The sequence below is a fragment of the Pinus tabuliformis genome, chromosome 5_2 (assembly GCF_031772625.1).
Source record: "Pinus tabuliformis cultivar Carrire ecotype Pingquan chromosome 5_2, CPIR1, whole genome shotgun sequence".
Classification (NCBI taxonomy): Eukaryota; Viridiplantae; Streptophyta; class Pinopsida; order Pinales; family Pinaceae; genus Pinus; species Pinus tabuliformis.
The window spans coordinates 776,063,246-776,135,334 of record NC_142306.1 but is presented as its reverse complement, the minus strand read 5'-3'; positions in this window follow the sequence as shown (position 1 = coordinate 776,135,334).

Here is a 72,089-nt window from a genome sequence, read left to right as displayed (position 1 = left end):
CTTGTGTTTGCTCTTAGAAGAGAGGAAAGGGCCAAGCCTAATTCAATTGACAGGGAAGCATCTCCACATCACCATGAGACATCATTCCATGAGAAAGTTCACGAAAAACAAGGAAAAACATTAAAGAAAACTTGTCATGGACAAAGCAAAAAGATTAGAGATTTGAAAGATTATTTGGCTAAAGCCAATTACATGATTGCATTTCTGCAGCAAGAAAATAGGTAACTCAAAGTGAATCAAATGCTAATGAAAAAACCTAGAATGGGTGTAGAAGATGAGGCAAGCAAAGGTAAGAAAGTCATTGGTTTATAGAAAATGGAGGACACTGAGGTTCAAGTCAAGCCAAAGATGCTTAGAACCAAGTGCTTGGAGAAATTCCTTAAAAGGGCCTAGAGGGCCACCAACTTGCAAAGGCACATGGCTAGGCATTACTACACCTAGAACGAGATTTGTCAAATTTGGTTTAAGAGCATGAAGGAAAAACTCAACAAAACCCTAGAGAAGCTCAAGAATAAGGATAATTTGGAATTTCTTGTTGATGCATCCTTGAGAGTTTAACTTATCTTTCAGAGGGTCAATGAAGCAAATTTTGAGAAATTTAGGCAATTTTTTGAGTTTTTGGGCATTTTCCCAATGTTTAGCAGGTTTTGGCCAGAAAAGGTAGCATGGCCCACGCTACGTTTTTGCTGGGAGCCTCTATTTGAAAAATGGCTTAGTGTTCTAGATGCCTTTCGACTTCTACATCAATCCTAGCAAACCAGAATTCCATTACAACATGATTTGACAGGTCAAAAAGTCCAGAAAGTGCCTAAAAACACCTTTCTTCTCTCTTTTTGAACAACACTCTACGTTTTTGGAGTAGCTGTGGGAGAATTGCATTTTGGAGAGCTAGAATCAGTATTTTTTAGTGCTTGAGGACTCTATGGTGTACTAGAGAAACAGAGCTTTCTAATGAGCTATCATGAGCTAAATTTGGAGAACAGGAACCTCTCCAAAAATCTTTTTTAAGTGGAACGCTGTGTTTTGTCCAGGCAAACTAAGTTTTCAGAGAAATTCACTACGTTTTTGCCTAGAACTCCTGTTTCTCAGTTCTATCAGCTAGTTTCGAGTTTTCATGGTGTAATTACTTGATTTTATTGTAATTATTATGTAACAGGAGGTAAATAATCTTGTTAGAGTTATTTTCATGTAATCGTAGGCCTCATTTATGAGGAGCAGTTCAGTGAAAGTTTAAAAGGAGGATTTGTTTTAACCTCCCTAGACATTAGGGTTTTGTTGAGCACTTCATGTAATCAGTTCCTAAACTGAAGGATTCAACCCTGAGAGAGGGGAAATGGTTATTTGGTCTATATATATATATAGTTTTTAGTCAGGAAAAGGGTTGGACATCACTGAGTAGAACTCTTGGAGCTTGTATTCAATTATCTTTTTTACAGGAAATCAAAGGACAATTGCAGCTATTATTCAAGAATTCTTGTGTTGTGAGTTTGTGATAATTTTTTCTCTCTGTTATAGTTTTATATGAATGATAATTTCATCTTCTTTCCATATCTATTCTTTTCAGTGATTTTCTTAAGAGGTTTTAAACATAATTCTTAAGTTTAAGCTATGTTTTGTTAGGAATTTCATGTTTATGTTACCTATCTTCTAATAAATGAATTCATGCTTTCCATGCTCATTTTGAATCTTTTCTTTTCCACCCTACACTACATCGACAAAACCCTAAAGTATCACAAAGGCATACCTACCCTACTCCTTTATATATCTTGCAACTGAAACCTTTGATCTTTTGACCTAGTTCCCTAATTTTCACTCCTAATCCAACAAAACCATAAATTTCAAAACCCTAGAGCTGAAAATATCTAGCCTAATATATTTTTCCCACTCTAGTCATATTTGGCTGTGAGCTTTATAGAGAGAGCCCTCTCTGGTTTAGCAGGCTACCTGCTGAACCCTAAGTGGTTTGAGGTTACCTCCTTCGATCTCCTTTCTCAGCCTTGGGATATTGTGGAGGATAAAACCTTAGATGGCAGAGAAACTATACGGTATCACAACCTTCCTCCAAACTTGATCTAGAATTGGAGGGGTTTTAAGAAACAGTTCATTGAGAAATTTGCTGATGATAGAACCCCCACAATTCTTTTAAGAGAGTTGGGCAGTCTTAAGATGGAAAAGAAAGAGAAAGTGACATATTTCAATCAGGGGTTTAACCATATCTTGAATAGATTTCTAGCAGACACAAAACCTCATGACTCCATCACCATCAATTATTTCACATCTGCCTTACCAACAACCATTGCGTAGTTCATGAAAATAATTGCAAAGCTAACTTTGGCTAAAATTTTTGAAGAGGAAATTGTAGTTGGAAAGGACTTGCATGCAATTGAAGTCACCACATATGACGAACCAACAGAGGAATCCAAAGACACGGGTAAAAGACCTCAAGCCTATGTAAGCAAGGCCAAGGAGAAGGAAGTAACCGATCTAGAGAGCTTGACCTGAACCATCAAGTATCTGTTAAATGAGCTAAAAAAATTAAAGCAAAGGACAAATGAGACCATCATGACTAGCAAGCCTCCTAGATTCAACATTATGAGAAGGCATGATAACTCTGGAAACAAGAATATCCAGCCAAGTCTATGTAGAGCTCGATTGTTGTGTTGAATTTTGAGAGTATGGGCATGGATCAATACGATTCATTTGATTTAGAGTATCATTCAGAAAAGACATGCCCATAATGGAAATGCAACATTAACACTCTTTCTATGCATATTATCGATACAGTCCTTTCATATGAGCAAACTGAGCTGACAGAAGAGAAGGAAGAAAACACTGCAGCTGAAGAAACTGCAAATGTTGGACACACAGTAAACACACTCAGTTGTGTTTTTGTAGCTGAGAAGAAGAGTACTGAAGAACATCAATTGAGTGAGGCCCCAACTCAACAACGAAACAATCGATACAACTTGATAAGCCAAGGGGCAACCTTCGCACAAGAGTTGACGAAGTAGAAATTGAAAGAGAATTTGCTGAGGAAGATCAAACCACCCATTAACTCATCTCGGAACACTCGGAACACTTTTGGAAATGCGGCTACAATGAAAAATAGTTTGGTGAACAACAAAAATAAGCCCATCATTATGGAAGTAACAGATAAAGAAAATCTACCAGACACTTCATTAATATCTCCCGCACTAGATTATAACATAGTTTATGAGATGAAGAAATATCACGTGAATACTTCACTATTCGAATTGAAAAAAATCGCGAGCCAGAGGGAACTACTTGTTAGCGCACTTAAACAGTCTGCCTCAGGTAATAATGCTTCTTCACAAAGGGATCTAGTACATCCTCAGGTTCCCTCGAATCTGTACTTAACGCTTTAACGTTAGATGCAAACACACTCTTCCCTCCATTTCTATTAATGTTATAAATTTTTAACTATAATGTTCACAATTCCTTAGTTGATTCCAGTGCATCTGTAAATGTAATGCCTTTATCTATAGCAAAGAAAATCAATGAAAAATGGGATAAAACAAATGCACAGAGCATTCAGCTAGACAGGACACTTGTCCATGCGATTGGTGAACTCAAAAATGTGCTTATTCACTTATCATTTGACCAACAATTTCACCAATGTATAAATATAGTAATTGTGGACATTCCGTAAGCATGCGACATATTGTTTAACAGATACTAGTCCAAAAAGTTACATGGGTATTTTGCTAGGGACTTGTCACATTTATGGTTTCAATACAAGGGCTAGAACAATCAGATCTGGGTGAACTCACAACGATACATGAAACACACGATTACTCCCTTTGAAGGAAAAAATGAGCCAATGGATTTCGTAGATCTTATATTTGGAAATTGCTTTCTTGAAATTGATATGGGGTGTTGTCTTTCTCAACCATCCCCAGTCCCACCTAACACACAGTTGGAACTCCTTTGTAGTCCAATTGGTGAAAATTGCATCTTAAATAGTTAGTAGTAGTACTAAGAGTATTAATCGTGTAGTACATAATCCTTTTACATACAATTTTTGGACACTATATTTTGATGGTTCTAAGACACAGGAGGGCTCTGGAGCTAGTTGTGTTTTAATAGACCCACGATAGAGGAAACATCTTATCTCCAACCGCTTGGAATTTGAGTGCACCAATAACACCGTGGAATATGAAGCACTCATCTTGGGTTTGCAAAGAGCCATTGACCTCAATGTTGCAGTCCTCAAAGTAGTAGGTGACTCAGAAATTGTCATTTGCAAGGTACATGATACTATATACTGTGTGTCACCTCATCTAAAAGGTTATCAACAAGAGGTATGACATTTGATTTCCCATTTCCAATCTTTCAATATTATTTATGTTCCTAGAATGTGTAACATAACTACAAATGCATTAGCAAGTGTTGTTGCTAGGTTGTCACTGCTTAGGGCGGTTTTTTTGTAGAGATTATTTATAAACTATCCTTACCTTAGAATATAAATAACTTATGCGTATGACTAGCATATTGTTGGGACAGGGTCCCCTAGGGTCAATTTTGTAACAATTTTTGATATTATTGTAAAGTATCCACATTTTGAGGAGAGGAGCGTGAAGGTCGATAGGATTCAAAGGGGCTTTAGGAAGGTCAAAGCCCCTTAGTTTATTTAGGAGTAAAGTTGTTTTGTGACCCGACCATGGTTCACAGACCATGGTATTGTAATAGAAGATGATATAAAAAGGAGTCATAAAGAGTCATGAAGGAGATGAATCAATGTAGGAGTGAATGTTATAAGTAAGAGAAGTTTGTTTTTTGTACTTAGGCATAGGGGAAGGCTCCTATAGCCGTGTCTGCAAAGACCTTGGTAAATATGTAGTTGATTGCGGGGGCCCCTACAGTTGTGTGCACAGGGTAGAAAGAGTCTGTAATAGACAATCTGAGAATAATAAAGGCTATTTTGGAGCATTATCTGTGTATCTATGTGTTATTCTTTACTTCCGTATTTACTATCTATTCGCTTTGTTTACTGAATTTATCCTTAAAAATACTTAATAGATGCACAAAAGTGGTAGATATGGTTAATTAAATGATGTTATGAATGTTTAGAACACTTAACGAAGAGTTTAGATATGTTATCTGTAAGTTCTTGTAATTTCCGTGTTTAAACTGTTAGGGTTCGCGAAGGCCGGAATAAAGCTCTAGAAGTAACCCAAACACATCACATAGTCCTTTGGATGGAAAAACCTAGTTCTGGCATCCCCCAATATTACCTCGGGTGAGACTGCAGCCTATGTTATGCAGGTTGTTGCTGAAAGGGAGGGTATTTTTGGGTTTTGTTAACTCTGAACCTAGGTCCAAGCCCCCTCAAGCCAACAAATATATTGTCCTTTATGGCGAACGTTGATGTATTTAAGGACAAAACTATTGACAAAGATGAGCATGCGAAAGCATTATAGGATGTAGCTCGCGTAAAAAAGGAAAACCCCATGCGAAAAGGCGTGGTTTCATTAGAGAAGCTATATGATATGCAAAATCACTTATGAGAGCCAGTTAACGCAAAAACCCATATCTCAACATTATCGCATTAGAAAATAAATCTTGGAACATAGAAAGATTCGAAAGTTGTCAATCTTGATACTTTCTATACAACACAATAGCAACAAGATTTCATCTACTTATTGAAGCAGTATCAAGATGTTTTCGCATGGATGTATGACGAGCTCAAAACTTATGACACATGAACAATAAAAAATGTTATTTCAATCAAAGAAGGGGCTAAGAAGTTCCAATAGAAGCTACGAAATGTACACCCAATGCTTGAGACTCAAATTCAAAAGGAGTTAAGGAAGTTGTTGGATGCTCGGATCATATATAAAGTGTGACATTCTATCTGGGTATCAAATCTACTCCCAGTAAGGAATAAGTCCGGGGAAATATGCTTGCGTGTAGATTTATGTAACTTGAATCATGCTTCGGATAAGGATAACTACCCTGTGTTGTCTATGGAGAAGATATTGAATACAATATGGGGGTGAGATATGTTTTCCTTGTTAGACATATTTTTAGGTTACAACTAGGTTTTGGCATCAGAGCCTGACAGACTCAAAACTATATTCCACACCAAGTGGGCACGTTTTCATTTAGAAAAATTCCATTTGGTTTGGTCAATACTAGTGAGACATTTCAATGCTCCATGGAAATCACATTCCATGGACTCATAAGGAAGAGTGTAGTGGTGTATCTTGATGACATCACCGTGTTTTCCAAGAAGAGATCTGTCCACTTCTGCCATTTGAAGATAATTTTCGAGCGATGTCGCAAATAAAGGATATCCCTTAATCCCAAAAAGAGCATTTTTGTAGTGTCTGAGGGAAATCTCTTGGGCCATATTATTGAAAAGAGTGGAAGTAAATTAGACCTAGAAAGGGTCAAAGCCATTACGTAGATTCGCTTCTCAGTAAACAAGAAAGCTATGCAGTCCTCCTGGGAAAGATCAATTTCCTATGCAAATTTATCTCTGATTATGCACAAATTGTTAAACCCATGCAGGAGATGGTGAAGAAGGACACAATAAACAAATGAGATAAAAAGGAAAAGGACGTGTTCTCCCATATTAAGCAAGCCATTGCAGAAGCACCCACTATGTATAGTCTAGATTTCAAAAAATATATTTTTCTCTACACCTTCGCTTCTGATATTTATCTTGCCACATTGCTTACTAAGAAGGATGATCAGAATAATGAGCATCCAATATCTTTCATGAGTGTCGGCCTCCAGGGACTAAAAATCAACTACCTAGCCATTGATAAGAAAGAATATGTAGTTTATAAGGTGGTGAATCACTTCTAACCCCATGTCTTAAAGAACCATTGCATTATCTTTGTTTCACACCCAACAGTTAAATCATTGTTTCTTTAGCAAGATATGGGTGAGAGAAGAGAAAACTTGATGACTTGTTTACAAGAGTTTGACTTAGGATTCAAGCCAATTCATATAATCAAGGACCACGCATTTTTCGGCTAGTAGCAAAAGAAGTAGATGTGAAAGAAGAAGATCTGTCTAGTTGGGAGCATGAAATCGAAATGTACAATGATGAGCGAGCTTCCCCCACTACCATTGTGAACTCTTGGTACATGGATGTGGACTAGTATCTCGAGAACGACACCTTTCCCTCTCACTTTTCCAAATGACAAAAGAGGGCGCAGTTAGATGTAAAGACAACCTTTCTCCATGGGGATTTGCAGGAAGATATATATATATATATATATATATATATATATATATATATATATATATATATATATATAGATATGCAGCAGCCACAAGGATATGAGGTCAAAGGGGAGGAGAAACTAGTGTGCAGGTTGAAGAAGAGCTTGTATGGCTTAAAACAGGATCCAAGGCAGTTGTATCTAAAATTTGACAGGTTTATGTTTGAACAAGGTTATACTATATGTCACTCTAATCATTATGTTTATCTCAAAAGGAAAAATGATGACAACGATATTATATTGTTATTGTATGTAGATGACATGCTTGTTGCAGGTTCTAACATGCAAGAAATAAATGTGCTCAAAAGAAAATTGTCAAACTCATTTGCAATGAAAGATTTGGGTGTTGCAAAACAAATCCTTGGTATGAGAATAACTAAAGATAGGAAGAATAAAAAATTAACATTATCTCAGAGTGAGTACATAGAAAAGGCGTTGAAAAGATTTAATATGCAGAATGCAAAACTAGATAGTATACCTTTGGATATCCATTTCAAACTAAGTAAGGAGGTGTGTCCCAAGACTTAGGAATAAATGGCTTATATGTCTAAAGTTCCATATGCATCAGCAGTTGGAAGCTTAATGTATGCAATGGTATGCACAAGGCTTGATATTGCACATGCAGTGGGAGTTGTAAGAAGGTACATGAAAAATCCAGGAAAAAGACATTGGATGGCAATGAAGTGGATTCTTAGGTATTTGAGAGGTACTACAAATCAAGCATTATTCTTTGGTGGTTCAAACATTGCTCTACATGGATATGTTGATGCATATATGGTGGGTAATAGATATAACAGGAGGAGCAACACAGGGTATGTGTTTACTCTAGGTGGAACAAATGTCAGTTGGGTTTAAGAACTACAAAGTGTTGTTGCACTCTCAACGACTTAAGTAGAGTATGTTGCTGCTACAGAGGCTAGTAAAGAAATGATTTGGTTACAAAGGTTTCTGGATGAATTGGGTAAGAAGCAGGAGTTGGGCAGGTTATACAGTGACAGCCAAAGTGCCATACATCTTGCAAAGAACTTTACATTTCATTCCAAGACTAAAAATATACATCTGAAGTACCATTTCATACAATCAGTGTTGGAAGATGGACAGTTGAAGCTGGAAAAGATACACACTAGCCAGAATCTTGCAAATATGTTAACAAAATTTGTAACCGGGGAGAAACTGAGATTCTGCTCGATTTCAATTGGTCTTCAAGTATGATGATGAAGATGAGAAACATCCAAGTCCAAAGTGTTGAAATATGGAAACAAGAATATTCCAATGTAATTTTTCCTTGAATTAAATTGTGAATTAAAATCGAATTTAGTCTTAACAGCTACTTGGAAATAATTAATTAATTAATTTTAAATTAATTAGTAACTTGGAGAAATTCAAGTTAGAAGTCTTTCTGAAGTCATGCAAGAGTTATCCCTTAAATTAAGGAGATAAGATTGAGTTATATTTGAGTTGTAATTAGTTAACTCAATTTACTGAGTTAAGTCCAGTTAAATTAGTTCCAAATTTTTTGAGAAACTTATAGTGAGTTAACAGTCAGTTGATGCATTAATACAATCAACTAGTGCTACTACAGTTAACTGAAGATTCCCTCATCAGAAACTCATGCACGTCTATTCTGAGAAAGACCTAGTTGAGATTAATGTTCAAAGACAGTGTACTATCAGTTGCATGTGTTTTTTCATGGAGAAAACTCATGCATGCAGTCAAGGATTCATCCTTGAGGATTGCATAGTTTTGAAGGTTTGTTTTCCACTTGGTAATAGGCTAATCATCCACAAGGAACAACACAAGGAAATAGGACCTTGGAGGGCAGAGAGGAAGGCTGGAGAGAAGCCAAGATTGCTTGTGAGCATCTGTGAGGATTGTACTGAGAGCTGGGTAGCTGTGAGAGCCAAGTCTTTGTATAATTCCTATGTATTTCCACTATATTTTCTACATGTTATCGGAGTTGTGAACAGTATACTGAGAAGAGAATTCGAAGTTTGAAGTTAGGGGTGGCAGGTGCAAATTGAATTCATATCATACTTCAAGGTTGGCCAATGGCATTCTACAGCTTGAGACTCGAGTATGCCTTGGAAGGTAGCTCAAATTACATAACATGGAAAGATAGAATGGAGGTTGTGTTAGAAGACAATGTCTTGAAGGAATTCATTGATCAAGAAATCCCAAAGCCAGCTTCAACTAATGCACAAGAGTTGGCTGAGTGGAAGAAGTGTGTGGCGAAGGCGAGATGGATCATCCTTGAGGGAGTTCGAGACCATATCGTCTCGAGTCTCCATGGGAAGGATGCTCCATTTTCAATGTGGAAGACATTGAAGGACCTCTACCAGAACAGTAGCGACCAGAGGAAATTGGTGCTCAAGGATAAGCTTCGAGGAATCAAGATGGAGAAGGGCGATACTATTTCCACATATCTGAACAAGCTCACCACCTGCAGATATGAGCTTGGCAGTGTGGGAATAACTACTGTCGATGATGATATGGTGAGCCTTGCTCTCCTTGGTCTTCCAAAGAGTTGGAATAGCTACCAGGACTCTAGGAATGGAAGGGAGAAACTGTCGAATTGGGAACAACTGTGGTCGGATCTTATGCAAGAGGAGATTAGGAGGAGCACACGAGATGGTTCTTCATCCAAGAATGATGAAGAAGAAAATTTGGCCTTAGCAAGTAAGGTAAGGAAAGGGAACGGGAAGGCTTCCCATTTCAAATCAAATTCTTCTCATGGAGGGAAGAATGGTGACATGTCTAAAGTAAGATGCTTTAATTGTCATAATATGGGACGTTATGCGACTAATTGCCCATCGAAGAAGTCCAAGAAGGGATCCTTGGAAGGATCAGAAGGTGAGGCATTAGCCTCTCAGTTCGAAATGGACTTTACCCTCATCGCATACATGGTGCCATCGATGATGAGTTGTGTCTGGTATCTTGACAGTGGAGCCTCATTCCACATGACTAGTGATAAAAAATTATTCAGTGCCTTGGAGGAGAAAGACCTCAAGATGCGCATAGAGATGGGTGACAACAGAAGGTATAGTGTTTCAGGAGTGGGCACGGTTGCTTTTCAGAGGGAGCATGGAGCTCCTCTCACCTTGACAGATGTGATGTATGTGCCTGGACTGAAGAAGAACTTGGTATCGGTCGCGATGTTGGAGGACAAAGGCTATGATGTTGTCTTCAGTAAAGGAAAGGCGTTCCTAAGACACATAGCCATGGGTCAGACCAAGAGGATAGGGATTCGGGTGAAGAATCTCTATAAAATAGAGGTAGATGATTATGTAGCATTGAGTATGAAAGCAGAATTGGTGTAAAGTCAAGAAATTTAGGAGTTGTGGCACAAGCAATTGGGCCATTTTCATCATGGGGCTTTGAAGATAATACAACAAATATCTACAGGACTTCTCAAAGGTAAACTTGATCAAGTTGACACATGCAAAGGTTGTACCTTGGGAAAGTACACCAAGTCTTCCTTTCATGATCGAGACAGTCGAGTAGAGGCTATCTTAGAGTGAGTTCATACTGATTTGTGTGGACCATTCTCGATGGCATCCACAACGAAGAAAAGGTATTATGTGATTTTCATTGATGACTATTCTCGTAAATGCTGGATTTATTTCAAGCAGAAGAAGGGCCAAACTTTCACAAAGTTTTGTGAGTTCAAAGCTTTGATCAAGAAAGAGTCAGGGAAAGATCAAGGCCTTGAGAAGCGACAACGGTGGAGAATATGTCTCTCAAGAGTTTAAGGACTTCTATGCAGCAGAAGTAATTAAACGAGAGTTGATGGCACCTCATAACCCACAACATAATGGGGTGGTTGAGAGGAAGAACAAAACTATTGTAGGAGTAGCGCAGGCGACCAAGGCCTACCACTTCACTTGTGGGCTGAGGCATGCAACACAACAGTCTATTTGCAGAATAGAAGCCCACATCACATACTTGGGATGAAGACACTAGAGGAAGCTTTCTCCCGTAAGAGATCAAATGTGGGTCACTTCAGGATCTTTGGCTCATCGGTATATTGCCATGTGAAAAAGGATGCATAGAAGAAGCTTGAGCCAACAACAGAGTTGGGGATATTTGTGGGGTACATTGATATGCCTCACAAATATCGGGTGTACTTGCTCACCAGTTGGAGCACAGTGGTTTGCAAAGATCTCAAGTTTGATGAGAAGAAGGCCATGCGACTTTCCCTTGAGAGGGAACTCCAACTATAGGCTGTGGAGGAACTGTTGGTTCCTAAGGAGGAGGAACCTTAGACTGATGCAGAGCAGCCGCATGTAGAGGTTCTAGGAGTGGAGACATCCACTCAAGCAGAGTATTCCAGAGATGGACGGAAGTGCACAAGAGAAGCTGACAAATTGTTGGAGGATGCGAGAGAGAATGAGGGAGTAGATCTTCTTAGCGTAGACAGAGGAGGTCACCTAAGAGGTACACTGGATACATGGTCCTTGCTGGGGAATGTGTTGAGACTGAGCCATCTTCCTTTGAGGAAGTAGTGCAGCAACTGATTTGGGTTGATGCTATGGTGGAGGAGTATGGCTCCATACTTCATAACAGTGTTTGGGACGTGGTTCTTAGACTAGAGAACAAGTCAGTTGTGAGTTCCTGTTGTCTTTACAAGGTAAAGCAAGCTGCGGATGGTAGTGTGGAGAAGTATAAGGCAAGATTTGTTGCCTGTGGCTTTTCACAGCTCGAGGAGGATCATGTTGCTGCAATATATTTCGACAAAGGAGCAAGATGCTGACATTTTGACAAAGGCATTGTCAAAGTGTAAATTCGAGTTCCATAGAGATAGGATCGGGGTGGCAAATAATCCATTTCTTGTTGAGAGGTATTGTTGAAATATGGAAACAAGAATATTCCAATTTAATTTGTCCTTGAATTAAATTGTGAATTAAAATTGAATTCAGTCTTAACAGCTACTTGGAAATAAGTAATTAATTTATTTTAAATTAATTAGTTGGAGAAATTCAAGTTAGAAGTCTTTCTGAAGTCATGCAAGAGTTATCCCTTAAATTAAGGAGATAAGATTGAGCTATATTTGAGTTGTAATTAGTTAACTCAGTTTACTGAGTTAAGTCCAGTTAAATTAGTTACAAACTGTGGGAGGAACTAATAGTGAGTTAACAATCAGTTGATGCATTAATGCAATCAACTAGTGCTACTCCAGTTAACTGAAGATTCCCTCATCAGAAACTCATGCATGTCTATTCTGAAAAAGACCCAGTTGATATTAATGTTCAAGGACAATGTACTATCAGTTGCATGTGTTTTCTTAAGGAGAAAACTCATGCATGCAGCCAAGGATTCATCCTTGAGGATTGCGTAGTTTTGAAGGTTTGTTTTTCCACTTGGTAATAGGATAATCATCCACAAGGAACATCGCAAGGAAATAGGAGCTTTGAGGGCAGAGAGGAAGGCTGGAGAGAAGCCAAGATTGCCTGTGAGCATCTGTGAGGATTTTATTGAGAGCTGGCTAGCTTTGAGAGCCAAGGCTTTGTATAATTCCTATGTATTTCCACCATGTATGATAATACAATAGTGTGGGGTTTTTATCTAAGACTTTTCCCAAAGTATTTTCATGTGTATTGTGCCATTGATTCTTATTGTTCTGGTTATATTATTCAGCTCGATCTTTAAGCTTTCGCAAATTGATAGTTGAAGTAGGTTATAGTATTCTGCTTTGATTTATATTGCATTATTGAGTTAACCTATCACAAATTTTCTACACAAAGTCGAGTCACTGTCCAGCAAATTAAGCAGTGGTGGAGTTGTTATAATTATTCTACAAGTGGGAGATTGTTGGGTGTGGGGCCTGATTATCTTCTTTATTCAGAGGTATCATCGCATTGGACCCCAGTTCGTAATGTGGCGGCAACACCGCCCGTAAATATGCGCCACCAGGGGGGATCGGGGGCAGCGCTCCCAAAGCTAAAAATGGATGTAAAATTGCCTTGTAAAATGTTGTAATTTCGTAGTCAATCTGGGCTGTTCATTAGGCAGAAATCTGGCGGTAGAAGTTATGTTTAATTTAGGGTTTTTTTTCCCTAGAAGGAAACCCCTCGCTATATATGAGGGAATTGTATTGCATCTATGTAGATCTGTATTCTGAGTGAGAAAGAGAGAGGAGATTGTGTGAGAGAGAAGAGGGAATTACAACGGATCTACTGTAGGTTGCATCTCTTCATTTTGCTGGATAATATAAAAGGAAGGATTGGTTGTTTCTCTGTGGACGTAGCCCAAATTGGGTTACACACATATATCTGTGTCGTTCTTGTTTTATGCATTTTCTGTGTTTATATTTCTCTAATATATTTTATGTGTTCCATTTCTCTGTAATATATAATTTTCTAACAAGTAGTTTACATTAACTAATACAAGTGAAAAAAAATAAGCATGCAAATGAATAATAAATATTTATCAGTCACCACAGGAATACTTCAATGAATTAAGATTGATTTCGATCTCATTCTACCCTGCAAATATAGCTCTAACAAAGCTTCAACAACAAAATGTAAATGACAGAACAATAGTGCATAATATCAAAGAAACACAATATTGTTTAGAATAAATATCAGAACCAAAAATGAAACTATAACAGTGAGACAATAATCCTGAGTTCCAATGATAGTACACAAGAACAAGAATTAATTAAACAATGCCAAAATTACATTACAAATGTGTAGTCCTGGAGTAGCTCAAACCCATAATCACATTGCCTGTAATAGTGCTAAGCAATGAGAACAAAGCCACAAACCCTATGTTTTCTCTATAATCGGTCTTTTTTGTATGTAACAATAGTATTATTGCACAAATCTAACAACTACAGAGAACCCCCCTTGAGTGGATCAAAACCTCCCCCATTACATTAAATTCAACGATATTTATACAAGATTTACCAAGTTCTAGTCCCCTCGTGTCTCTCAAGAAATATAAAGTTAATGAATTTGGAGGTTTTTCTTTTGTTGGATTACAAGCCGAATTTGGAAATTTTTGCAATGAAGTGTTGTTATTTAGTTGAACCAATGGAATCCATTGTTGGGCAAAGGATCCATTAGCTGTTATTGGTCATGGCATGTTATGGAGTTCATTACAACAATCGAGTTAATTTCAAACAATATTTGCCACATGGCAGGGGCCTTTAGAATCATGGACCGAACACGACATTATGTCCTATTACACAAATCACATAGGAAATCAGAGATTTAGTATTAAACTTAACTAAAATAACGTTGAAAGAAAAATACGTAACATAAAACCCGAAAATGATTTAAATAATGGTTTTAATAGAAATAACAACGATCCTTTATGCAAATGACAAGTGGCAGATGTTAACAGGCATTGGAGAAATGGATATCATAACTTTTAAAATGAAACAAAATAAATAGCTGTGATATTGGGCGGCTCCAACATGGAGTGGATGCGATATTATATTAAATCGTTGTGATAAAGCTTGTCGGATCTGCAACCATATTAGTGATCAAAAGGTTAAGTCATATCGATGATTTTAGATATGTGCTATTTCAAAAGTTCCAATATGAGAGTGGATGCATTTTTATAATTAATCCAAAACATAAATCAAATCAGGTCCGACATATCAGAGATTAAAACATATCGGAGGTCAAAATTTATATTTCATATCAGAGATCAAAGGTTATATGATATGGGAGATCAGAGAATGAAGGGATTGGCATATTGGAGATCAGAGATCGGAGGATATGGTAGATATCGTGTTAGAGTCGGTCTGGTCATCCCTCCATCAAAGATCAACACTCTTTTTGTATTTCATTTTTAGATGTCCCATCTTGCTCGATCAGTTACATTCCGTTAGGAGCATGCCATAAAATCTGTCGGAAGGGCTTTGTCATTCATTCCCCTCATGTCTTATACCTGCTGGCTTAAGTTTTTTTTCATCGATGTCTATTAAAGTCCATGACAGTCAATGTCTGATCTTTTAATGGGCAAAGAGTCATGTCAAATCATAGGTCTAGGGTTTCACAAATTGAGTCGTTAAAGTGTCTAATAATGCCAGCAGGCCAGAGGGAGGTTCTACACATGTTTTTATTTCACGAATTTCATCATCATATGGATGGTTTGTGACTGTTCTTCAAAACTCTGTTTTGAAGAAAAGTCAACATTTTGTCCTTTGTAATAATTTTCAAAGTTTTCAGTTTTTGAAATCTTCAGGCACAGCCCTGGTCTCCTTTGCCAAATTCCATGTTAGCTATCCCTGCAAAAATTTGCCAAGAATTTCATTGTTTCAGTCAAAAAAATCAAAAAGGAAATTCAAAAACAGAGTTGTATTAAAATAGAAAAAGTGCCAATGCCAAAACATTACAAAGATGGGTCTTGGAGAGTTAAAAATTAAATCCATGCCTTTATAAAGACATTTTCATGAAGATCAATGTTATTTGCATGCCAAGACCAAGGAGAAAGCCATTCAAAGCAAATTTGTAGAGTTAGTGTGCGATTTGGGGAAAGTTAGAGGTAATTTGGCCGGCGCAGCGCACAAAGCAAGTGGTGCGGCGCAGTGCACTGGGAGAAAATTTCTAGTGCAAATCTGAACGGGCGCGGTGCACTGGCAGAGCGCGGCGCGTTGGGTATGCAGCGCGGCGCACACACCTGAAAGCCCGAATTTGTTTCAAATCTCTCCAATTTGCCCTTTATATGCGTGGATTTGCCAGGTAGGGTCAACATATTGATGTTTCATCCATTTTTGTGCTGAGTGATGGTGGTTTATGGATGCTAATGATTGAAACAAAAATTCAAACCCTTTCATTTTGAATTCCTCACATGCAAGCTGCTGCCTAGGGTTTCAAAACTTCATTGCCACCAAAGTTACTCTTTTCCATTATTTCCTTTGTCCTTAATTCCCTTTGTTCCCATTGTTCCCATCCCCAAAGGTTACTAAACCCCTATCCTAAAATTCCCTTTCCCAAAATTTTCAAATGTGAAAACCCTAAACCCTATTCCCATACCTAAATTACTAAACCCCCTCCCATATTTCCCAAACAAATCTCTCCCAATAATTCCTAATCCCTTGATATTATTTCCCCTTCCTAACAGTCCCTGTTTTATTTGTTTTCCCCTTTGGTGGCAGAGTTTGTACACATCACTAAAGAGTAGTCTAAACAGTTTTCATACAGCAGTATCTTTTTCTCCAAGGCAGTTTGAAAAACAGCAGTCATGGCATCTGAGCATTCATCGGACTATGAAGTGGAAACCCAAAGTGACTCACCCTTGGAAGAATAGGCACCCCGAAGGCCTCATAAAGGTGGCAGACATGTTAGAGAAGAACCAACCACCCTTACAGAATTGCAGGCCTGCCCTCTTGCCATGTTTTGTTTTCAGCATCAGTCATGCTATGAGTTTTGTCAAAAGGTGGCTAGTGTTCAATTTCATCATGAGATGGCTTGTCTTTTTGTGTTGCACTTACATGGAGATCAAGCTACCTTAGCCGGTGTCACCTTCACGCTTACACCAGAATCTGTCTCATTAGCAACTGGCATACCAAACATTGGAGAACCATGGCACAAGAAGCAGAAGATTGACTAGCAGCATTATGAGCCATACATTAAAACCGGTTTCTTGAGGCAGCTCAAGAGAGTGTTCCCATTCCGATATCTGAAAGATGAATATGCTCCACTAATGAAATTGATCATGAAATATTTCAGCTGTGAGGGACGGTTCTCTCGTCTCTATGCTTATCAAATCAGGTTGCTCATGCATTTCACCAGGGTATGGATGATGAACATTCTGTATTTCATTTGCCGGAACATAGAGAGGATGACCACCCTTGTGCAGCATAAAACCCCTCAGCAGCAACTTAACAATGTCTATCATTTTGCTCTTATTAAGATTTTGGTGGTTCATCAGCTTGAATTACAGGGCATCACCTGGGATGATTCCATCTCTCGTGATTTCTTCAGAGCTTCACAGGGATTATCAGAGGTTAAGCATGAAGGTGGACCTTCTCATTAGTATGAGCGCCATGAGACCGCTAGTGCGTCGGTATTCATCACATATCAGAGAGGCACCAGACATTTGTTTGCAGCGGCAAAGCGAGTGTTATCTCCACCCGGGGTGGAAGGGGCCTCGTTTCCTCCATCAGCATCACAGGTACAGGACAAAGGCAAGAGGCCAATGTAGGATTAGGGGCCTTCAGGTGAAATAGAGATCGACTTCATTCTCATTCATGATGATGATACAGATACGGGCCCACAAAGTGCCAAACTTAGGGGGATCATCCAGGAGCAGCAAACAAAGATCCAAGCCTTATCCCTTGACTTGGAGAGAGCTAAGTGGACCATTAAGTACTTGGAGCAGAGGAAAAAATAGCTTGAGGATCATCAAGCAATCATGGAGCTACAGAACATCCGTGAGAATCGCCAAGTTGCACAAAGGAGAAGAATTGAGATCACGTCATTGGAGCAAGAGATTAATGAGGATCGGGAGGCTAATCTCGAGAGAGTTAACATGCACTTAGAGAGGTTGTTGGACAAGGCCGACAAAAACCATGCATTGCTAAGACACATGGCTTTCCACTACATGGCATGGAACAAGGTCTGCAAGGCACGAATCAGGCATTTATAGGCAAAATTGAGGAAGGAAATGAGGAAGCAAAAGAGGCAAAGGGAGCTTGATCGTCTTCAGATACTGGCCGAAGCCTCTTTAGCCCAGCATAACACTTAATGAAGAAGCTCCAGCCCAAATTTCAAGAAATTTGGGGCATTTTTGACATTTTGGAAATTTTTTGCACAAAAAACAGGGTTTTTCTCCCTGTGCATCGCGCCACCTGGCGCGCGCTTTTGCTAGGGAGCTCCAAACTACAAAAGTTTATATTTTTGGATTTGGCATGAAAAATCATGACTGCTGGTGCATGGCCAAGAAGTTTGGGCAAGTTTTGAGTCCCCAGGAGGTCAAAAACACTCAAAAAATGACCTCTCTGCCCCTATTTTGACACACAGGAAGTAGTCTTGGGAGATTGAGGTTTTGGAGGGGCAAATGGGCACCAAATTCAGAAATTCCACTTGGGTTGGAAAGTAGACAGGTAGGGATTTCCAACAAGCACACTTGAGCTCAATTTGGACTTTAGGAAGTGCATCAAACTCAGCCTGAAAGTGGCGCGATGCACACAGATTTTGGCGCAGCGCACAGAGGATTTTTGCTCAAATTTTCACCTTCCAGCTCAGAAATTCGGCCAGTTTGACTAGTTTTGCTTTGTGATGTAATTTTTGATCTATCTTGATGTAATTGGATAAACATGATGTAATTTTGGCACTTATTTACTTGTTCTAGAGGATTCATTCACTAAAAAGTGAAAATTTAATGAATGAATCAGTTTCCTACCTTATATAGGCAAGTTGTTTTGATTGCCTAGATTTTAGTGCTTTGTTTAGAATTGGTTGAAACAGCTCCTAGAATGATGAGCTCGACCCTTAGAGGCAAGGGAATGGGTTGGGCTAGTCTATATCATGTAATTCCTAAGTGATTTTTAGGGTTGGACACTTGGGATTGCTTTGGCATATCATTGTACATTCTATCTCTGCATTTTTGGCTAAGGAAAGACCAGGGTTTTGCAACACTATTTGGGATCCATGTGGCTTTATGTTTTGATGTTGTGCTTCTCTGAGTAATTGTAAGTTCATTAGTGTTATGTGTATCATTTTCCTCTCTTTTCTTCTGAATTTGAACAAATGAGTGATTAAGGTGGAATCCATTAACTGTTATGCTCTGCCTTTGAATTTGTTTAAATTTTTGTGTTTTCATCTGTTTAAGGAGAATTCTTGAGACTCTCTTGCTCTCCTTAGCTCCTCACTAGTCCGATCTATTCATTCACTAAATTTAAAAGCATCAAAACGATTTCCTTCCTTTCCCCAATCAGAACTCTGCAGAAAACTGTGCCTCATCCTCGAGCCCAATTTGCCTTTCCTTGTTTCCAACACAAAATCCCCAAAAACTCACAACAAACCCTTGTAATTAATACCTAGCCTAATATTAGCTTTTATTACAGTCATCTCGAGCCCCATCGATTATCTTTTGCCGAGATCGACCTGGAGAGAGCCCTCTCCTATCCTCGTAGGGCTAGCTACGAGGCTAAGCGTGGTTTGATGTGGACCTAGAACCTTGTCTTTTCAGCCTGAGGCAAATCTAGGCTCTAACATATCGGAACATACGACATATATTTCATATTGAAACTTTTAGAGGTGACACATAACAAAAACTCCAGTATGGGTATTTATCCAATAGTGTTTTATTATGCGTGTTGTGTGTTATTTGCGTTTATATTCATCGAACTTTGGTTATAAATATTTTCAAAAGAGTACTCTGATAACCTAAAGTTCTGTTATTTGTTTATTAAAGATTCATTGCCACATGTTGTAACATGAACTTGGTCTCGAGGGCTATTTATTATTTAATTCTAATCATTTAAGATTTAAAACAAAGTGTTATTAACAACAAAATTAGTAAGATTTAAGGCAGACTAAAAATAAAACAAGTGTAAATAAAAATAAAATTAGAATTGAAATGAGTCCTTAATGCTCAAAGCCCACATGCAATGCAAAAAAATGGTCCCCATGTCTATTATCATAGAATAAAATAGGGGTGTTTTGTTTTCACTACAACAGAACCCAAAGGAAATTAAGCTTGAGGCTTATCTTTCATGTGCATGTATAGTTTTATCTAGTTACATGAAGGGTAATCACTCTCAGATTCAGATTGTAAATTCATATGCTCCATACAAAGGTTGAAAATTATTTTGGGACCACATTGAGAAATTTGGAATTTTGGACCTTAAATCGATGATTGTGGTTGGGAATCTAAACTTCACTCTCAGTTTTGATGAAGTATGGGGAAAAAAGCCATGACAGATCCACTTGATTCATATTTCAAGGGACTCATTGATTCTAGAAATTTGTGTGATATATCCCTAAGCCACATGGCACCAACCTAGAGTAATGGTCGATCACGGTCAGCGGGTATTTCCAAGCGCCTTGACCATTTTCTGGTGAATGCACAATTGGTAGGGTGCATGTTTGGGATTCACTCACTGGTACTACCCATTTACATATCCGATCACCAACCTATCTTACTCTCATGGGAAGGGATGGCAGATCATAGAGCTTATTCATTTAAATTCAATCGTCCATGGTTGAAGGAAAAATCCTTTGGAGAACTTGTTCAAAGATGTTGGACTAATTATAGAAACATTTCAGATCAAGGGGAATTGGTTGGTTTGGGTCATAAATTGAGGTCACTAAGCTAGTTGTGAGTTCATGGGTAGGTGGTAAAAATAGGGCACACAGGAGGGAACTAAAGGATATTAAAGAAATACAGTTCAAGCTTTTGGACCCAAATGAACCTAAATATTTCTTTGAGTCATATAAGAGGAAATTTTTGGAATTTGAGACCTGAAAAAGGTAGATTCTTCATATGGGATAAGAGGAATGACGATTAAAGAGAACGATCATGTGGGTGACAACTGGTGATAAAAACATCAAGTTCTTTCATAGGCACGCCACAAGCAGAAGAAAAAAAATTGCATTTGGTGTTTGAGGATCAAGGATGATAAATACATCTTTGCCCAACTAGAATTGTGACAAGCTACCATCAACTATTTCAGGAATCAATTTTGAGAGAGGAATCATACATTCTTGACTCAGAGGGTCTTCTTAAATCAAATGCCAAATATGTTCTCATATGCATATAACTAATCATTGGGGAGACCGATTATGATGGAGGAAGTTGAAGGAGTTGTGAATTCCAGTGCCAAGGACAAGAGCCCTAGACCTAATGACTGGGGCGTAGAACTCTTTATTCTGGTGGTTGCAGAGGAATCCAAGACTAAGGGATTCATTCCGGGGGAAATCAACACCACATTTATCACTATGATACGAAAAAAGGAGCAACCTGCATCTTTTCTAGATTTTAGGCCCATTTCCCTTTGTAATGCTACTTATAAAATGATATATAAAATCATTGCAAACAGAATGAAATATTCCTTAACTAAACACATCTATTTGGAACAGCTTGGTTTTCTGGACCGCTAACTAATCTAGGACGCGGTTGCAATCACTTGAGAATGCCTTCACTCCATCAAGACCGAAAAAGTAAAAGCTAGTCTTCTGAAGATCGATCTTAATAAGGCATATTATTTCATTGGGAGTTCTTGTGATTGGCGCTATATAAGATTGGAATTAGCCACCAGAATATCTAATGGATAATGGCATGTGTTGTGACTGCAAAATTTGATATGATCATCAATGGGATACCTACCTCTTTCTTCAACTCTTTAAGGGGGTTGCGACAAGGATATTCCTTGTCACCATTACTGTTCATAATTGTTATGGACAGATTGATTTGGAAATTATTGAAAGTAAAGAATAGGGGTTTGATTAAAGGGGTTAATGTATCAGAGGACATATATATTACACATTCGATGTTCGTGGACAATTTTATGTTGGGTGGAGAGAATAACATTGAAGAATGGAGTCAAAATTATGAGATACTAACTACATTTGGTGTGGCCACAGGTTTATTCATGAATAAAGGCAAATTAACCCTTATTATAGTTTCTCAAGATGCAATAGTAACTATGTAAGTTTTCCATATGCTTGAAGTTGCGAAGATTCAAATAGATGATGGATTCAACTACCTCAGATATACATTGAAACCAAACAAATATGGAAATAAAGACTAGGAGTGGTTGTTAAAAAAATATGAGAAGAAATTATTCTTTTGGAAAAATAAGTGGCTTTCCCTGGGGTTAGACTCACCCTTATCAAATATGTTCTACAGAATATGTCGGTCTACTCGATGCATTTGTATATATTTCCAAAGGAACTTATACATAAGATCCATAAAATAATGGCTAGATTTATTTGGGTGGGTAAAAGTATAGAAAGGAAATATCACCTGGTCTATATGTCCACCATAGCTCATCCTATTCAATGTGGCGGATGGGATATATAGGATATGAAACATTTTAATATTTCATTGGTCACAAAATCCCTTTGGAGGGCACTATATGGCACATGTATATGGAAAAATATCATGAAGGGGAAATACCTTTGTCATATGGAATCTACATAGTGGATTAGAGAAGGGTCAAAGGAGTAAAAAGGTGCATCATACATTTGGTGCAGTATGATGAAAAATAAACAATGTTTCTTTACTAGGATGAGATGGGAGATTGGTGATGGTCGACAGATTCAGGTGGGTTTGGATGCTATCAAGTCATTCACTTTCTGCCCCACTTATATCATTTATCCCAAATAGATATTACTTACATTTGACAGGTGGCTACTAAGATAAACAACAATTTGGGTACTCAAATGTGGCAGAATGCGGAGACTATGGTGCTATGAGGGAGATGAGGTATAGAATGGAAGTATTACATCCATTGTTTAATATAGGTTGGAGGTTTTCTCTCCGATGTAGAGGATAAAATGCATTGGGTGGGCACACTTAAAAAGGGGAAGATTGTTGTCAAAGACATATATTCCAGATTCCCTTTAGATACAAATGATGAAAGACTCCAGTGGTATAAAAAAACATCGCATTGGGACATTCCCATGAAGTTAAAATTTTTAATTAGCTAGTTCTACACAAAAGAGTGCTTACTTGGGATATATTAATCCATAAGGGATTTCAAGGTCCAGGCATCTTCTCCCTATGCTTGGAAGCCATTGAGGACACACATCACCTATTTTTAATATGACCATTTGCAAAATCTATTTGGGATGGGAGTTATGACACTACTCAACATCAAAGGCAGCTGGTAACATGGATCGATTGAGGGATGTTTATCCTCCAGGTTCATCTCACATAAGAAACACTTAACATTACCCTTTTATGTATTTTGGGGGATATGAAGATGCAGAAACAAAAAGATCTTTGAAAAGAGAGAACCAGATATAAGGGAAACAATAATAAAGATTGTTGCATACTTGGGGGAGATTGGACCAATTATTAGAAAAGGCCATAGAAGAATCATCAACTATATCGACATTTGGAAGGAACTCCCAGTTGGATTTTTTGATGGGAGTTGTGAGCAAAGAAAATATGGATGCAGGGCATATATTGTAATGGAACCTGACACTTTTTACCATTTTTGGTGGGAAGGAGGAAGTGGCACAAACAACTAGGCATAAGTTATTGCACTATGGGGGACATTACTATGTGCAAAATGGTTGGGTATTGAGACTTTAAAGATTTACGGGGACTCAAAAAATGTCATAGAATGGGTACAAGGATATTCTCAATTTAATCCATTCATTCTTGTGCGTGGATGAGGTGTATTTTGATTATGCAGCTGACCTTTCATAAGATCACATACAAGCATGTGTATCGTGAATAGAATGGGGTTGCAGACATTTTGTCAAAAATGGAAATAATAACAGAAACAGGGATGATTCACTTCTATGCATATCAACAGGTTTCAGTAGTAAATGAAAGAACCGTAAAGATCCTATAAGATATTCATAATATGCATTTTGTATAAGTTTTAATGACCCTTACACTTCTATGCATATCAAGAGTAATAAATAAAAGAACCAATAAAATATCAACAATAATAAATGAAGGAACCAATAGAGATTCTATAACATATTCCTAATATGCATTTTGTATAAATTGTAATGACCCTTATTAAAAACATGGCCTAAATAATTCAAAAACAAACCATTATAATCACTTTTATCAATAAAAAATGATATTTTTTTGACCTAAAAAACCTATAAATAATCTTTTTCATCTACCAATTCATTTTAATTTGCAGCCTATACTCAATAGAGGATACACGTCCCAGATTGGTGAGGGTTACAAGAGGTGTAATAGATATCCAAATCATTTGTTAGCTAATTCTTGAAGAAACGGTTACACATCTATTAAATTAAATATATTTTATGAACGTCAAATTGTAAATATGGATATTACCTATTAAATTAGTAATATTTTTATTCGTGTTTTGTTTAGTAAGAACATTACAAAAGTACATATGGCTATATCCTCAACTATGATTCTAAAATATAGAATACTAACTTTTCATAAACAAAAAGTTTATATTTGTTATATATTTAAACATCCCACCAAATTAAATTTTACCATTTTACTAGCTATAAACTCATCAAACTTATCATTTCTAGGTGTCCTAATTTTCTTTGATTAAAAGTAGATTACGAATATTAATACCATTCCATAACAATTATCCCAAAAATTGTCTAACCACTTTTGATGTACAAGAGGTCTACATTTCTCATGCCGGATGACCCAGGGAAATTTCTTAATTTTATTTTTTACCAATTTATTAATTATTTTTTACCAATTTATTAACCATTTTTTACCAATTTATTAACCATTAGTCATTTCAAAGATCTTAAATTTTCCACAAGAGTAATAAATCATCTTATCATTATAATTATTATACTCGTTAATAATAATTATTTGTACTAATTTACAATTAAAAATAATAACCATACTCGTTATCAATTTACAATAATAACCATCCACAACTCAATAAAAGAAAAATCTCCCGACCGTTGGTGACGGAAGTGAAACGAAAATGAAAATAAACGGTGAAATCAATTTCGTCGACAATGTTCACCTTAATTGACATAATGGAGGTCAGGGAAGTTCGCTTAACAGTGCGTCTGCCATTGTGATTGGGCAAGAGCTAACCAGCCTGCCATAAGGCATTGAATGCTTCTATAGTGGCTAGTTCACCATATTTGACAGCATCTAGCAGCCTCCGTTAGATAGTCAAACATTTTTCGGCTTCCAACACTTTCCCGGCTCTCCTCTATTTCCCGGTAGCTTCATAGCTCTGACTCTCGTATTAATGCACATCGCCTGGATATTTGTTGCCTTACCTTCGAGACGCCGCAACAGTCCCTCTATTTCAAATTTCAGATTTGAGTTTTGAGCGCGGATGCACCTTTGTATACGATACATATACGACGAGTTAAGAAATAAGTTGTGCGCAATAATGAGACGCTTACTTGAATTTTGTAAGAAAATAAAAGTGATGCGCTCAAACAATGGTGGAGAGTATGTTGACAAGGACTTCACTGATTTTTGCGCTAGGGAAGGCATCAAAAGAGAGTGGGAATCTCCCTAAAATTTGAAGCATAAGGGAGTAGTAGAAAGGAAAAACATGACTATTGTGGATGCAACTAGGGAAATGTTGTATGATTATGATATGCCCAAATTCTTGTGGTCAGAAGCATGCAGCACGAAAATTTATATTCGGAATAGGACTCCACACAGGGAATTGGGAAAAATCACTTCGGAAAGGGTCTTCACTAGGAAGACACCTGAAGTCATTCATTTTAGGATATTTGGGGATTTGGCATATTGTTGTATACCCGAAGAAAAGAGAAATAAATTAGATCAAACAACTAAGAAAGGATATGTTGTGGGATATAGCGAGAATGCTAAGACATATAGAGTCTATCTTTCTAGGAGTAGGAAGGTAGTAGTTAGGCGAGATGTAAGGTTCATAGAGGACAGAGCTTTCAGGAAATCCCGAGAAATGCCTTCCGAGGAGTGGTCAAAAGATGATGCGTTGGTCCAACCACTTCGACCAACAGAAACTAGTACCAACAATTCTATTAACGGCAAAGATTTAGAACAGGAGGAATCTCAAGAAGAGGAAGAGATGATAGATGTACCCACTAACAGTGGAAGGACGAACTGGGAACTCTGACAGATTCTACGGGATGCAGAGGACTTCATTGGTGCACCCAGGAATGATAAAAGGGAGTGAAGAAAACCAGATAGATATTAGGCCCTAGTAGCTCAGGTTGGGGAACCCTCTAGTTTTTAGGAGTTCATTCAGAATCAAGTATGGGTAGATGCTATGGTGGAGGAATACAATTCTATAATGGTCAATGATGTCTGGGAAGTGGTACCTAGGCCTCAGGACAGGTCAGTGGTACGTTCTAGATTGATCTACAAAGTCAAATATGTTGCAGACAATAGTGTGGAGAAATACAAAGGCAGGTTTGTGGCTAAGGGGTGTGCTCAGAAGGAAGGGATACACTACAAAGAAAAAATTAGCCCAGTAGCTAGGTATACTTCTATTAGAACTGTGATATCCCTTGTAGCATAGATGGGGTGGGAGATTCACCAAATGGATGTCAAGATGACGTTCTTGAACGGGGTGATACATTGAACAACCTGAGGGTTTTGATACACATGAGAAGAAATATCATGTATGCTGATTAAACAAAGCCTTGTATGGGCTTAAAAAAGCACCTAGAGCATGATACGATCAAATTGATGGCTGCTTGTAGAAGATGGGGTTTGTCAAGAGTGACACAAATCCTAGTATCTACTATCTTGTTGTAGAGAATGAGCCTCTAATCCTGGTGTTATATGTGGATGATCTTTTCCTGACAGGATCATCCAGGCTCATCAAAGACTACAAGAAGAACCTAGCCACAAAATTTGACATCAAGGATTTGGGACAAATGCATTATTTCCTAGGGTTGGAAGTTTGGCAATAGAAGGGTGAGATCTTCCCTAGACAAGGGGGATATGCTATAGAGATATTTGAAGAGATTCAGGATGCAAGATTGTAGACATATGGCTACTCCAATGATCACCAAATGGAAGAAGATTGATGCATCAGAAGATAAAGACATTGATCCCACCTTGTACAGACAGCTTATAGGGTCCCTGATGTATCTGGTTAGTACGAGGCTAGACATTTGTTACACTATCAACACCCTCAGTCAGTTCATGGTGGAACCCAAGAGGGTGCACTAGGTAGCAGCTAAACATGTTCTCAGGTATATACAAGGAACAATTAAGCATGGACTATTGTACACCCAAGGAAATGACATCAGATTGACTGGGTTCACTGACAAATATTGGGTTGGAAGTTTAGTAGATCGGAAAAGTACAATTGGGTACTATTTCAACATTAGATCAGGAATGGCCTACTAGTGTAGTAGAAAATAGAAATTAGTGGCTCTGAGCTCAGCTGAAGTAGAATATATGGCAGCTAGCACAGCTTCTTGTGAAGCCATATGGCTTAGGAAATTTCTTGTGAATCTATTCAGGAGAAGGATGGAAGTGACCAGGATTTTGTGTGATAATCATAGTTGTATCAATCTCTTTGAGAATATAGTATTTCATGATCGGTCGAAGCACATTGATATCAGGTGTCACTTTGTGAGAGACTGTGTCCAACGAGGGGCAGTATAGTTGAGGTACACTCCTACAGGAGAACATGTGACAAACATCCTCACCAAGGCTCTAGGTAGAACAAAGTTTGTTTATTTCAGGGAGAAAATGGGGATGGTGAAGAATCCATTTTAGTAGCATAAATGGATAAGTATCGGGAGTTGTAGTGCAACAATTAGTAGTGGTAGTGCTATGGGCAACATGATGCGTCATGTTAAGAGAGAGCTGTAGTACAGATGCAGCAATGGCAGTGCTATGGGTAACATGATGCATCATGTTGAGAGAGAGTTGCAGTATAGATGCATCAATGACAGTGGAAGTGTCATGGGTAGTGGTACAAGAAGCAACAGTGCAGTGGATGTGGGGCAGCAGGTGAAGCATCAGCACAAAGGACTGATGCGGAGGATTAGTGTGATGCTTCTATGGTGAAGCATGGCTAGAGCACATTCCTCGCTAAGAGGGAGTGTTGATTTTGGGTAGCATCAGATGTGATCTAGCCTTGAAATTTGGTGGAGAGGCTAAGGCACATGAGATCTCCAAGACCCATAAATAGTTTGGAGAAATTCCACCCGAATGAGGAGTTATTAAAAATAATTTGTATTTTTAATGGGTTCCTAAGTCTAAACTTAGGAAAATAAAATATTAATGGGTATTAATAAAGATAAGGGTGAGAAGCTTCTAAGAGACGAGGATCAAGTTTGTTTTAATATTATCCAATGATTAAAGACTTAATCTCGACCATTGAATCACCAACAGGAAAAGTATAAGAGAATACTTGAGGATCATTTGGAGACAAACCGGTAGATACTCAGTATCTCAAGGAAACACGATTCTCAAAGAGAAGGAGATTGATTTTAGAGGGAAAGTTGCAGGGTGGAGGAAGAGGAGAGAATTAGCAGTAGTCAGTGACTAAGGAGGAGGTGACGCAGTCGAGGGGAGACACAACCCTCATGCAGGCTGACGCAGAGGGACGCAGAACCATGCAAAGTGAGGCAAAAGTGATGCAAAAGTGGGAGAAGGGTCTCCAGGGTGTCAGAAAGTTTCCAGGGGAAAGTATCAGGTGTTTTCTCTTAGTTTCTCTATAAAATCATTCCTTGTAAAGCGATTGTCGCTGAATATTAACAAAAACCTCATCTGCTGCACTGGTATTCCCACATTGGGTTTTTCTGGGGAAAATTGTTGAAAAACAATTGTGTTGATGTGATTGGTTCTTGTGTATGTATATCGATGTTATTTTATCTATGTAATTATGTGATAAATGAAATATAATTTATTTTAATGTTTGCTGAAGGGATTTCATAAATAATTTATTGTGAAGGATAAGTAGGTTTATTTTCACAGTTTTTGGATTGATGAAACTACTGGATTGGGAAGTGATACTCAGGTATTTATGAGGGTTGAAGAATTACCAGGAGTTTCCTTGAGACTAAAACCCTGGTACTTGACTCAATGATGAAGTACTGGGAGATGTGATATCCTTACCCATTAGTAGATTATCCAGCTGATGATCCTTCCCATGTTGAACTCTCATCCTCTTGTGGTTTCTTGAGGAATAAGGAAATAAACTAGGGTGGTTTGGCTTGGAAGTCACTACGAATATTTTTGTCTGAAGAACCTACTAATTTATTAATAGTTTTCTAGCTAAATAACCTTCCCATATTTGTATATTGATCTCTCCTCCTCTTTTAATCAAGTAGTGGCTTGTTTAGGGCTAAAGAAACTAATAAGAGTCACTTGCCTTCAGACTAAAGAAACTGTTGGGAAGCTTATGGTTTGAAGAAACTACTAATTTAGCAGTAGCTTTCCACTTAAGAACCTTCCCATGTCATAATAAGATTACTCTCCTAGTTTAGAAATGGATTCTCTATGACACAATGGACCCCTGTGATAAAAGTTGACTCAGTTAAAGTTGTTGAGATTAAGCAGTGGTTTTCTTAAGGATGACGAATACCACTAGGAAGCTTGAAGGATCTACTGATTTATCAATAGCTTTCCATTACGGAAAATTTCCATACAATAATGAAATTATGCCCTTCGATTAGAGATGTTAGTCTTTGTGCTTATCAAAGACCCTTGTGTTGAAGCTGACCCAGATCAAACCCTATGACATGACAATGGGAAACTATTGAGAATGGTTGAGGGAGGTGAGTCCATGAGCATTTTTTTATTTGATTGGCTGGTGAGTGAAGGCAGTGTGTCCTTGTGACACCCTGTTTCATCATATGATGGTAGAGCTATAGTTCTTATTGAACTAACTAAAGGGTGGTGTTATCGCTGTTACAACACCCTCCAAATTTTGCCCTACACCAAATTTTGGAGCCTACCTTGATCTTGCATTTTGTTGTCACAAACATTGAAGTCCATTCCATGTGTTTTCTTTAAGTGTTTTGGTCCCTTTTACAGTAAAGGAAAAAATTCGTTTTTTCGCATGTTAATTGTCACATAATGTGTATAATATTATTTTGGTGGCTTCAAGTGGTTATATTTGTGCGAATGAATTGATATAAACATGTAAGAATTTGCCACACTCATTGCTAATTTTTTAAGCATTGTCATACAAGTGTCATCACGGTCGTCACAAAGTGTATCTTTGGTGGCGAACTTGTCATAAGTCATCAGAAAGTTGTCACCCTAAGGGAAATGTGTGGTTCATGTGTCTTGGATGATCTATGTTGTTGTGTAGTCAAGCGTTATAAGTGTGTGGCCATAATCAAGTCATGTCACTGATTACATCAGTTCATTGACCCTCCACTTAGCCAATTTTCAGAAATTTCCCAACAAATTAGCCTCATCTAACCTTCCCCAACTACGCATTCTACAGTTCTAACCCTCAAGTTATAGCCTTGCTCCTTGACACTGTGAAATCTGCATTTAATACACCCCAGGACTATGCACTCTGTAATTCCAATACTCAATCTCAAACTTGGGCCCCCATAATTGCACAATCCATCCCCCGAGCTTGGTCTCAACAACACATTGCACAGTCTATGAGCTTAAGCTTAGCCCTTGAGCTCTTGATCTACCCAATTGCATAGTTACCCAACCTCATTTGCCTCCCAGAATTGTACAATAGGTTGAACCAGTTCCCATCCCCTCAACCTGTCACATTGACCTCCTAGATTGCGCAGTTTCCTTCTTCAGTCTAGCCTGGACTGCGCATTGCTTAGTCTCAAGGCTCAAGCTTCACCCGTGAGCTCTTGAGATACACACTTACGAAGTCACTGAGCCTCTCTCCCAGCGTACAACCTGGTTCCAACTTAGTCATTGGATTAACATATGCCATCTTAGACTAGGGGTTTCATCAGACTGATGTTGTCTCATCATGAGTGAATTGCAGATGCAAGTACTCTATCAGACCATGAAAATAGATGAAGAAGGAGATGGAGAAGGGAAACATGCTAAAAGACACCTTTGTAGCTGATTATGCAAGTTGGTCAATCAAGAGAAGACAAAAGGGACACTAGTTTGGGACCACAACTTAAGACTTGATATCATTGCAGACTCCTTACCTCTAAGTCGTAAGGAGGTGGATAAAAGAGCATCATCAAGAAGACAAGTAGCAAGAAACAAAAAAAGTGGCTTGAAATTTCCATGTCATCAAGCTGTCCATGTCAGCAATGTCATGTCATGAGTTGTCATATGCTACATCATCATTCTGGATTATGTAATTATGTATTTAAAATGTATTGCAAAGTGGAAGTCTAAAGGACACATTCAAAATATGAAGAGTCATCTAAAGTCAAAAATTCATAGGAAGTGAAACAGTCATGAGGGTAGTCAAAGAGTCACAAGGAAGGTGAAACATCACCTCAGTGGTTATATATAGATCCTCATTGTATGAGAAAAGGAATTTTCACCTTGGCCCCTCCTGCAAATCATTAGAGAGACAAGATAGTTCTTGGGGAGCAAGGAGTGCCTCCAACGCTCCACTATTGGAGTTGGTGGTGTTGATTGTATACATGTGTCTTGAAAATTTGACTTAATATAAGAAGTCTCATGGCCAACACATTCTTCATGCATGGATTATGAATATTTGTAAGCCTATTATGTGGATGTTTGTAATTCATGTTTGCTTTCATAAGTGCTAAAGTAGTTGAACTATTTTAGTTATTTTAGTACTTATAATATTGAGAATGTAATGTAATGGTTACTATTGTTGTCACATCTGTGTGGACTATTATGCTAGATATTAGACAAATCTCTCTTATTGAATGGTTTTATTGACTGTCACATCTTTGTGGACTATTCCGATGGATGTTAGATGGATCCTTCTTGGTTATGTGTGTCTCTATTAGGGTGGTACTATTACCTCTCTCTTAGAGGCTCACTTTATTTTCACCCTCCATAGTAGAAGAAACTTGAAACACTTACAATCAAACACTCACTAGGCACACTCACTTTATTTTTGAAGGCACATTTTCATTCCTCTCTCTTGCTGACAGTTAGAGCCAAGAAAAATCTTTAAGAAACATACAACCGAGCCATATTTTAGTTGGGGCTCCTATCCCAAATGGTGTGAGGTATAGTTGAGACCACATATTGGGGAGACCCCTTGAATGTTGGTTGGTCCAACACCATCAACATATTTGGTGCTAGAAGGGGGGAAACAATATTTTTATGGTTGATAACCTCACCAACCCAAATCCTACTTCCTCTGGTCAAGGTAGTAATATTCCCAACACCTCCCCTGTGCATATTATTGAAGTTGGTAAGCCTTCCTAACCCGATATTGTACAAACTTATGAGATATCTTACGATGAGATCTGAGCTATTGGATTGATACTTAGAGTAGATAATCTTCCATATTTTCCAAAGAAGAACCTAACCACCCCCACTGGCATAGTGGTTTCAACAGTCGAATATTTGGTTCTTGCCACCATTGAAGAGTTAGAAGACTATGAAGAGAGTTCTAAAAAACCATAGCAACCTCCATCCTTCAATGGTGGTCATGATGATAACGTGGTACTCTCGGACGATACTTTCTGTGGGTTAGGTGGTGAAGAAGAAGAAGGCCCATCATATTTTGATGAAGAGGGGGAGAACAACGATGAAGACATGGTAGACCAAGATCTATAATGGATGAATTAGGGCTCACTTGTACTGTTGGGTGTGTTACATAATATGCTAAGGCACCTGGAGAAGCTTTTAACAAAGTATGACCTTGATAAAGTAGTGAAGGCGTAGGACAACCCTGACAAATTTTACTTGCAACTGTAAATGATTGAGGTATGTTACGATGATGTTGCATGTAGAATTTTTCCATGTACCTTAGATGGTAGAGAAACTATATGGTATCACAACCTTCCTCCAAAATCGATATAGAATTGGAGGGGTTTTAAGAAATAGTTCATTGACAAATATGTTGATGATAAAACCCCCACCATGATTTTAAGAGAGTTGGGCAGTCTTAAGATGAAGCAAAAAGAGAAAGTGAAAGATTTCAATAAGAGGTTTAACCATACCTTGAATAGATTTCTGGCAGACACAAAACCTCATGACTCCATCACCATCAATTATATCACATCTGCCTTACCAACAAGCATTGCGTAGTTCATGAAAACAACTGTGAAGCCAACTTTGGCTGAAAATTTTGAAGAGACAATTGTAGTTGAAAAGGACTTGCATGTGATTGGAGTCCTATAGATGACGAACTAATAAAGGAATCCAAAGACACATGTAAAATATCTCAAAGCCTATGTAAGAAAGGCCAAGGAGAAGGAAGTAACCGATCTAGATTACTTGACCCCCACCATCAAGTCTCTGTCAAATGAGCTGGCAGAATTGAAACAAAGGTCAAGTGAGACCATTGTGAGTATCAAGCCTCCTAGATTCAACATTATAAGAAGGGATGCTAACTCTGGTAGAAACAACAACCATCCAACTATGTTTGTGCAGAGCTTGAATGTTGTGCTAAATTTTGAGACTATGGGCACGGATCAGTATTGTTCATTTCATTTAGAGTATCATTCAAAATAGGCATGCCCACAATGGAACTACAAAATTAACACTCTTGTTGTGCATGTTATTGATACAATGCTTTTAGATGAGCAGACTGATCCAATGGAAGAGAAGGAAGAGACTGCTACAACCGAAGAAACTGCCAATGTTGGACACACAATAAACACACTTAGTTGTGTTTTTGAAGATGAGAAGAAGAGTGCCGAAGAACATCCAATGAGTGAGGCCCCGACTCAATAATGGAACAATTGATACAACTTGAGAAGCTAAGGGCCAACCTTCACACAAGAGTTGACGAAGTAAAAATTGAAAGGGAATTTGTTAAGGAATATCACATCACTCATCAACTCATCCCAGAACACTCATAGCACTTCTAGAAATGCGGCTACAACGAAAAATAGTTATGTGAATAGAAAAAGTAAGCCCATCATTCTGGAAGTAGTAGATAAGGCAAATCCACAAGACACTTTAGTAATGTCTCCTGCACTAGATTATAACATAATTCATGAGATGAACAAAGTTCACGCAAATATTTCACTCTTCGAATTGACAAAGATCGCGAGCCAGTAGGAACTACTTGTCTGCACACTCAAATAGTCTGCCTCAGGTAACAATGCTTCTTCACAAAATGGATTTGATACATCCTCTGGTTCCATCAAATATGTACTTAATGCGTTAATGTTGGATGCAAAGGCACTCTACCCTCCATTTCTGTTAATTTTCAAAATGTTTAACTATAATGTTCACAATTCCTTAGTTGATTCCAGTGCATGTATAAACGTAATGCCTTTATCTGTAGCAAAGAAAATCAATGCAAAATGGGATAAAATAAATGCATAGATCATTCAGCTAGACATGACACTTGTCAATGCGATTGGTGAACTAAAAAATGTGCTTATTTGCTTATCATCTGACCGACGATTTCACCAATGTATAAATATAGTAATTGTGGAGATTTCGAAAGCATGCGACATATTGTTTAATAGAGACTAGTCCAACAAGTTACATGGGTATTTTTCTACGGTCCAGTCACATTTAAGATAGGAACAATCATATCTAGGTGAACTCAGAGCGATACATGAAACACAGGGTTACTCCCTTTGAACGAAAACATAAGCCAATGGCTTTCGTAGATCTTATATTTCGAAATTGATCTGGGGTGTTGTATTATTTAACCATCCCTAGTCCCACCTGACACATAATTAGAACTCCTTCCCAGTCCAACTGGTGAAAATGACATTTGTACAGTTAGTAGTAGTACCAGTGTAGTACATAGCCCTTGTAAATACAATGTTTGGACACTATATTTTGACGGTTCTAAGACACAAGAGGGATCTAGAGATGGTTGTGTTTTAATAGACCCGCGACAGAGGAAACATATGATCCCTAGCTGCTTGGAATTTGAGTGCACCAATAACACCATGGAATATGAAGCGCTCATCTTGGGTTTGTAAAGAGCCATTGACCTCAATGTTGCAGTCCTCAAAGCACTAGGTGACTCAGAAATTTTCGTATGATAGGTACGTGATACTATATACTGTGTGTCACCTCATATAAAGGATTATCAACAAGAGGTATGGCATTTGATTTTTCGTTTCCAATCTTTCAATATTATTTATGTTCCTAGAATGCATAACGTAGCTATGGATGCATTAGAAAATGTTGTTGCTAGGTTGTCACCACTTAGGGCAGTTTTTCTGTAGAGATTCTTTATAAACCATCCTTACCTTACAATATAAATAACTTACGCGTATGACTAGAAGATACTGTCCTTTATGGCGAACATTGATGTATTCAAGGACGCAACTATCAACAAAGACATGCATGCAAAAGCGTTACAAGATGTAGCTTGTGCTTAAAATGTTAACACCATGCCAAAAGGCATGGTATCACTTGAGAAGCTATATGACCTCCAAAATTACTTTCGAGGGCTAGTTAATGAAAAAATCCATAACTCAACATTGTCGCACTAGCAAATAAATCTTGGAATAGAGAAAGATCCGAATTTTTTCAATCTTGGTAATTGTTGTACATCATAGGAAATACAAGATTTCATCTGCTTATTGAAGCAGTATCGATACTTTTTCATGTGGATGTATGGCGAGCTCAAAATTATGACATGTGAATAATAAAACATGTTATTTCAATCAAAGAAGTGGCTAAGCATTTCCAACATAAGATGCGAAAGGTACACACGACGCTTGAGACTCAGATTCAAAAGGAGTTAAGGAAGTTGTTGGCTTAAGGGGGCTTGGACCCAAGTTCAGAGTTAGTTTTGATAAACAACAGAATGCTACACTAATGACCGTTTCGGAAACAACCAACTTAGTGCAGGTTGCAGTCTCACTCGAGGCAATATTAGGGGGTTCTAGAACTAGGCTTCTGCATCTAGAAGGCTATATGATGTGGGGTTAAAGAATTTCCTTAGTTACAGGACTAATCTGACATTTTTGAACCCTTATCCCTAAAATTCCCAAACTTAAAGCGATTTTCAGTAAAACAGAGTTATGAACTTCGCGTAAACATCTATTCATGCATATAATAACATATAATTGTAGATCTAGGTGTTCACGGAGTAATACATACAAAAATACATATAAATGACATTCAATTGCACGTAAATACAAAAAACACTTAAGTATATAAATTGGACATAGATTTGCTTCAAATATTCTTTATTACTTCAGATCTTCAATATATAGACTTTCCAGATCCTATGCACATAGTTGCAGGGGCTCGTGCACTCAGCTGCACACTTACCAAGTGTTAGGTTGTGTTATATTCTTTCCATGACTACCCCACGCATGGGCGTATAACCCCTTGTACATTGTGCTTGGGGGTCATAAGGGGGTAAGAATGGGGGCGGTAGTCCCCCTGCATAGGGTCCGAGGAAGCGCTCCCAAGAAATTATTTTTTTGGACCCTATATTAGGTGGGTGGACCAACCTATGGTTCTGTGCATGGATTTCGCACATGGTTTTGGGCATGATGGTTTTCTATCCATGGTATTTTATAGATCTGGTCAAGGGAACTACAGTTATGTTCTAATCTAGGGTTAATGGATGCCTCGGCATGTATATATATGTATTGTAACATTGAAAGGAATATAATGAAAAATCGATCTGGTAGTCATAGTTTTGGGATCTAGGGGGAAATCTCTATGTATATCTATTTTATGTTTTATGCCCTTGCCATTGTGTATTTTTTGTATATTGAATTCGTATGCAGGTGATTTTTGTATGGGGTTAAAACCTACATTTGGTATCAAAATTGTTTTGGCTTCAAGGGGACGCCTTTGCTATTGAGGGGTTTTTTTCTCAGGCTTGTGGTAGACCTTGTTTAGTGGCAGATCTACAGGATCGATTCTTGTGGCGAAAGAAGGTGGCAAACAGTTGAAAGATAGAGATCGAGAAATTTAATGGTCAGAGTTTTGAGTTGTGGAAACTCAAGATGGAGGATTTGTTGGTGGATAAAGATCAGTGGATTGTGGTAGATTCGGCTACTAAAATAACAACAATATCATCTAAAGACTAGGCGAAGTTGGATTAGAAGGCAAGAGAACAATACGATTGTGTGTCTCAGATTTAGTATTGCTGAATGTATTAAGGGAAGCTTCAATGAAGGCTTTGTGGGACAAGTTAGGAACTTTGTACCAATCTAAGTCTCTAGTGAATAAATTGTTCCTACGGAAAAAGTTGTATAACTTGAGGATAAAAGATGGAGAATTGGTGACAGAGCATCTGAATGCATTTAATACTATGGTAAGTCAGTTATTATCTGTTGATATTAAAATTTTAGATTAAGATAAATGCATCAGTTTATTGTGTTCTCTACCAAATTCATGGGATAGTTTGGTTGTTGCAATAGGTAGCAATTCAACTACCTTGCAGTTTGATGAAATAGTCTCATCCTTGTTGTCGGAGGAGATGAGACGGAAAAATATGGAGGGCTAGAATGGTGATGCCTTGTTTGTACGAGGACGGTCCCAAAACAGAAATGAAAATAAGTCGTCGAGTGGGAGATTTAAATCTAGAAGGAGATCCAAATCTCCAGGAAGACCTGTAAAGGTGTTCTGGAAATGCGGAAAGGAAGGGCACTTCAAAAGGGAGTGTAAATCTAAAGCTCCTAAGAAAGGAAAGGGATCTGATGATGCTCCTTCTGGAGAGGTGAAAACCACCTCAATGAAGGTGGGGATGTGTACTTGGATTCTTCTTCAAGTACAGATGTAGATCATGAGGCATGGTTGATTGACTCAGGTGCATCCTTTCACTTCACTCCCCATAGAGAGTGGTTCTGCGAGTATAAGAAATATGATGGTGGTGATGTCTTCTTAGGGAATGACAGGAAGGCTAGAATCATTGGTTGCAAAAAATTCAAGTTGAAGTTTCAAGGTGGAAGGATTAGAACACTTCTTGGTGTTCTACATATTCCTGCATTGGCCAAAAATTTGATTTATGTAAGCAAGTTGGATGATGAAGGTGTAAAAACAGTGTTTGAGAAAGATATCTGCAAGATGGTTCAAGAAGCACTGGTATTGATTTGAGGAGTTTAGATTGGAACTCTATACAAGCTTCAAGGTAGCACTATTATTGATGGGTGCAATAGTTTTGTGGTTCCTGAAAGTGGAGCAGAAAATCTAGTGGTCTCTGGAGAAAATGCCATGCTATAGAATCAAAGGCTTGGACATATTGGAGAGAAGGGCCTTCGAATACTTCATCCTAATGGTATGGTAGAAGGTATGTCTAATAGATCTCTGGATTTTTATTTCTGTGAAAATTGTGTATATGGGAAGAAGAATCAGGTGAGTTTCCCCTCTGGTGGTAAGAGGGCAAAATGAATATTAGAGCTTGTGCATAGTGATATGTTTGGACCGGTGTTAGTTCCATCATTGGGTAAGTCTTTGTACTATGTATAATTTATAGATGACTTCTCAGGTAATACATGGATATATTTCCTCAGGAAGAAATCTGAAGTCTTTGACAAGTTTAAAGAATTTAAGGCTCTCGTGGAAAACTAGGTAGAGAAGAAGATAAATTGCTGAGGACAAATAACGGTGGAGAGTTTTGTAAGAAGGAATTTTAATAGTTCTGTAAGAAGTGTGGTATAGAATTGTAGAAGACTACTCCATACACACTTGAGAAAAATGGAGTTGCAGAAAGAATGAACAAGACGTTGATGGAAAGGGCAAGAAGCATGTTAAGTGGTGCTAGGTTAGGACAATAATTCTAGGTAGAGGTGATGGAGACTCCATGTTACCTGGTCAACAGATCACCTTGATCAGCGTTGCAGGATAAGACTCCACAAGAGGTATGGATTGGTAAGAAACCTTCTCTTTCCCATCTGAGGGTATTTGGATGTGATGCATATGTACATGTTCCAAAGGAGAAAAGAAGAAAGTTGGATAATAAATCTGAAAAGTGCATCTTTATTGGGTATAAGGATGCTTTAAAAGGTTATAATATTTGGAACCTAGAAAAAAGGAAGGTTGTGTACAACCGAGATGTGGTGTTTATAGAGGTGAAAGATGTTATTAAACATGAAGTCCTACCAAAGGAACTTGAGAAGATAGAGTTTGAGCTAAAGGAGGAAGAATCATACTCTACAACAGAAGAGGAATCAAAAGATGAAGAGCCACAAACTCCAGCTATGAGAAGATCAGTTTGAGAAAGAAGGAAGCCGGAAAGGTATAGTCCATCTGCTTTATGTTCAATTTTTTCTTTATGTATTTTTGATGATGATCCTAGAACTATGAGGGAAGCAGTAGATTCAGAGGATGGAAAACTCTAGAAAGAGGCCATGGTTGATGAAATGACATCTTTGCACAAAATTGAGGCTTGGGATCTAGTGGAGTTGTCGGCTGGAAGGAGACCCATTGGCAGAAAATGGGTGTTTAAGAAGAAGATGAATTCATAAGGCAAGGTGGAGAAATGAAAAGCTCGGTTGGTGGAAAAAGGTTATTCCAAGGAATTGATTTTGGTGATATTTTTTCTCCTGTTGCCAAGGTAGCTTCTATTAGATTACTTTTATTTGTTGATGTTTCTTTTGATTTTGAGGTAGAACAGATGGATGTGAAGACAAAATTTCTTCATTGGGATCTGGAAGAAGAGATCTACATGAAGAAACCTGAAGGCTTTGATGTGAAGGGTAAGAAAGAAATGGTATGCAAGCTAAACAAGTCTCTGTATGGGTTAAAACAGTCACCAAGGATGTGGTATCAGAAATTTGATACATTTATATGGGGACTTGGCTTCACCAGAAGTAAAATAGATCACTATGTGTATTTTAAATTAATTGGTGACCATGTCATTTACCTGGTCTTATATATGGATGAGATGTTGCTAGTTGGAAATGACAAAGAAATTATCCAGGATTTGAAGACCCAATTGTCCTCCAAATTCGACATGAAATATACTGGTGCCACAAACTATATTTTGGGTATGGAAATTAAGCAAGATCGGACAAATAGGAAGATCTGGTTAAACCAGAGGAAGTATGTTGAGACAATATTGCAGAGTTTTAATATGTAGTATAGTAAATCGGTGAAGTTTCCTGTTCTTGTAGGTGTAAAGTTATCTATTGAAAGGTGTCCCAAGACACAAGAAGAGGAAGAGGACATGTCTCGTGTTCCATATGCAAGTGCATTTGGTAAACTGATGTATGAAATGGTATTTACTAGACTAGACATTGCACATGAAGTGGGATTATTGAGAAGGTTTATGTCAAAACCAGGGAAGGATCATTGGACAACAGTGAAGTGGGTTTTCAAGTATTTGCATGGCACTAGCGATTATGGTTTGTGCTACCAAGGAAGACCAGGATTGGACAGAGTTTTGGACATCCATGGCTTTGTTTATGCAGACTAGATTGGAGATCTGGATCAGAGAAGATCTACAAGTGGGTATGTGTTTAACCTATTTGGAGGTGTAGTCAGTTGGATGAGTAAGAGATAGTCTATAGTGGCACTTTTAGCTACAAAGGTAGAAGACATGGGAACCACTCATGCAAGCAAGGATACAATTTGGTTGCAGAGATTATGTTCAAGTATGGGGTTAGTATATCGAGCTATAAGGATAAGATGTTACAACAAAAGTGAAATTTTCTTGGCAAAGAACCCTACTTATCATTCAAAGACAAAGCACATTGATGTTCAGTATCACTTTGTGAGGGATATGGTTGAGGAAAAAAGGTGTTTCTTGTAACAGTGGACACTTTGAAGAATACTGCGGATGCATTGACAAAGTCTGTGAGCACTGAGAATTTCTCTTGGTGTAGAGAAACAATGGGCATTGCTAGTCTAGATCAATGACTAAGCTTCCCTATGCCCCCCTGTGGAAAGAAAACAACAAGTGGGAGAATGTTGGGTTGTGTTATATTCTTTCCACGACTAACCCACATGCGGGGGGGTGGTAGACCACCTTGTACGTTGCGCCAGGGGGTCACAAGGGGGGTGGATACCCTCCCTGTTGGGGGGTAAGCAGGGGGGCAACAGAACCTCGAGAATTTTTTTTTTGGACCCTATATTAGATGGGCAGACCTACCTATGGTTTTGTGCATGGAATTTGCACATGGTTTTGGGTATGATCGTTTTTTGAACATGGTATTTTGTAGATCCGGTCAAGGGAACTATGGTTATGTTTTAATCCAGGGTTAATGGATAGAGTTTTATGGATGCTTTGACATGTATATATATGTATTATAACATTGAAAGGAATATAATGAAAAATCAATCTAGTAGTCCCAGTTTTGGGATCCAGGGAAAAATATCTACGTATATCTGTTTTATGTTTTATGCTCTCGCCATTGTTTATTTTCTATTTTTAGAATTTGTATGTAAGTAATTTCTGTACGAGGTTAAAACCTACACCAAGGTCTCCACGCACAAAGCTACAAGAGCCTTCCCCTTCACCCAAAATATAGAAAGATCATACCCTTATAGACTCAAAATTATATCCAATCTGACTCTCGATTGATTTATTGCCTTAGACTCGCTAAGACACCCTTTTATATACTTTTTCCAATTACAATACCATGGTCCGAAAACTATGGATGGATATAAAAAAAATGCAAAAACTAAGGGGCTTTGACCTTTCTAAAGCCCCTTTACTCCTAGTGACATGTGCTACTCGCACTCCACTCCTCAAAATGCGGAGAATTTACAATATCCTATCAAAATTTGACCCAGGGGACCTTGTCCCAACATGCCCCCAACACAAACAGGTGACTCATCCTCGAGTCACTCCACTGGTATGCTCTAGATTTTTTCTTTCAAGCTGTTGAATGAAGACTTGACTGGGTGAAGGGCCTCTGTGCATTGTACTGTTGTCTGTCAAACTTCTTTGACCAACTTTACTGTAGTCGGTCCTTCTGATGCTAAGCTGATTTCCCACTGTGTTTATTGCATACGCTTGAGAGTGCCTTCCACGGTCTGTGAGAGCTATCATGCCTCTTCTTCCCATGGCTGCATCCATGCAGTGATAATATGCATCTTCGTCTACTACTCCTTGATCTTTCCTTGCAGGGATGTCCCCTCTTTCAACCGGGAAAATCATTGCATAGGGGCTAAGGTGCATCTCGTTGCCTTTATCTCTTCATACTGCAGTTGCTTATTCCTAGATGGCTACTTCAATATTTTCAGCTGTGGGTCCTCCTGCAGTGAGGCTCATAATTCTAGAGTCTCTTCAAACAACTGGCTACAATCCTTGAATGCAACGTTGAGCTTTTCCCTATCTATTCTGATGGCAGTCTCACAATTCTCTCAAATCTCTAGTGGCATGGTGGGCTACAGCTTCAATTGAAGCTCAGTAATTTACATATGCAGATCAAAACAAACTTTATCCACATGCACTTTTGATTCTTTGAATGCGGAATTCCAGAAGTACCTTGATCTACTATCTGTGCTGAACCTCTGGGCGTACTAGGGCTACTCATTTCTTCTTCACTTTCATATTCTTCCAATAAAGGACTTTATTCACTTTTGACAAATTTATCTAGATCTACCCTAAATCACTTTCCACTTTGCGTAGATCTAGTCCAACCTCTCTTAAACATTAAGGTAAAGGCATAATCTCTTTTTCAAACAGAAGAATTTTAATCCAGGCCTTTAGCGATTTCATGTACTTACCTCTTAGACCTTTGAAGAATCAACATTCAACTTCACTATAAGACACATATGTATCTATTGCAAATTCAGTGATGAAACTACCCAAGATACTATCAATCCAGAAATCAACATCCCTTGCAACCTTACAATCAAATACTTCAAGTTGTTTGACTAATTCCGGAGTCCACACAATAGGATCGTCATGTTTCCACGTAGGTTCTCTATCCACTAATTTGGATATCCACTTGTGTAATTCTCAAGGGAATGTCAAAAAGAAAAATTCGTGCACTTCTATGTAGAGATACATTTGTAAAAAAATTTCTTTTGACAAGCGCAGATTCTGATTCTCTTGAGATGAAAACTCATGCAAATTTCGATCTATCCACTTCTCAATTTCCTTCTTAGTTGGTATCCACTTACACCACATCACACATCCCTTAGATAGATCCCAGTCCTGACAACAGAACCATTTGTTGGCTTAAGGGGGCTTGGACCCAAGTTTAGAGTTAGCTGTGCTAACCAACAAAACTCTACACCACCAGCCCTTTTGGAAACAACCCGCTTAGCGTAGACTGCAGTCTCACTCGAGGCAGTATTGTGGGATGCTAGAACTAGGCATCTTCATCTAGAAGTCTATATGATGTGAGGTTAAAGAGTTTCCTTAGTTTCAGACCTGATCTGACCTTTGTGAACCCTTATCATCGAAATTCCCAAACTTAAAGTGATTTTCAGTTAAACAGAGTTATGAACTTCGCGTAATAATCTCGTCAAGAATAGAATAACATACAATAGTAGATCCAGGTCTTCGCGTAGCAATAAATACAAAAATATAGATAAATGGCATTCAATTGCGTGTAAATACAAAAAACACTTAAGTTTATAAATTGGACACAAAATTGCTTAGAGTATTCTTTATTGCTTCATATCTCCAATATACAGACTTTCCATATCCTGCGCACATAACTACAGGGGCCCGTGCACTCATTTGTGGACGTACGAAGGTCTCCATAAACACAGCTGCAGAAGCCTTCCCCTTCACCCAAAATACATAAATATTGCACCCTTACAGACTCAAAATCATATCCAATTTGACTCTCGATTGATCTATTGCCTTAGACTAGTTAAGACACCCTATTACATACTTTTTCCCATTACAATACCATGGCTCGTAAACCATGGGAATATCTCAAAACAATACAAAAACTAACGGGCTTTGCCCTTCCTAAAGTCCCTTGACTCCTAGTGACTTGCATTACTCGTGCTCCGCTCTTCAAAATGCGAAGACTTTACAATATCTTATCAAAACTTGACCTAACGGACCCTGTACCAAAAAAATTTGTTGGATGCTCAGATCATATATAAAGTGTGAAATTCTGTCTGGGTATCAAATCTAGTCCAAGTAAGGAATAAGTCCAGAGAAATACGGTTGTATGTAGATTTCCGTAACTTGAATCACACTTTGGACAAGGATAACTACCCTGTGCCATCTATGGAGTAGATATTGAAGACAATATGAGGGTTAGAAATGTTTTCCTTGTTAGATGGAAATTTAGGTTACAACCAATTTACGGCATCAGAGCCTGATCGACTCAAAACTATATTCCACACCAAGTGGGTCACGTTCGCATTTATAAGAATTCCATTTGGGTTGTTCAATACCGGTGCGACATTTCAATGTACCATGGATAACACATTTCATGGAATCATAGGGAAGAGTGTAGTATTATATCTTAACAACATCACGATGTTTTCTAAGAATATATCTAACCACTTGTGCCATTTGAAGAAAGTTATCAAGCGATGTCTCAAATACGAGATATCTCTTAATCCCAAAAAGTGCATTTTGGCAGTGTCCGACGGAAATATCATGGCCATATTATCGCAAAGAGTGGGATTAAAGTAGACTTGGAAAGGGTCAAAGCCATTATGTAGATTCCCTTCCCAGTAAACAAGAAAGTTATGTATTCCTTCTTGGGAAAGATCAATTTCCTCCACAAGTTTATCTTCAATTATGCTCAAATAGTTAAACCCATGCAGGAGATGGAAAAGAAGGACGCGATTAAGAAAAGGGATAAAAGGGAAAAGGATGTGTTCTCTCGTATTAAGCAAGCCATTATAGAAGCACCCGCTCTATATAGCCTAGATTTCAACAAATATTTTCTTCTCTACACCTTCTCTTCTGACACTTCTCTTGTTGCAGTGCTTTCTTAGAAGGATGATCAGAATAATGAGCATCCAATATCTTTCATGAGTGCCAGCCGTCAGGGACTTGAACTCAACTACCCCGCCACTGATAAGCAATCATATTCAGTTTATAAGTGATGAAGCAGTTTTTACCCTATCTCTTAAAGAACCATTGCATTATCTTTGTGCCGCACCCAACAGTTAGATCATTGTTTGTTTAGAAAGAGATGGGTGAGAGAAGAGAAAACTGGATGACTTGTTTACATGAGTTTGACTTAGAATTCAAGCCAGTTCATACAATCAAGGGTCACAGTCTTTTTTAGCTAGCAACAAAAGCAGTAGATGCGAAAGAAGAAGATCCATCTGGTTGGGAGCATGAAATCGAAATGTACAATGATGATGCAGCTTCCCCCACTATCATTGCAAAATATTGGTACGCATATGTACACCAGTATCTCAAGCACGACACCTTTCCCTCTCACTTTTCCACACAGTAGAAGAGGGTGCTTAGGTTAAAAGCATTATCTTATCAGTTGGTGCATGGGGTGATTTCCAGGAAGCACCATAATGAAGTATTTCTTAGATGCTTGGAAGCACACGATTCAAAGAAATTACTGTGACCTTAATGACAGAGCAACCGAGGGACACTTTGCGGGTAACACAACTGTGCACAAGGTTATGAGGGTCAATTTTTATTGGTCCACATTATTCAAAGATGCTCATGTCTATGCCCACAAGTGTCCAGTCTATCAAAGGTGTGCCAGAAAAGGAAAGAGGTCAATCGCCCCATTGCAGCCTATTATAGTGGAAGAACCATTTCAACAATGGGGCTTAGATGTGATTGGTGAATTTTTTTCACACTTGTCAAAGAAATACCTCTACATTATCACTGCCACAAACTACTTTACACAATGGAAAGAAGCAGTTCCACTCAAACAGGTTAATAATTAGGAAGTCATAAGCTTCCCTAAGAAGAACATCATTTCCAGGTTCGACATTCCGACTTCACTTGTTTTTGAAAATGCAACATATTTATCATCGTTAAGGTTATATGATTTTTCATTGGAAAATGGAATCGTATTGAAACATTCATCAAACTACTATCCTAAGGGAAATTGTCTGTCTGAGTCTACAAACAAAAACATCATCCGCACTATCAAGAAGACCATTTTCTCTGAATAGAGGAACTGAAATTCCACTTTGGTGAATGCTTTATGGGCTGAAAAAGTCATGCCAAAACCTTCTTTGAAAACCTCTCTTTACTTCTTAGTGTACGGAAAAGAAGCCATCCTACCCCAAAACATATACTTTCCTTCCCTTCAAATTTCACAAGAATCTCAGGGAAAGCCATGCTTATTGGATCAGTCACAAGATAGACACTCTTGACAAGTTGCAGGAACAAGGAAAAAAAGAAACAGATAAATTTTCACTCCACAAGAGTCGTATCAAGAGGTGGTTCAATAAGAAAATTTCTGGGAAGAATGAATTTAGTGTGGGTCACTTAGTCTTGAGGTGGGATAAAGCCCAGGAGGACAAAGGAAAACACACTAAGTTTCAATACCTATGGATTAGACCATTCAATATACATCAAAAGCTTAGCCAACACACATTTAAGCTGCAATCACTCGACGAGAAGATTGACTCTCTTCTTGTAACAACCCTGGTTAAAAATTCATGTAAAAATATATATGACCACGGTCATGGGACACCTATTCCAAGATGAATGGTGGGAAAAACATCTTGGTGGGTGTTCATTCAGTTTATTATGGATAAGGAAATTGGCAAAGTCAATGGCAAAGGATTTGGAAAGACATGAGGCATTAATTGGCATTTTATTTATGAAAATAAAGGAAATTAGGAGAAAAGGAAGGTGAAAGGTCACAGGTTGCATGTGAGAAGGGAAATGAAGAAAATAGAAAATAATGGAAAATGAATAAAATAGAGGCCTCATTAATAAAAAGGCATTTGAGGATCAATGGGTATTCTTTCTCAGTTTAGTTTTGGTGGAGCTATCTTGTATTCTCTCTCTCCCATACTCTTGGAAGGATTAGAGTTTTCTTGGAGCACTCTTGGAGAGTGACGCAGGAAAAACTGCCTAGAGGCAATTTCCCTAGTTTTCATAATCACCTTATGTAAACCTGTGGGTTATGGCCCATCTATACATGTTGGAAGCATTTACATTGGTGGTTTTAATAAAACTTGACCAATCACCAAACAATGGAATAACACCGAATTCGCCAACGAACGTCGGTCCCACCTGAATGCACAAAATCGGACTCCAAATAAAATAAACTCACGTCCATACACTTCTTGGGTTTGCTCAGCAACTGAATAGCAATTGAGCATCGATCCTTGCACGTTGACTTTCCACATTGACTTTCCCTTTTTGCACAAAACTTATCGAATTAATTCTCCACCGTTGATCTCAACATTAATCCGATGGTTGATGGTTCACCCGATCATCGCACATCGCATATCGCAACTTCTCTCGGCCAGGGTTCATTCACTCATGAATGATGCGATGCGATATTAATCCAAAGGTCAGCATCAGAAGTGGTCCAACGGTCTGCGGCCCTTCAACTAACACACGAGTTACCAAACAAATTAACCCCCGTAGTTGACTGTGACGTAAGTAGTTGAAATTTAGATCGATGGCTAGGATTTAGTACGACGCTTCAACCCCTATCAAGACACTTGTAGACTCCAAACCTTCGCAATTATGCCTTTCACTTTGGCTTGTTTCACTTTTTCTGCATGACTCTTATCTTGAGTTATTCTTCCATGTGCTTCATTAAAACTACTACCTCTGAGCTTTGCACTGATTTCTTTAATCAGATCCATACAATCTAACCACTATCCTCCTCTACATTCCTTAACACCACTTCAAACTGAAATACATAATACTCTTTGTATTATTTATCTTCTTCCAGATTTCGTAATTCGTTCTTTACTTGACCTGTACATACAACTATTAAATCCAAACTAGAATCACACAGACTCTACCCAGATGGTAAGTCTTTTGTGACTCAGAAAGAATTTCAGAAATTCAACTTAAATTCATTCATCATCGTTTATCACACAAAACCCATAAATTCACAATTACGGATCACTCAGCACATAAAAGGAATGACACACACAGTCACAATGAATTCAATTTCCTCATTCATTAAACAAATGTACAGATACAAATAAAAACCTGTTTATAATCTAGATTTGGCCTGATCTGCCTTTACATGGTTTGTTTCATTGGCCCTTTCTCATTTCAATGCATGTAGGCTCACAATACAACCTTCTTGTCTTCTAACTCTCTCTCTAAATAACTTGACTAACTCCTTTAAGCCTTCGAGGCTTACAAATTATACCCAAAAGGATTCTGTTAACCAATTTTCATTCAGATCCTCAATCTTCTCAACTAAATCCTAAGAAACCTCTAAGTCCTCAATTAGTTCCTAAAATATATTCTTTATCCCTTGAAGATCTCAACTTTCAACTAATCCTAAGGATCCTCCATAAATCATGAACTACTTTCCAAGATTGACAATATCTCAATCTATACTAACAACTCATCATCACTCATGTTCTCCCACATTCAAGAACATTTACAAATATCCTCACAATATTTAATTAACTCCTATTCTAAATGTCTCACCTAAATCACTCAAAATATTTATAATTACATTAATTAAATACTTAGGAAAACCACTCTGAAAACACAAGACCACCTAGATTCTTCTAAATGTGCACATTTTCAGAACCATGATGCTCTTGCATCAGACTCCCAAAGTAGAAAGTAATCATGATCTCCAGATCATGTGCTTCTAATCTTTGTCCTCCTGGATCCCAGATTTTGTTTTGTAATCTGTCTTTGCTTATCAGCTGTTCTGCAGGTCTCCATACCTTATTCTGCAATGCTCCACTTTCTATGCTCTCACATTCTTCTGCTATATTCCTCTTGTTGTTGCTTCTTTCCTTTCTTGTAGTTGTCTTCTTCTGAGACACTTTCATCATTAACCTTCTTACCAACTCAATTTCTTCGTCTAGTATATCTTCTGACTGTTGATTGCCTTCAACTCTTGATTTTTGAACTCTCATTCTTGTTGCTGCCCTTACATCCTTACCCTCTTGTTCACTATTGTATTCTATAGAATTTCACACCTTTTCAGTTGCTGCCACATTGTCTTCCAAGACCATTTTCAGCTTTTGTTCATTGCAACTGATAGCTTATTCTTCCCGATTGTCATTCATGACAATTTCTTTGTCATCCTTCATCAACAATTTACTCTGAAAATTTATCCTCTGCTTTTCCAACATTCTTCTTTGAAGGTCTAACTCTCTATATAACTCAATAATTTTAATTGGAATATAATTTGGAAATTTTACACAATTTTCAATGCTTTCATTTGTTGTTGACCAATCATCAAATGGTCCTTCTTCCTCTGCTAAATCTAACTCATCATGCTTAAGTATTCCAAACTCATTAGGCATAGTAATTACCTTTTCTTCATCTTCATGTCTTAACTCATATCTGCTATTCCAATCTTTACTGTTACCAGCTCCAATATTCTGCTACATATTTCCATGAGACCTTTCTGTCTCCTTTCATTTATGAGATCTTTCTATATCAGTCTTAATTTGAACAGATTTCAGATTCTGCTCCTTCTTCTTAACAAACTCTAAATTTTGTTCATCACCCTATGTTGTACCTGCAATCATACACAAATTATCAGTTTTTAAAACACAGGACCTTATGGTCTCATTTGATGCTTCAGTCATCAAGTTTTCTGGTTGTTGTAAATCATTCATATGATTCAACTCCTCTATCTCTTCATCACTTTCCAAAAGTAATGGTCCCTGTTCTGGTTCATATACCAAAACTTCAACACCTTCTCCAACATTTTCCTTTTGCTATAGCTCAACTCTTTCGAGCTTCTCTATCTCCAATTTGACATCTATAATATGTTCAAGTTCCCTCAGCTCCTTTATTAATTGCATATTCACTTGTTGTTCTCTCTTCTCTTTTAGCCTCTGCCACTTCACTTACTTCCTCATGACATAACCACATTTTTGGTCCTTCTCATTTTTCTGCAACATTTCCATTAATACTTCAAGCTGAACTGCCATCTCAGCCATTTATCTATCATATTTTTCATCACTCATTCTCATGCCATTTTCCTTGACATATTTCTTCTTTTTTCTTTTGCTATGATCTCTTTCAAAACCTCTACTATGACTGTCACTATTCATCATTCTTTCCATCTCTATGAGTTCCTCACTCACTTTACTATGAGTTGCGCAAGCCCCTGCAACAACAAGTCTTCCCTGCTACCAGTTACCTCACCAAGCTTTCCTCTAGACTTGGTCTTTTGGCAAGTACTTGTCCTCTATCTGGAATCTCCTTGAGCTTTTCTCTCTGCTCCTTCTAGGCTTCAACTCATCTGCATCTTCTAAGAACACAATTGTCCTCTCACAATGAAATACTTGGTTCTAACCATCTCTTCATTCACTTAGAAACTCTTACCATCTTCCTTCATCCCTTAGCAATTCTACCCACTTCCTCTATGGAATTGCCTTTGTGATATGCAACAAAACCCCTACAGTAACAAGTCTCCTTCTTGCTACATATGCCTCACTAAGCTTCTCTCCTTTGAGATCAGTCTGTTAGCATTTCTCTGGTTCTTTCCTCTGGAACCAATTGAGCACTTCTTGCTCTAGGTTGCTGCAATCCTCTCACCTTCTTGTGATGCTACCTGTGCATCAATATAAAGACCACAAAATCTCCAATATTCAAATCAAATTAAAATAAAAACATATGATCTCACCTTCAAGATCTCTATCTGATCTTGTCCCCCCATTCACCTGCACTTTGAATGGACTGTCCTTCAGCTGTATCTTCAAACTCTGCTACTTCAAGAATTTGCAAAAGTCCCTCTTATAGTTTAACTACTGTAATCCTACTCTAAATTCTCACTCATTCGATTTCTGCTAATCATTAGACAAACTTGCATACCATCACTTGTCTTCAGGATCTCACCACTCCTGCAAATCCATTTAAGCAGATATTCATACTTCCACTGCGCAAATTTTCAGTATTCAGCTTCTGTCAATCAGATTTAGAATCTGATTCTTTCTTTCAATCTCCCAGCTTTATCTTAGTAAAGCCTAACTGTCAGCAACAATTACTCCTTCACCGACTTTTCTTTCACTGTTTCGTTCTTGTTCTGAGTTCTTCAAAAACATTTACCTATTCCTTTTGCATGCAAAGTCTTATTTCTACTTGCAGGAAACCTTTCCCTGCTCTGATACCACTTTAACGCAGGAAAAACTGCCTAGAGGAAATTTCCTTGGCTTTCACAATCACCTTACTTAAACCTGTGGCTTATGGCCCATCTATACATATCGGAATCATTTACAAGGGTGGTTTTAACAAAACCTGACCAATCACCAAACAACGGAATAACACCGAATTCGCCAACGAACGCTGGTCCCACCTGAATGCACAAAACTAGACTCCAAATAAAATAAACTCGCGTTCATACACTTCTCGGGTTTGCTCAACAATTGAAAAGCAATTGAACAGAAATTGAACAACAATTGAACAATGATCCTCCCACATTGACTTTCCACGTTGACTTTCCATTTTCGCACAAAACTTATCAGATTAATTCTCCATTATTGATCTCATCATTAATCTGACGGTTGATGGTTCACCCAATCATCGTACATCACATATTGCAACTTCTCGTGGCCAGGGTTCATTCACTCATGAATGATGCAATGTGATATTAATCCAAAGGTCAGCTTCAACAGTGATCCAACGGTCTGTGGCCCTTCAACTAACACATGGGTTACCAAACAACTTAACCCCCGCAGTTGATTGTGACATAAGCAGTTGAAATTTAGATCGATGGCTAGGATTTAGTATGGCACTTAAACCTCGATAAAAACACTCGTAGACTCTGAACCTCCACAGTTACGCCTTTCACTTTGGCATGTTTCACTTTTTCTGCATGACTCTTCTCTTGAGTTATTCTTTCATGTGCTTCTTTAAAACTACTCCTTCTGAGCTTTGCGCTGATTTCTTTAATCGGATTCATACAGTCCGACCACTATCCTCCTCTGCATTCCTTAACACCACTTTGAATTGAAATACATAATACTCTCTGTATTATTTCTCTTCTTCCGGATTTTGTAATTTGTTCTTTACTTGACCTATACATACATCTATTAAATCCAAACTGGAATCACACGGATTCTACCTAAACGGTAAGTCTTTTGTGACTTAGAAAGACTTTCAGAAATTCAACTTGAATTCATTGATCATGGTTTATCACACAAAAACCATAAATTCACAATTATGGATCACTTAGCACATAAAAGGAATGACTCACATAGTCACAATGAATTCAATTTCTTCAATCATTAAAAAAATGTACAGATACAAATAAAAACCTGTTTACAATCTAGATTTGGCCTGATCTGCCTTTACATGGTCTATATCAATGGCCCTTTCTCATTTCAATTCCCGTAGGCTCACAATCCAACCTTCCTGTTTTCTAGCTCTCTCTCTAACTAACTTGACTAACTCCTTTAAGCCTTCGAGGATTACAAATTATACCCAAAAGGATTATGTTAACCAATTTTGGTTTAGATCCTCTATCTTCTCAACTAAATCCTAAGAATCCTCTAAGTCCTCAATTAGTTCCTAAAATATCTTCTTTTTCCCTTGAGGATCTCAACTTTCAACTAATCCTAAGGATCCTCCATAAATCATGAACTACTTCATAAGATTTACAATATCTCAATCTATACTAACAACTCATCATCACTCATGTTCTCCCACATTCGAGAACATTTACAAATATCCTCACAATATTTGATTAACTCCTATTCTAAAAGTCTCACCTAAATCACTCAAAATATTTAAAATTACATTAATTAAATACTTAGGAAAACCACTCTTTTGAAAACACAAGACCACCTAGATTCTTCTAAAAGTACACATTTTTGGAACCATGATGCTCCTGTGTCAGAGAGTGTGGCATACTTGGAGTTTTGGAGTAAGAAGGAAAAGAAAGAGAAGGAAAATGCAAGAGGACAATGGGATCAACAACTACAACGAATTTTGCTTGCATGTACTGAGTTGTATGTATGTTTCTGTCACTAGTTTTGGCATGCATGGCACATGCATGAAATTTCTTGGTTATGATCTGTCATTGGCATGGAGGATTGCCTGGATTGATAGTGGATTTTCCTAGCCTTTCCATTTCCTGGATAACCATGGTGTTGTGGGTTTATTTATTTGTTTCTTTTTGGTTCTCATGTTTCCTTTAGCATAGATTGAGTTATTAGTTCCTGGAGCCTTGGTTGGAAAAATGCTCTGGAAGCCCTGTGATGGCTTGGGATGAGTTACTAGTCCTGAAATCCTTGGTTGGAAAAACGCTCTGGAAGCCCTGTAATAACTTAGGTTGAGTTACTAGTCTTGGAAGCCTTGGTTGGAAAAATACTCTCGAAGCCCTTGGTGGGTTGAGTTACTAGTCCTGGAAGCCTTGGCTAGACAAAGCTTTGGGTTGTGTTACTAGTCCTAGAAGCATTGGTTGGAATAAACACTCTAGAGCCCTGGAAGGCTTGGGTAGAGACCAATCTGATTATGCTTTTGTGATGTCCGATCGTGAGGTGGAATCATTGTTTGATGGGTTGAGGTGGATGGCCTCTGGAAGCCCTAGATGGTTTTGGATTGATGTGTTCTATGAGATCCCACATTCATGCTTAGAATGTGGCACGAGGGTGAATGATTGAAGAGATATTTGGCTCAGCCATTCTATGATTGGGTGGAACGTGGTAGTCCCATACCAGGTTGTCTTTTGCAACATTAATATGAGGCCATTTCTCCTTGTTATCTCATGAGTATTATACTGGTTTATATGCGGTTTCTATGACTATTGTATCCTTGGTAATTCTGTTGTTATTATGCTCATTATGATTATGTATTATGACAATGGTTATGCATGGCTCCCATCACGTTTTAATTGCATATGAATGAAAAATGTATCTAGGGCTTAATGGATGAAACTGGAGCTTAAGTGATAAGGAAATAATGTGTCATAGTGAATCTCAGATAAGTATGAGACCCCTATGCTTAGATCTATCATTTACTCCTGCTGATTGCATTGATGCCAAGTGTTTGACAGAATGTCAGTCTCGGTTGGGGATGGTCAGGTCTAGCCCCTGAGTTAGTTTTTAGTTCATTAGTCTTGTAGTCATGTGTTTAATGGATTCTGCAAGTTACAACAAGTTCTGGGCAGTGGTCGGAATTCTAGGCTTGAAAAGTGCCTTAAATTCCCTAGACTCTGGCACAGGTCTGATGGGAATAGTCCCTGGACGCAGGCATGCAAGCTTGTGGGAGTGTCCCAAGCTATCTAGATGTTGAAATGCCCATAGAATGTGAGCATCCAAAGGTTTAATAGCTTAAAGACTCAGTGGGACTCAAGGGTTGGTTAGAAGAAAGGTTGGGATGGTTCATAGGAGTCCTATTGCTGGTGTTGAAGGTCTTTATTGTGTGTTTTCATTGGTTCCACTTCCGTAACATGACTTAGGAAGGTGAATCATATCATAGTAGCCTCTCGTCACATGTTTACCCCAGTTGGATGGCTACTTGGGTAGATGTGGGAGGAGGGTATTACATACTGGTATCAAAAGTGTGGTTCACCCCTCATATTGGATGGGCGGTGTGTTGGTCATGCATTCATGTCGGTTGCATATGTATTGCTTATGTTTGTAGTCCATGTGCTTCTTGAATTTGCATGGTGTTGATCGTGGTTGTAGAGGTGTCACTATGTGAAGGTTGATGGTGTTGTTGTGGGATGTTTCGTCATGAGTGTATGGTTTTATATGCATTTGATATGCATGTCAGTATCTATATGTTGTTATGCATGCATTGTCATGGTGAAGGTTGTTGTGTATGAGGTCATTGTATTCAATTAGGTCATCTTGATGATATTGGTATGTTATGATGCAAATTTGTTGGATGTGATAGAGCAGGAGATGCAGATCATCAAAGTGAAGTTGCAGCATTGTATCTCGAGGCAAGAGCATGTCGTCCTATAGGTTGTATGTTGGGCATGCAGGTATGTGGGTTAAGGATTGTTATATGCATCATGTTTATGTGTATGTCTTTCATTCTATTGATGTTATGGTTATGTACATGATAGATGCTAGTTGATTAGTGTAGTCATATGCACATGTGTCAGATAGTCATGAATGATAGTAACCTATGGTTGTATGCATTGTTATTTTTATTTTATGTTAGATAACTTGATGATTATGTTATATGTTGTTGATGAGTATGTTATATGTTAACTCATTGTTTTTATATGATAGTGAGCTTGATTACTAGGTTACATGTTGTTGATGAGAATGATATATAACTTGTTGTTGTTATATGCTAGTAGCATGATGATTAGGGTTATTACATTAAGATCATGATGTTATATGTATCATACTAAGTTGGATTGGACTATGAAAATGGTTAGGGTTATGAAATTTAGGTTAATATGTTGTGATATTATGTCATACTAATCTAGATTGACTGTGCAGATGTGATTATTATGTATGAATGATAAATGTTTATGAGCTTATGATGTGGACATGTTAGCTAGTGACTATTATGGATATCATGACCTTATTTGTGTTTGAGTTGATATGTTGTGAAGTTATATCGTGCTAATCTGGATTGATTGTGTAGACAAGATTGCCTCCCCTGAGATACATTAAGGTATGAACTTTCTTATGTCATCTACTTTGTGCTTGACTGTTTGATTATGATGTCTATTTGGTGTTTGAGTGTTTGGTGTCTATTATGTCATCTAGTTGATTTATTTAACAACGCTATGTTTGCAAGTTGGTTCAATGTTTGATGAATTACATAATATGAGTATGTGTTCAAATTATATTATTTTAACATGGGTTGACTAATAAATATGAGTTGAGACAACTTATATGTACTTATGACTATGAGTTGACTATTGATTATGACATGATTGTTAGTCTTGGTAAAGGTTGAGTTCAAATTGATAGATATGATTGTATTGATATGTGGAACGTTTGGTTGACATGTGTGAAGAGTTGCAGGAAACATGCTTGGTATTAGCATGATAAAGTAATAGTTGATGTGTTTATATAACTAACAGTTGGTTGATGTGACAACAAACAGTAAGCCTCGTTTCCAACAAAGTAAAAAGGTAGAAGAAAGGAATTGGGCAAGAATTTCTTTAGCTATGTTTGGAAACCATAATTCCAAATGAATGAGTGCTTTGCATAGATGAAGTCTTCTTAACCTTGATTTTGTAGGACATTATGAGCATATGTGTTATATTCATAAATATGTATTTGACAGTTATAACAACTAATTCTAGTTATGGCTAGATTCCTTAAAGGATTAGAGTCCCTTGAGAGATGGTGTGGACGTGTTCTGTTTCAAGCAACATGCTTGCCAACAACAAAGTAAGGTAACTGGTGTATTGTTATGTTTATTTATGCACTGATAGTTATGTGTTTATGGCAGTATGATGTAGGGAATTGCATGGAAAAAAGACTACCATGAAATTCTAAAGAAGGATCGGGTTGAGCTTTCCTTTGGAAGCACCGAGAACAATGAGGATTGAGTCATGGTTTCTATTTTCAGTCTTGTGCTTTTGGTCTTTTGTGATTTGTTGTTCTTGATTGCATTTTTGTTTGTGTATTTTCCATGGCCATGCCACTTTGTTTGTGATGTCATATTGTTATTGATTTTCTCTTGCTTACTTCTTGGTATTTCCTGTTAAGTTTTGAGTCTTGGGAATTGGTTGGGAAAGAGGAAAGTTAGTGGAGCTCAAGGAGAGCTAAACGAAATCTAGTAGGCAATGTAAGACTTAGATGAATCTAGTGCATGTACAAATGAAGTTGAAGGTAAGAGTATGACAACTAGTTGGACTGGTTGGGTCCATTGGTGTAAATAGTCAATGATGGGACAACCATGGGAAAGCCAGTCAAGAAAGTAAAGGTGAATGTATTTGAGGCATCATATGCCTTGGATATGTTGGGAACTATTCTTCTCAATGTTGCACATGTGGTCCACGTATAAAGGGAGTTCTCTTAATCTTGAGCTTATGATATCTAGTAATTATGTTGTGATCATGATTATGATAATGTCTATATGTGTATACATGTATGCCATGCTTGACAGGGTCATCATGGATCATGGTTGTTTAATGCTAATATTTATATGTATAAGTGTATATGTATATCATAGTCTGACATGATCATGATTGTTTTTATGCTAATGTTTATATATATGTATGTATGTGTCCATGTATCTATGTCACTATCCGACAGGGTTGTCAGAGATCGTTCTTGTGGAAGAACAATTACTTATGTAGGTGAATGGCATGATGAGGTTCCTGGTTTTATGGGGAAGCAAGTGGGGAGAATAGTCAAGACAAATATATGAGGTCAGTATCATGTGGTTATGATTTGATATTATGTGATTGTATTATGTCTATGTTGTGGACAAGCTATATTGAGGGATACATCAGTGAAATGAAAGTAGTGTGGTCTGTGGCATGATGGGACAAGCATGACTAAGACACTGCAAGCAAGGTTTCTTGGTAGAGACAGTGTGGTTTTGGATGTGTGGTACTATTGTTGTGCTTATGTTGTATATGTTGTACATGTTTCATATGTGACATTGTGCGCATGCGATGTTGTGTATATATAGTGTGTGTACATGTTGTTTATGCAATGATTATGTACAAGGTGGTAAAGATAGTGTTGTGTGAATGTCGCATATTCAGTGATGGGTATAGATAGTGCTATGCACATGTTGGATATTCGGTGTTGTGTACATATTGTACTGTACGCATGATGGATATGTGGTGTTGTGTGCTTATGGTGCTGTGCACATGTAGGATATGTAGTGTTGTGTACATAGGGTGCTATGTACATGTCGTATATGCAATGCTATGTAGATATGGTGTTGTGTGCATGTTGTACATATGGTGCTATGTACATATGGTGTCATGTGCATGATTATACAAGTGGTTCTATGAGCATGTAGTTTTGTGTGCTGTGTGCATGTGGCATTGTGTGCATGTTGCGCATGTGATGATGTGTACATGTGGTGTCGTGTACAAGTCACGCATGTGGTACTATGTACATGTGGTATTGTGTACACATTGTATAGGTGGCGCATTGTATATGTGGCGTTGTGTACATGTTGTGCAGGTGGTGTCATGTACATGTGATGTTGTGCACACATTGTGCAGGTGGTGCGGTGTACAGGTGGTAATGTGTACATGTTGTATATATGATATTGGTGTACGCGTAGTATTGTGTGCATGTCATACATGCTGTGTTGAGGGAATGCGGTACTATGCATGTGCATTGTGTAGTTGTGATATCATGACATGTGTATTCATTGTGTTGTACCCTGTGTGTGTATTTGTGTTGTTTTGTACACTTGATGTAGGTGTATGTATTGTGTTGTGGTGTACACTAAATGTAGGAGTATGTATTGTGTTATGCTGTACACTGGGTGTAGGTGTATGTGTGGTATGTCAGGTGTAGGTTCATGTATTGCATGGTGTTGTATGTAATGTGTGCTTGTATGTCTGTGAACACACTATGTGTATGTGCACATGATGGAGGAGAAGGTACTCGGTGTTTGTCGTGTGTGGCAACCGATCTGAAGTGCGTACAGAATCAAGACAAAGGTAGAAGCTAAGGATTGATTAAAGGATAAGTATCAATATTTTATTTCAGTTTTATTATCCATGTGATTTATGATTATGGTCTATGATGATTATGCATGTGATTTATGATTATAGTCTATAATGATTACATGTGATCTATGATTCTCGTTTATCATAGTTACATGTGATTTACGATTTTAACCTATGATGGTTGTGTTTTGAGCTAATCTGATGTGATATGTTTATACATGATGATTTGGTCAAAGATGCTAGTTTGACTTGTTGTGACAGGGAGCGAACATAATTGCAAGTATACCTTATTGACGGGCCACTAATGAGGTATGATTTGAAGTTATTTCAATATTTTTTGAATCTAATGGAAGTTATGTGCTTGGCACAAGAAACACAAAAATGCTTAGTTGGATGGTTGAAATTGACTACAAAATTAGTAGCAGCAAAAGGAATTGGAACATGAAATGGTATGTTGGTAAAGCACTTCAAGAGTAGGGCTATTGTGGGACATTGGTACCCAATAGTGTACATTGATTGTCATGAGAATGCTATGACCAGTATGATGGTTTTAAGGCAGGAATATGCCTTGGTTTTTAGACCTTTTGATGCAAGGAAAGATTTCCAAGGGATGGACTTCTCGGGATGGGGGTTCCATCGGAACTTGTAAGGTGAGTGACTGCATGAAAGGGGGTAACTAGATTTCCTGAGGGACTGTGTAGTAGAGAAGGGAGGTAAGGGATGTATTTATTTTTGTCATTAGCATTGCCATATGGAATAAGATGCACATTGGGAGTGTTCCCTAGAGTAATGGCCCGATAATTATTCACTAAGAGGACAAGTGGCACAATTTTATAGCACTCGACATTGGGTGCAAATTTGAACTTGTAGTGGATTCTCAACTTCCTGGGAAGGAGGTGAATCCTAGTATTACTTTGAGGGTGGAGGTGTGAGTCTATCGATTCCTTTGTTGCGGATGTAGGAATCATATCCTTTTAATTGATGGGTGAAGCAAATATCTATGTGTGTATATGTAGTTATTATTGTAAACACTGTAATGAGCTATGTCATAAAGCTCCAGTAAATGATATGTTTGTCATATTTTAGCATATGGTCATTGTAAATAATAAAATGAGCTATGTTATCAATATCCATGGGCAGTATGTTTTTTTTTCAGTGATCTTTCTGGTTACAAGTGTCATTGAACACCGAGGACGGTGTTCCCCTAAGGGGGAGGGTTCTGTAACAACCCTAGTTAAAAAATCATGTAAAAATATATAAGACCATGGTCATGAGACATGTATTCCAAGTTGAATGGTGGGGAAAACATTCTAGTGGGTGTTCATTCAATTTATTATGGCTAAGGAAATTGGCAAAGGCAATGGAAAAGGCTTTGAAAAGGCATGAGGCAATAATTGGCATTTTATTTATGAAAATAAAGGAAATTAGGAGAAAAGGAAGGAGAAAGGTCATAGGTTGCATGTGAGGAGGAAAATGAAGGAAAATATTTGAAAATGAATAAAATAGAGGTCACATTAATAAAAAGGCTTATGAGGATCAGTGGGTAGGCTTGGTTAGTTCAGTTTTGGTGGAGATCTCTTCTATTCTCTCTCTCTCTCATACTGTTGGAAACTTATAGTTTTCTTGGAGAACTCTTGGAGGGTGTGGCATACTTGGAGTTTTGGAGCAAAAAGGCAAAGAAAGAGTAGGAAAATGCAAGAGGACATCAGTATCAACAACTACAATGGGTTTTTCTTGCAGGTACCGAGTTTCATGTATGTTTTCCTCACTAGTTTCAGCATGCATGGCACATGCATGTAGTTTCTTGGTTATGATCTATCATTGACATGGAGGATTGCCTGGATTGACATTGGATTTTCCTAGCCTTGCAATTTTCTGGATAACCATGGTGTTGTGGGTTTATTTATTTGTTTCTAGTTGGTTCTCATGTTTCCTTTAGCTTGGGTGGAGTTATTAGTTCCTGGAGCCTTGGTTGGACAATGTTAGCTTAGGGGGTCCTGACCCAGGTTCAGAGTTAGTTGTGCAAACCAAAAACACTATACACGACTGGCCCTTTTGGAAACAGCCCGTGTAGCGCAGGCTGTAGTCTCACTTGAAGCAATATTGGGGGATGCAAGAACCATGTTTCTGCATCCATAGGCTAGTGTGATGTCTTCGAGCGCCTTAGAGCTGCCTCCACGCAGATCGATAGAATTTTAGGGCTAGTTCCTGTAACTAAGTTAAAGTGGCCTTCAAACCTTCATGAAGGTCCACGATTATTTCTTGCAGACATTAAAAATTCGATTTACCTACTTTTGCGCATCAACAAGCAACCCTAGATCAAAATTCGCACAAATCTACCTAATTCATTAGAACACATAAGACAAATGGCTTGTAATTTTGCGGAAGTGGCTAAGCATTGATTTCATACACTATTAAGACAAATTCAGTAAGTTTGTGTAGCATTCAATCATTATTTCATAAAAAATATCATTAATCGAGAACATATAATGTAAACATATATAGTGGAAATACTCAGTAATTCTTTGAAGACTGTCTTTATTGATATTCAAGTCACTGATTACAAAATATCTTACTCAACACACAAAGCTGCAGGGGTCCACGCACTCAGTTGTAGGCTCTACTGAGGCCTCCTGTGCAATCAGTTGTAGGAGCCTTCCGCTCTCTACCTAAGCGTAGGAAGCAGAGCCTTCCTGCCCCAGCTCTTGCCAAAGACAACAAAACTCTTTAATGTACCCAATTCTCTATCCAAAACTTACTTCTAAGACTCGCTAAGAATCAACTATTTATAGCTTCCCTAATACAATACCATGGGTCCCAACTCATGGGTGAGTCTTCAAAACCGACCAAAAAAGTGGTAAGGCCCTTTTACTCTATCTATCTGTGCGCTCGACATCTATATTTTGTAGAGACTTTACATTTTTTACAAAATTATTTACAAAAATATCTAATTTTAATTCAATTCTACCCCTGGGGACCCCATCCCAACAGGTTGCTAACACAAAGATCATGACTCACCCTCGAGTAACTGATCCGGTTATTCCACTTTCTGGCGGAGTTGGCTTAATACCTTGGTCAATGCTTGAGGCTCCACGATACTCTGTTTTGTTGCTTGCTGTACCTCCTGAACTAGTTTATCTTTGGTTGGCCCCTCTATGCAAGTTGTGTATTCCTCTGTGTCTGCTACATGGACTTCCACTTCTCATGAATTTTCTATGAAAATTGGCAGGGTTCCTCTGTCCAAGGCTCAAGCCGGGCTTTGAGAAATTATTGCTTTTTCTGCAACTCCTAGATCTACATCAATTTTTCATTGCCTTCCTGCAAGTGCACAAAATGTTGGACATGAACGAATGTTCATGCTGTCATACTGAGCTCATCATATTGTTGTTGCGCTTCCCTAATTTTTGTGTTCAACTATTGCAGTGTAGGATCCTCCTGCAGTGTATCCCATAGGCCCATTTCCTGAATGAAGATCTGGTCGCAGCCTTGAACTGCAACATCTATTTGAGCCATGGATTCTTTTATCGCTACACCTCATTGTTCCTGAACTTATAGTGGTGTGGTCAACTGCAACTTCAAGTGCAGCTCAGCTATTTGCATCCGAAAATCGAAAGTCACCTCATCGACTTTTTCCTTTGAATCGTGCATTGCATCAGCCAATTTCCTCACTTTAGTTGAAGCCTCTACATCGTTGGGTATATTTAGCTCAGGTACGGACTTACAGGCCTTCTCAATGACTGTGACCAGGTTCTAGCATTGTGTCCATAGCTCCTCCTATTCCTTCACTGCTTGAGTTTTTCTACAAATAGCTTCTCATTGTTGGCTCTAAAATTACTAACGACAATAAGCGTGCGTTGTTCCCAAATATTCAACTCATCTGAGACCCCCTCATGTAGCTCATGAAGACACTAGAGCAGTAGCATGGCAAGGTTCAGTCCCATATCTTTCACTGTGTTGAGCACCACGCGATCTTTGTCTGATTCCACATGGACTGACCCCTCTGGTAAAGGAAAGACTCTAAGATCCACAGTTCATTCAATCTCTGTGACTACACTACTTCCTTGCATTAGGATTGCTTATGCGTCACTCGCATTCCCGACATACACCTGAATCCTATTCGCTTGGATTTGTAGTTTTCGTATATCCTTCTAGATGCTTCCTAGCATCTGAATGTATTGTTGCAGCACCTCTGTCGTTGTGTCTCGTATCTTGTCATCGATCACATCGAGATCACATTCTATCAGTAACATAGGATCAATATGTCTCTACTTGTTTTACTTTTGCTTCTTTCGTTGGCCACCCATCTGTTCTTGTCTGCATTTCTTCAGAATGAACGGAGTGCTCTGCTCCTCACCACCCCCTCCTCCCTGCTCTAAAATTTCTCGTTTGTCAGTGCGGTGCGTAGCAGAATTCTCACTTTCCTCAGCATCCTTCCATTATTTATCTACCCGCTCTTTAGTAGCTCACTCTTCCTCTATACATGCCTTCTCTGCAGCTTCCTTAGCAACCTCCTTCTTCTTTTTCTCGGCCAATGTGCACGCAACGTTTTGATCAGATTCCTTCCGCTTCTAGGCAGCAGAGCTCTCTACTCCTTTGCTAGTTCCCACCTCCAACGTGGTAGGATCGTGCCACTCTGACGGTCAATACCCTACAACTTCCTACACATCCATCTCGGATAGTAAATAAGGGAGTACATGCCACGTTCCTTTTAGGTCCTTCTGTGCATGGATTTAGACGTTGTGAAAGTCAGCCTTGAACTCTGCATTGGCTGTTAATTGCCCGAACAAGGTTGGGGACAACCATGGGCACTAATTGATTACCATCAGAAGTTCCATCTCCATTAGGACCCAAAAAATATTTGTTTCCTTAATGCGTGCTGCATCCTTTGTGGCCCAGAGCGAGGCAAACCTCGCAGCCTCAAGAAATTCTTCCTTGTGCGAAGGAAATTGGCTATCTAATGGTAACCTCCATGCAAGTAATACAATCGACATTAGAAGCCAAGTGTAATGAAATGGCTTAATTTCTTCTTGGAATTCCTGACAGTTCACGAGGAACTCCTGGCAGAGATACCTCAACCAATTATACTGCATGCCCTTTGCGCACTGTGCAACAAGTGATACAGCCGACGCCGGAACTTTGTCTGCGTGACACTTGCACATGATCTTCCCTGCGAGGATCTGAGCAGTGAACTAGACTACCTAGTCTTGTATTGATAGAATTGAGTATCCTCACGAATTTTTCACGAGACCATACTCCTTTTTCATTTTATCAGCTAGCTCCTTTTCCCTTGTTTTTCCTGCAAATTCCTTGGCAGGGTTCGTTCCTTTGTGGGGTAGATTTGTTACCCTGTGGATCAACATATATGTTATTGGAACAAGTTACCCTAGCCATAGAATCCCATCGTGCACTAGTGTGAGGTGTTGGCACACACATACCATATTGATAGGGGAGCAGTGATAGTGTGGTACTAATAACATATGCAGTATCCCCAACTGCTCAATGCCGTGAACCCACTTCATGGATTCTAATTGTGTAACCCCTATGTCGTCATAGTATATCTTTGTCATATATTGATGAGTCACCATATGCGTAAATTTGTCCTGATCTGCGATGTCCCATTCCGCCAATTTCAACAGTGGGATACGCGCAAGCTTAGGTCCTTCAAATGTGAACTTCTCCAGTAGTAGGGGAGTGGATATCCCGAATTTACCCCAATAAGGGTCCTTGGTCACTTTAGTTTTTCCCTTCCATGGAGAGATGTACTCAAGAAACATAGAGATAGGCTTGACCCATTCGACATCAACTTATTCGATCCCTTGGTACTCCTCTTCCTTTAAGTCCACTACTTTTTCTGGTTGCTTGTCCTTTTTCTTCTTTGGCTATGGCTTTGTATGCTTCTGCGGTGATATGCGCACTGAAACCATCTTCTTTTGTTTTTATTTTGCAACTGGTTTCTTTTCTTTCATAGCAGGATGATTTTATTTTGTCATAGTTTGTTTTGGCCTCAATGACCATGCTGCCATGGGCACAACAGGCGTAGTCTCCATACTAGATGCTTCAGGACCTGGTGCATCAGATATAGTTTCTTCTGAATTAAGGGCTTAAACTAGGTTAGTGCTAGTCATCCTTTCAATAAATAGCTCTTGGGCTACTGCAGAAAAATTTGCAAATGAAGGGTACGTCACAAATTCTTCCTAGAACACTATACTCATATGCAATAGACAACAAAATGCTCTAGCAACTCTTAGAATGCAAAGTTTTCTCTGTTGGACTCGTATGCACAATTTATAGGGGGATTTGAATTCAAATCCAACTGCTGCCCCGAAATTCTGATAATAAATGTTGCTTTGGTGGCATATCTTCAAATATTTTTTCCTTAATTGCCACCTCCCTGCTCCTCTTAACTGCTTTATAGCCATCACATCATGAATAGTAACTCTAATGGTCATTTTCATGCTGGGCTACACAGTACCTTATCCTATGGTGCAATGTCCCAAGCACATCGACACCTGGTGCATCATCATCAATCTTCTTGCAGCTAGGTCGCTACCTTCTCCTCCAAACCAGGTAGTGTAGTTTATAGTCCCACACTCCCTTGTAGCTGCCTGGAGCACTAAGAATGTCCTGCTGCCATATAGTCATTGCACAGGATCCCCTGGATATAGCTTCGACTTGCTCCCATTCACTTTTCCTGGGAAGGGCTCCCCATTCAGCTTCACGAGCTGAATTGTGCCACCATCCATAATTTCCTTGACAATATAGGGTCCTAACCAATGCATATGAAATTTACTTAGAAATTTAGTGAACTTACTATCATATAAGAACACAAGATCATTTACCTTGAATGTGCAAAGCCTGATATGGTGATCATGTAATGTGTTTTCGCGTTCCTTCACTACTTGTTGGTGGGATCCTGCCAAACATCTATCCTCCTATAGCTCCATGAGCTGCATGAGCCGTTCTTCCAAGGCATCGCGATCTGCCATATCCGTCAAAGCTACTATGCACATACTAGGCACAATGTATTCCATAGGCATTACTATTTCGACCCCATAGACTAATCTGAATGGTGTTTTCCCTATCAACCTCTTACAGGTTGTTGTATAGGCCCATAGCACCACAAGTACATGCACATCCCAATCATTCCACTGCATGTTATAGATCTTTGTCAGTGCGTTCTCCAATTTTTTTTTAAAATATTCGACTGTCCCATTTTTCTACGGGTGATATTGTGTACTCTTCTAATGGTAGACTTGGAATTCCTTTGTCAATGCGTTAATCGTTTCATTCAGAAAGTGCGTACCCCTGTCACTCATAAAAAATTTTGGGCATCCAAAACTTTTTAAGACATGTTCAAACAAGAATATTGCTTCCATAACCCCTGTGCAATCTCTTACCAGCAATGCTTCTGCCCATCTGGTTAAATATTTCATTCGAGAGATAATGTAGTGCGCACCTGTTTTCTTTCCAGGTGGTTGAATTGGTCTGATAAAATCAATTTCCCACTTCTTAAATCCCTGTAAAGATACCTGAGGATGTAGTGTTATCTCATCCCTTTGTGATGGTTTGTCAGTCCTTTGACATGCATCACACGCCTTACAGTATGATTTGGAGTCCTTGTGCAATGTGGGCCACCATAAACCCGTGCACAAAATCTTTTGCGTGGTTTCTTTTCCTGCATAATGGCCTCCCACAGTGCTTCCATGAGCCTCAGCAAGGATACTATCACACTCAAATTTTTGCACATATCTCCCCATTATTTCATCTGCACCCATTTTGTACGTCCCGCAATGACTGAAAAATCAGCTGCATGTACTACTAATTATTTCTTCTTCTAACTTGTATATCCTTCATGTGTCATCCCTGTAGTTAAGAAGTGAATAATATAAGAAAAATGATTATCAGCGATATGTACCGAAAAGAGTTGCGCATCGGGCAACCCTTCCTCCAAATTATTGGTTTCTTCGCCAGTTTCAATTCACAATAGATGGTCAGGTCCAACATTCAACCTGCCTGGCTTCAAAATTACTTCGAAATCGTACTCCTAAGATAATAACAACCATCTGCAAATATTTCCCCCCAACACAGGCTTGTTGACCAAGTATTTTAAGGCAGAATGATCTATATACATCTTGAAATTCCCTCCCAACAGATAATGTTTGAATTTTTGCAGCGCGTAGACCATGGCCAACCGTTCACGCTCTATTGTTGAATAATTTTTCTTAGCCTTGGATGAATTCCTACTTGCTAAGGCTATGGAGTGGTCTAGTTCTCCTTTGCTTGCCTGTGTGAGTATTGCACCCAACGCAATGTAAGAAGCATCCACATGTACATGAAACTCTTTTTTCCAATAGGGAAATACCAATAATGGTGCAGTTACCATATTTTCTTTCAACACATCTAAGATGCGCAAACATTATTCATCCCAACAGAATGTTGCATCATTCTTTAGCAGTTTTTCCATGGGCGCGGTAATTTGAGCATAAGCTTTGATGAATTTTCTATATTATCCCATGTGTCCTAGCGTCGCACGTAGCTGCTTGATGTTCCTAGGGGCCTCCAAGTTCACGATCACCACAATCTTTGTAGGGTCCACCATCAGTCCTTGCTTACACATAACATCACCCAACAAGATCCTAAAAGGAACACAGAATACACATCTTTTTTAAATTCAACGCTGTCTGGTATCTTCAACTTGTATCCAACATAAGGCGCAGACATGCCACATGGCGCTTCACCAAGCCAAACACCATTCAGTCATCAAAGTACACTTCTAGGAACTTATGAATGAATTCTTTGAACATCACTATGACTACGCGGGAAAATATTGTAGGTGCATTCTTCAATCCAAATGGCATAACAATGTACTGAAAGCAACCCCACTCTATCACGAAGGTGGTTTTGCTTCTATCCTCTGGGGCAATCCTAATCTGATGATACCCCAAAAACTCATCAGTAAAGGAGTAGGCCTCCTGTCCTCCAACATTTTCTAACACTTCATCTGTAAATGACGTTAGAAATGGATCGTGGACGCATGCGTCACTAAGCTTTCACAGATCTACACAAATACTTATTTCACCCTTTTGTTTCTTTGCTTGGACTACCATTGGGCTCACCCAATCAGACTCTTCAACAAGTTCTATAATGCCTACCTCCAATATTTTATCCAACTCTTGGTGAATCTTCTCCTTATACTTAGGATTAGGGTGATAAGGCCTCTCTTTAACAGGCTTCGCATCCATCTTCAATGTGATCTTCATAATGTCCAAATCGCCTAGTATGCCCCTTAAATCCAAAAACTTAGTGGGGAAGAGATCCTGGTATTCATGAACTAATTCGACAACTTTGTCTCCTGTAGCATCATCCCAATAATCTATGATCTTTGCGAAGTTTGGTTCTTCTTTAGTACCAATCTTTACTTGTCTTGTTTTCAAAGGTGCAGAGATGTTTGGGTTCTCTACTTGCGGGCCTTCAACTTCACGATGCCCTTCTGTCTCCGGAATATTGATATTCCATGGGTATTCTTCCTCCTCTTCAACGGTCACATTATAGCATTCCAATGCATGGCGCAGCTGGGTGCTCCAATCTGGTTGGGTCCATTCCATAGGTTCCTTTGGTGTTCTAAATATAGCTACTTTAATCTCTTGAAGTGCTTCATCGATGCTTGCAAATCCATTTTCGAAGTTGAAATTCAATAAGAAACCTTCCTTCAATACATCCCATTCCACAGTGCCGTGTCAGAGCTCTGTTTCGAGGTACCAGTTCATGGGGATTCTATCCAAGGTATGAAAAAATATATGTACCCATTCTGGTTGTGGTTCCATCCCCCATGCCTTATTCCACTTTGCTAGGAGATCGCGTGGATCATCCCTTCGATTGTAATTCTTAGTAATTCTAGTATTATCATGCCCAAATTGTAGCTTCATCATTCTCCTGTAATCTCGCCATCCAACAAAACTATCCTTATGCATACGCCACCATCGTGTGGGCATAACGTGCAGTGCCAATCCAATTCTTGAAAGCGATGGTCCTTAGGGACTTCACTCTCAAATTCATCTAAAAATATATCTATGTCAGTCAAACCATCATAATAAGGTAACTTTCTTACCTCCGACGAAACATAGTGCAGTGACTTTGTCATCATATTGCATTGCAATGTAGACAATTCATGTAAGTGGTTTTGCAAATGTTCTAATTCCTCATCTGAATCAGAAGCGTTGGAACTCTCCCGATCCCATGCAATCTGTCCATCTGTCGTTGTATTGATCCAATCTTGATCTCACACTGTTATCTTGTAGATTTGATCCATATCGTCGTCACTTTCGAGATAATCGCGAACTAGTTCAGTATAGGGCGCCCCTTCTGCGAGATCCAGTGGTACTATAACCCTAAGCGACTTTATTTCAAACGACATTGTCCTCTTCTTCATATTAATGACCCCATTCATATCAATATCCCAGTTGATTTCCAGGAGCGCGGGGTATGGATTACTGTCATCAACAATTTCTATAACTTCAAAGTCCGCTACTACACTCACACCATCAATATCAACCATTACTCCATATAAGCATCCCATGGGGATGATTTTCTGTTGACTCACCATCCTGAGTTGAATCAAAGACCACTACAACATAGGCCTCCCCATCCTTTCCCATGTCTATTTCCGTAGGACATTTGCATTAGACCCCAAATCCAAAATGACTTGGTCCATCTCATACTCACCTATCTGCGCTGTTAACCGCATCTCTCGTCCTGTTTGCGCCTTATGCTTACCGATTCTTCTAACCGCGCGTTGATCCAAAGGAGTATTTTCCTTATTGGTGCACTTGTCTATTAGGTCCTACAATCCTTCCATAGCCTTCCTGTCACATATTAACTTTATTCAGGTCTCCAAAAAAGTAGTGAGTACAGAAGGATCAACCTCTCGTGTCACACTAGTTTCTTGCGTCTTGTCCTGGCTTCCTGAGGTAGAGGCCTCAGAAAAGATATTCTTGGCTTCCATGAATGTTTCCTTAGCATGATTAAGATCAAATCTGACTTCTTTCTCTAGAGGTTTACAAACCCATCCATCATCTTTAGGCTTCTTACCCTTATCTACGTCAGTCGTCATACCGCTTCTTAGTACAATATTAATGCTTTGATCCTCCTCACAGGGCTCATCCCTCATCATTTGTAATTTTTGCGTACGCTGTTGAGGCTATGTTTTCTTCTCTTGCATCTTAACAATTAACACCAAAGATTATTCTATGTAATGGTCAAGCTAGCTGCAGTATTGAAACCAAGGGTGTGTAGGATTTTGGAAATCTCGCGCAAAGTGCCCCGGCTGTCCACAGTTGTAGAAAATAATTTGAACAAAACCTCTACCAGGTCCTCCTCCTCACCCTCATCCTTGGCCCTAAAAATTCCCATGCGCTCCTCCAACACTCTGATCTAGAGACCAAGTTTCCACTTACATATGGTAAGCAGGTGTTCTTTCCCTCACCAGCTCATAGCTTTGACAGTGGCGCTGATCGTGGCCCACAGATTTATAGAAATTATAGAACAACTGCTGAGGCATCTGAACAAACTTATAAAGCAAGTAGCAGTTATCCATCGCATGTTGCCCAGTGACTTGACAAATGGTGCACCATAGCGCAGATCCCGTACTTGGCTTGGCTAGGGCTTCTGGTTTCAGGGGGGTTGGCCCTCCCCCTATAAGATAGTTTTTATATACTGGACAATGATCTTTATCATGTCCGTGGCCCTTGCACTTGAAGCACCAAACCTCTTCACACACTTCTAGCTTAGTTCCATTTTCTTTCTTCAAAATCTGTAACTCCAAGTGTAGGCTTGCTAATTGCGAGTGGATCTGATGTACCCCTAGGTTTGTGTCCTAAATAGGTGATGCGTTCATCCACATTGTGATCTCTAAGGCTTCTGCCTACATTACTATCTTCTGCTATGACAGAGAAATTCTTAAATGGGGCAAAAGTGACGCAATGAACCAGTCGTGATGCTAGCTATCTGAGATTGGCATGTTAACCTATCTGATCTAGTACTTCAACCTCTAATAAAAGTCCCAAGGTGTCTACTCAACCTTCATCATGATCTCTTTAAATTCAATTACCGACTGCACCTCGGATTTAGGCTTACTAAATTCTTTGTTCAAAGTTGTCTGAATTTCCGCTAGCGATGCATGAGGATTGTCAGCACAATACTTAATGTACCAAGTTAGCGCATGATCCTAGAAGGTGGTAACCATCTGCGCCTTCTTTATATTATCATCGGTGATTTGCTGTGATATTTATACAACATTCGCAACAAACCAAAACTACTCTGGATCTTCACATCTTATGCCCTTGAAGATCGACATCTTCATTGCATTCACCATGTTGAATGATGGTGGTGGAGGTGGAGGTGTGGGTGAATGTGTATGTGGTGGGGGTGGAGTGGATGGAGAATGTGTTCTACGAATACCCTCAGTTATTAGCTAAACAAAACTTCACGGTGTAGTCTGTACCACCCCTTTGTTGTCACTTGAAGGAGGTCCAATCAATGGGCTATACTCTGGTCCTGATTCTTCACGTTTTCTAAAGAACCTTCCACTTTGTGTAGCTTTGAACATCAAGGTAATGGAATTACCCACTTTTCACATAATGTCATTTTAATCCAAGCACTTAGTGACCTTAAATAATTACCTCGCGATCCTTTGAAGAATCTTCGCTCCACTTCGCTATAGATGATTGAGGTTTCAACTTCAAATTCCATAACAGATCCTCCCAGAATTTGATCAAGCAAATGATTTATAGCATGCGTGATCTTATTTTCAGAGGCCTCTAGTCATTGCACCAATTCTGGAGTCCACACTATAGGACTATTGAGCTTCCACCTTCCTTGACTATCTTTATCTAACCACTCATATAGTTGAATTTGGAAAGTACAGAAGAAGATTTCATGTACCTCTATATACAGATATCTATTCAACCAATCCTCCTTTGATAGGCACATATTACTATTTTCTTGAGTTGCAAACTCGTGAATCTTCTGATTTAACCACTTTTCAATTTATTTCTTAGTTGGATTCCAATGATGTGACACCACACATCTCTTTAAGCAGATCCTGGTCCAGGCAACAGAACCATTTGTTGGCTTAGGGGGTCCTAATCTAGGTTTAGAGTTAGTTTTTCTAACCAACAAAACCCTACACTATTGGCCCTTTTGGAAACAACCTGCATAGCGTAGGCTACAGTCTCACCCGAAGCAATATTAGGGGATGCAAGAACCAAGTTTCTGCATCCAGAGACTAGTGTGATGTCTTCCAGCGCCTTACAGATGCCTCTGTGCAGATCGATAGTCTTCTAGGGCTAGTTCCTGTAGCTAATTTAAAGCGGCCTTCGGACCTTCGCGAAGGTCCATGATCAGTTCTTGTGGACCTTAAACAATCGATTTACCTACTTTCGCACATCAACAAGTAACCCTAGATCAGAATTCGTGTAGATCTACTAAATTCATTAGAACACATAAGAGAAATGGCCAGTAATTTCATGGAAGTGGCTAAGCATTCATTTCATACACTATTAATACAAATTCAGTAAATCCGTGTAGAATTCAATCATTATTTTACAAAAATATCATTAATCGACAGCATATAACGTAAACAGAT